At 36.9% G+C, this 72,089-nt stretch overlaps 4 protein-coding genes across 7 annotated transcripts; 1 reads left to right on the top strand and 3 right to left on the bottom strand.

Annotated features, from left to right (window-relative positions):
* Nucleotides 1-9,781: 9,781 nt before the first annotated feature.
* LOC142607721 (uncharacterized) lies at nucleotides 9,782-18,420 on the bottom strand. 2 transcript variants are annotated; one of them, XM_075779317.1, is made up of 3 exons: nucleotides 17,038-18,390; nucleotides 12,160-12,197; nucleotides 9,782-10,053 (listed from the first exon to the last, which is right to left on the bottom strand). In XM_075779317.1, exon 1 carries the CDS (start codon nucleotides 18,046-18,048, stop codon nucleotides 17,041-17,043), a length of 1,008 nt encoding a protein of 335 aa, XP_075635432.1. In that variant the 5' UTR covers nucleotides 18,049-18,390; the 3' UTR covers nucleotides 9,782-10,053; nucleotides 12,160-12,197; nucleotides 17,038-17,040. The 2 variants fall into 2 exon arrangements, with proteins under 2 accessions (XP_075635432.1, XP_075635433.1); XM_075779318.1 differs by lacking the exons at nucleotides 9,782-10,053; nucleotides 12,160-12,197 and adding an exon at nucleotides 16,512-16,803 and having other exon boundaries at nucleotides 17,038-18,420.
* Nucleotides 18,421-29,648: 11,228 nt separating this feature from the next.
* Nucleotides 29,649-30,635, top strand: LOC142605494 (uncharacterized). 2 transcript variants are annotated; one of them, XM_075776891.1, is made up of 2 exons: nucleotides 29,649-30,161; nucleotides 30,243-30,635. In XM_075776891.1, the coding sequence occupies exons 1-2, from the start codon at nucleotides 29,819-29,821 to the stop codon at nucleotides 30,302-30,304; spliced, it is 405 nt and encodes a 134-aa protein (XP_075633006.1). In that variant the 5' UTR covers nucleotides 29,649-29,818; the 3' UTR covers nucleotides 30,305-30,635. The 2 variants fall into 2 exon arrangements, with proteins under 2 accessions (XP_075633006.1, XP_075633007.1); XM_075776892.1 differs by having other exon boundaries at nucleotides 30,246-30,635.
* A 321-nt stretch (nucleotides 30,636-30,956) lies between these two features.
* On the bottom strand, nucleotides 30,957-35,177 carry LOC142606954 (transcription factor TGA2.2). Of its 2 annotated transcripts, XM_075778332.1 has the most exons (12): nucleotides 34,959-35,177; nucleotides 34,701-34,804; nucleotides 34,519-34,592; nucleotides 34,223-34,378; nucleotides 33,624-33,701; nucleotides 33,464-33,523; nucleotides 32,672-32,749; nucleotides 32,479-32,536; nucleotides 31,983-32,254; nucleotides 31,621-31,866; nucleotides 31,345-31,469; nucleotides 30,957-31,242 (listed from the first exon to the last, which is right to left on the bottom strand). In XM_075778332.1, the coding sequence occupies exons 1-12, from the start codon at nucleotides 35,021-35,023 to the stop codon at nucleotides 31,215-31,217; spliced, it is 1,344 nt and encodes a 447-aa protein (XP_075634447.1). In that variant the 5' UTR covers nucleotides 35,024-35,177; the 3' UTR covers nucleotides 30,957-31,214. The 2 variants fall into 2 exon arrangements, with proteins under 2 accessions (XP_075634447.1, XP_075634448.1); XM_075778333.1 differs by having other exon boundaries at nucleotides 30,957-31,469; nucleotides 34,959-35,176.
* Nucleotides 35,178-62,729: 27,552 nt separating this feature from the next.
* Nucleotides 62,730-63,179, bottom strand: LOC142605851 (uncharacterized). Its single transcript, XM_075777279.1, has one exon. The coding sequence runs from the start codon at nucleotides 63,177-63,179 to the stop codon at nucleotides 62,730-62,732; it is 450 nt and encodes a 149-aa protein (XP_075633394.1).
* Between the last annotated feature and the right edge of the window lie 8,910 nt (nucleotides 63,180-72,089).

Below are 72,089 nucleotides of genomic sequence, written 5' to 3' on the forward strand. Positions count from 1 at the left end.
TGAATCTATGATCCGTCTAGGAATTCCTGCTACGAATAATGAAGCGGAGTATGAGGCCCTGGTAGCGGGATTGGAGCTTGCAATAGCGGCTCGGCCAGGGAAGGCAATGGTCTACTCCGATTCCCAAATCGTAGCTAGCCAAGTTGATGGGAGTTATGATTGTAGGAATGAACGAATGAGAAGGTATCTCGAAGAAGTGAAGGGTCGGACGAGTGCCCTCCAATTCACGATAACTCGGATACGAGAGAAGAGAATCAAGAAGCGGATCGACTCGCAAAGCTGCTTCGGCCGAACCTATGGTCGTCCCAGAGCAGGTATTGTCCTTCGTCCAATATTCATCGTTACTAGATAATGTTCGGTGCAGGGAATTAACCATCGGAGAGGGTTGGACGGTTCCAATCGTGGCGTACCTCAAGGACGGCAAGCTTCCGACGGGGAAGGAAGAAGCTAGGAAATTGAAGGTTAGGGCTGCCCGATTCATGCGATCGAAGGCATCCTCTACAAAGAGGATTCTCCCGACCTTATCTAAGATGCACAGGGCCATGACGAAGCGGAGCTACGTAATGAGGGAAGTTCATGAAGGGATTCTGTGGAAACCACTCGGGATCAAGATCTCTCGGTACACAGCTACTCGGGCAGGTATTCCTGGCCGACAATGCGAAGGATGCCCGCGTACGTAAGAGCCTGCGATAAGTGTCAACGATTCGGCAACCTTATCGGGCGGCCAACGGAGGAACTCACACCCATGACGGCCCCGCTGGCCATTCGCACGATGGGGGTTAGACATGATGGGTCCATTTCCAATAGCGGCAGAGACAATGAAGTTCTTGGTGGTTGGTATCGACTACTTCACCAGTGGGTGGAAGCAGAAGCTCTTGCTACTATCACGGAGAAAAATATTCGCAGCTTTGTATGGAGAAATATTGTTTGCCGATATGGGATCCCGAGAGTGCTCGTGTCAACAACGGGGAAGCAATTCGACAACGATGCGTTCCGAGATTTTGTTCTCGGTGGGAATCAAGAATCACTACTCGTCGCCCCGCTCATCCACAGGCCAACGGACAAGTTGAAGTCACGAACCGGTCCTTGTTAAAAATCATCAAGACCTGGCTCGAGGGGCAAAGGGCATATGGCCGGACGAACTACCAAGTGTCCTATGGGCGTCAGAACAACGGCAAGGACGCCAACGGGAGAGACACCGTTTCGATTGGCGTTTGGTGCGGAAGCCCTCATACCATAGAAGTGGGATTGACGAGTTACCGCGTGGAAAGTTATGACGAGAGTAAGAATTCTGAAGCATTACGTCTAGAGCTTGACCTTGTTGATGAAATTAGGGCAAGGCGGCCGAAAGAGGGCGCGGTACCAGGACATGATGGCAAAACATTACAACTCTAAGGTTCGGCACCGGGACTTCAAAGTTGGAGATCTAGTGTTGCGTAAAGTGCTTGGCGCTACGAAAGATGCATCCCTGGGAAAGCTGGGTCCCAACTGGGAAGGTCCGTACCGAATCATCTCATGGCGCAGGAAAGGAACGTACTACTTGGAGACATTAGACGGAAAGAAGTTAGGCCGCCCCTGGAACACGGAGCACCTGAAGAAGTACTACCAATAGTGCAGCAGTCACAATACCTACTGCCTTACTTTTCAGTTTAATTTTAGAATGTTATGGCTTTTTACTTCTTAGAGCTGAGTTTTTCTTTTTCATGAACAATTTGGTTTATTGAAACTTATGAGAGGAATTTTTTATACATGCTGATGAAAGTCTACAATAAAATCTACAAGTCCACAAAGTGGACGGATCACCCAAAGGGTGAAAAATCTACAAGTCCACAAAGTGGACGGATCACCCAAAGGGTGAGAAATCTACAAGTCCATAAAGTGGACGGATCACCCAAAGGGTGAAAAACCTACGAATCCACAAAGTGGACGGATCACCCAAAGGGTGAGAAACTTACGAGTCCACAAAGTGGACGGATCACCCAAAGGGTGAAAAACCTACAAGTCCACAAAGTGGACGGATCACCCAAAGGGTGAAAAACCTAAAGTCCACAAAGTGGACGGATCACCCACAGGGTGAGAAACCTACAAGTCCACAAAGTGGACGGATCACCCAAAGGGTGAAAAATCTACGAGTCCACAAAGTGGACGGATCACCCAAAGGGTGAAAAACCTAAAGTCCACAAAGTGGACGGATCACCCACAGGGTGAGAAACCTACAAGTCCACAAAGTGGACGGATCACCCACAGGGTGAGAAACCTACAAGTCCACAAAGTGGACGGATCACCCAAAGGGTGAGAAACTTACGAGTCCACAAAGTGGACGGATCACCCAAAGGGTGAAAAACCTAAAGTCCACAAAGAGGACGGATCACCCACAGGGTGAGAAACCTACACGTCCATAAACTGGACGGATCACCCAAAGGGTAAAAGAAACCTAGTTCACAAAATGGACGGTTAGCAAAAATACATTTTAAAGGCCATTCACAAAGTGGACGGGTTAACTGAAAGTACGACGGATAATGAGCAAGCAACATGCAATAAAAGATTTGATAAATCAAAGTTTAAATTACAAATGACGGATTAAATAAAGTTCTCTTACAACGGTAAAAACTTTTACAAAAAAGCAAGTGTCCTATTCATCCTTAGGAGGAGAGTTCTCGACCATTGGACCGTCATTTGGCTGGCTAGGAGGTGGAACTTCGCCTTCGTCGGCTGGAGCAGTGACGGCAAACACTTCTTCTGTACTTTCTGAACGGACGGATTGTGCAAGCGTTTGCCCTTGAGCGTCAATAGATATATGGGATACGTCCAGGTCAGGGTACGATGACTTCACCGACGGATGGCGTCATCGAACCCGTCGGCAAAGGAGCTCCCTAGCTCGGGTCGGAAGGAGATTTCGAATCCCGATATTCTAGAACGGCTATCTCCTTTGCGTTGTGAAGCTTGGATGTTGTCTCTGAGTAAGACCTTCTCCTTGTCCTTCAATATCTCACGAAGATGCCCGTTCTCTTTTTCCACCTCCTCTCTCGACCTTCTCAGAATATTTGAGCTTTACGTCCATGTTGATCTTGTAGGTCTTCAACTCGTGCAGCTCATCCTCCATCGTCTGGGTTTTCTTTCTCAGACGGTCCATGGATGTCTCATGATTGAGACAACGACCATGGAGCCCTTTCATCATCACCATGGCCTGGAAGCAAAATACAACGTTATGACGGATGTGAAGGAACTTAGCAACAATATTAGACGGATTCAAAATTACCTGTGCAAGGGTGAAAAGACCCGTCTCACCCATAGCTTCCGTTGAATGGTTGCCGAGGTCTGCATAGTCGTCAGCTGTCAGCATAGACGACATCTTCTCAAGGGCATAGCTTGAATCCTCCCGGAAGAGAACGGGTGGTTTCTCCTCGGAGGTTGCTGGGCCTTTCATCAAGCCTTTGCCTTTTCCATGCTTGACGCCCGTCTTCTCTGCCTTTAAGGCCACGACGGGCTCGGTGGAGGTCTTTTGCTTCTTGGGAGGACGGTCCGTTTTTTCAACTTGAATCCGTTTTGACGGTACAGGTGGGACCGTCCCCTTTGTTTGACCTCCCTCTTGTTTTTTCTTCGCCGCCTGTTGTTTAATGAATGCTTTCCTCCTGGCGGCGTCCATCTCTGTAAATCAAAGACGGATGAGAGAGAAAAGATAAAAAAGTAAAACAAGAGAAAAATTATAGACGGGTATAATTTTGATGAACTTACGTTTTCGAATTCTGTTATCGTATTGACGGGCAGCGGATGAAGGTTCTGGTCCGTCACAATACCAGTGAAGCGTATCGAGTGTGACGAGTTGAGCCCAAGTCCTCTCTTGCAGTTTTGTTTTGTTGAAGATTTTCTCCAGAAAACTCCACTGCTCCAAATCAACCTATGGACGGTCCCGCGCTGCAATAAAGGACGGTTAGGCCTAAAAGAAAAAAATGAAAATAAACTTCAAAGATTGGACGGAAGCAAAAGGGATACACATACCCGACGGAGGCATTATGCCCCATGTTGTGTCGACGGGCATATTAGTTACATCTCCTGGATGACACATCCATTCGTCCCCTTCTAAAAAGAATTAACGGCTCTTCCGGTCTCTCCTTCGAGTACGGAGTGTCATGCGACGAGCCTCGATAAAGGACTTCTAGGCCGGAAGCTATACATCCCCTTGGACTTAACAATCTCTGTCGGACGGTAACAATGGAAAAATTCTTCCACCGTCAACCTTCTGGAACCGTCAAACATTGCCCAGTGTAAAACCTCAACCCCGATGAACACTCTCCGGGCATTGGGGAGATTTGGGTGATGGACAGACCAAGGTATTGAAGAAGTCGACGGTGAAGAGAACTTAATGGAAATCTGAGCCCCGCCTTTAAAGCTTGCTCGTAGATCCCAACACCGTCTACTCCCTTGTAGTAGCATTTCTCTGATTTTTTGGGAAGACGCGGACGATGTTATCCGTGTTGATACTTGGTCCTAAGTAAGTTGAGTTGGGATTCGGTCATGGATGACCTAAAATCATTTACCGTCCGGAGAGGCGGCATGACGAATTCCCTAAGGCCATCTGGGCCGAATTATTGGCCGACGGGGGATCAACGCCGTCCAAACTCCTGGACGACTCTCGAACTCTCTCTCTATACCACCGTAAAGGGAAGAAGAGGTACTTGACGAATTCCTCTCTTCACTTGAAGTGTCAGGATCTCTTGGACATGACGGAAAATTTACATCGTCGCCCGCCCCCTCGGTGCAACACGACTGGTTACTTGACGCACTAGACATTACCTACATTTATGACGGTATAACCTAAGATACCGACGGTTCTAAAGAAAGTGCATATACTTAAAACAATGAAATTCAAAGAAAGACGGAGAAAGGTTTGTAATACATACCGGATTGAGACGGTTTCGACGAAGAACGACGGACGGATGCTGTTGAAATGACGGAAGGCACGATAGTTGTGACGGTTGTGCTGCTCGCAGTTTTTGATATGAAGATAAAATGAGGATAGAAAAATCTGGCTTTTTATAGAACGGGCACAGACGGAATACGAAGCGACGCCTCGTTTTGGGGAAATATCCAATCCACGAGGGCCACGTGCTCTTCGTTAGAAATACGGGCCACGTGTCATCCGTCATGGTATGCCAAGGCCGTCCCCATTTAATACATTGCTTTTAGTCATTCCATGGATCCGTCAGATTATAAGGACGGATCCAAGGAGGATCGAAGGCGTAAAGGGGATAAAAATAGTAAATGGATGGAGACAGTGAGGACGGATCGACACCATGAGTGACCCAGCTATGACGGTTGGGTGTTGCTGAATGTCCGTCCTGTATAAATTAATTATGGATGCCACGTGGCACGTCGTTTGATATATTTCAGATAAGCTTTTGCTTTATCCCCACGCAAACGTGTATATTTGGACTTCTTGCGACGCACGTTTGGGAAGACTCCTATATGGAAAGGAACTTGAGAAGGAAGTTGTATCCTTAAAGAAAGGTAATTCTACTCAATATAAATACCCCAGAAACCCTAGGTATGAAGGTACGCATAATATTCTTAACTCTGGCACTCTAGGGTTAAAGGAACGAGATTCTAACTTGACCTTCGAAGGGTATTTGGCCGACACCACACCGGTGCTCTCTTCTGGGTCCTTTGCTTTCTTTTTGCAGGTATTGCTTTCGTTCGAGGAGCGCTTGCAACTCACTGGTGATATTTTCGGCATCATCAATAGCAAAAATAAGCTAAATAATAAGATAAGGTAGTTTTTTAAGCTGGAGTCAAACGGACACTAATAACCTCTATAGGCATAATATGTAAATTATTGGCACATTTGCGCATTTGGATTTTTATTCAAGCTTTAATAATCGTATGCATCTAGCCTTCAAGCATCGCCACCATTACTGTCTTTAGCTTTTGATTTTGACTATTGCCTATTGGACGAAAATGACTTTTCAATAGGGTATGACACTAATTTTCACGTAGATTTTGATTTTTGAGGTTCGTTTACCCATGTGAGGCACCCAAATCACATTAATGGACCATTCTTTCTTTGGGTTCAACATCTATAATGTCATCAACTCATTCAAATGCACAATGCCTTGTTTGCCAAATGTCCTCGAGCCTTCAGTGCAGTAGTCCTCAAGCCATAACAGCCCCTCTTTAGTCACTACTGTAGCCTTCTTAGGGACTTTTTATCTTCTGGAAGTCTTTTATAGTTGTCAACATTAGCATTTCACATGTTCATTATCTGGTTTATTTATAGTCATCTTCAAAGCATTTTCAAGACTTCTTCATTTTCACTAGTTACATTCCAACCTTAAGGTCATCAAGCCTCTACATTGAGTTTGAAAGGATGTTAGAGATATTAGGTTCATATGTAGGCCCAAGAAGCCCAATTATATTGTAAGCCCATGTATGACTAACTCTTTCTCTCTCTCTCTCTCTCTCCCTGTATAAACCTTAGGGTTAATTGTAACATTGTGAATTGAAATTTTAGTAAAAATGTAGTCGTCAAGGCTTTCTCTTTGTGGACGTAGGCCATTAGGCTAAAATGTGTAAACCTTATATTCTCTCTCTCTCTCTCTCTCTCTCTCCCTGTATAAACCTTAGGGTTAATTGTAACATTGTGAATTGAAATTTTAGTAAAAATGTAGTCGTCAAGGCTTTCTCTCTGTGGACGTAGGCCATTAGGCTAAAATGCGTAAACCTTATATTCTCTCTCTTCTCTCTATACTCTCTTTCTCTACTTTGTGAAAATATTACACTATATATTATGAATTTGCTTATTTCCAAATCTAGGAAGGTAAGCATGGCCTCCTGATCCTATGATTTTTCTAATAATAATAATATAGGGTCAGTTAATGGGTGTTTTTAGGGTTTTTACTAACTTTTCCCAATCTTATATAGGATATCCTATTTGGTTAGGAATTTGAGTTGTGCAAACACACATTTTAAGACCAAAATGCAGAATACACACACACACACACGCACATTTTAAGACCAAAATGCAGAATACACACACACACACACGATTGGCCATTTTTTTATATAAAGAAGTTGCATTTTTAAAAATGCCCTAAACTCGTGTTTTAAGAATGAACAAAGCAATTAATTTTCTTCAAATGCCATTTTTAAACATAACTCATGTTTTCACAACAGACTTTATCGGAAACACATGTTTTCGCAAAAGCCTATATAAATAGACTCATACTAAATATGAAATTTAACTTTCAAAAATTATATTTAATTCCCTTTCAAAAAGTAAATTGGTCCAAACTTCAAATACATCCAAAAATCAAAAATAAAAGCTGGCTTACATATATAGTCCCTTCCTATAACCAATATATACATAGAGATAAGGTAATTCTAGGGTACCCTCATTTTTTTATTTTTTAGGTATAGTACTCACAAGTAGTCAATTTGTTATTTCTGGTTATCAAAACATCACATTTGACGGTTCAATCGTCTCATTGAATAGCGCCAAAATCACATAGACGATACTTTTGTCATATTCAGTGGTTTTCTTCATTTTCACATTTGACAATTTCATCATCACATTAGGCAGTACCAACATCACATTTGATAGTACTTTTATCACATTCGGTAGTTCACTCATTTTTTTTCTATCACATTTGATAATTCTATTGACACATTAAGCAGTACCAACATCACATATAATCTTATTTTTGTTATATTTGGTGGTTCTTTTATTTTTTACTAATATTTGACGGTTAAATCGTCACTGGGCAATACCAATATCATATGTAATGGTACTTTTGTCATATTAAGTGATTCTCTTTTTTCTTTTTCTTTTTCTCTCTCTCACATTTGACGATTCTATCATCACATTGGCTAGTACTAACATCACATGTAATGAAACTTTTGTCATATTCTGTAATTCCTTTTTTTTTTCTCATATTTGACAATTTTATCATCACATTAAGGGGTACCAATATCACATATGACCGTATTTTTATTACATTTGGTAGTTCTCCTTTTTTACTCATATTTGACGGTTTTATCATCATATTTGACGGTTTTATCATCATATTTGACAGTACCAACATTACATATAACTATACTATTATTGCATTTGGTGGTTTCCTTTTTTTTCCCTCACGTTTGACAGTTTCATCGACATATTACATGGTACCAACATTACATATGCCCATACTTTGTTAGATTTGGTAGTTCCCTTTTTTTTACTAATATTTGATGGTTTTATAGTCACATTTAATATTACTATTACATATAATCTTATTGTTGTCATATTTGATAATTCTCTTATTTTTTTTACTCTCATTTTACGACTTCATTATCGCATTAAGCAATACCAATATCACAAATAACCATATTTTTGTTATATTCAATTGTTTCCTTATTTTTTTACTTACATCGGATGATTCCATTATTACGTTGAGCAATACCATAATTGCACATGGTCACACTTTTGATACATTCGGTGATTTTTTTTTTTTTTTTAGTCATAGTGGATGGTATCAATGTCACATTAAGTAGTACAAACATCACAAATGACCATATTATTGTCATATTCAATGATTCCTTTTTTTTTTTAGTCACATTAAATGGTTATTTTATTTAGTCACATTAAATGGTTTCATCGTCACAATGGTTCACTTCTTTTTCTTTCTTTTATTTTTGGGTCTTTGTGGGTGGCCAATATTGGTGTTTGCTAGTCGATTATTTTAACAGTGGTTGCTGGGTCAATTATTTTTTATTTAACATTTTGGGGTAAAGCAAGGTTTTTGTGGTGGTGCCAATGGTGTTTTTGTGATGGTGCTAGTGGTGACATTGGGTTTTCATGGTGGTGTTTGATTTTGGGTTTTTCATTAACTGATATTTTTTAGAAGGTTGATTAATTGGTTTGATGGGTTTTAACAGGGTGATGGGTTCAATTTTCACATGGAATGCTCTTATAACATTGGTAAAGGGAATGGAAATTGTTGAACAAGTTGGCCATATAATATTCAGAATTAAACTTTGACCATACCACTCAAAACTATCATTCAACTTGAATATGCTCTTACAACATTGGTAAAAGGTAAGAGTGGCAATTCGAGTTCGCGTGTCGGGTTCATGTCGTGTTAAGTCATGAGTATTCAACTACATAGGTCAACACTAACCCGACATATTTATTAAACGGGTCAAGATTCCTCAACTCTAACACGACCCATTTATTAAACGAGTTAGTCGTGTTGACCTGTTTATCAGCTTTTATCAAAATGAAAAATAATAATTAATGAAAAAACAAACAAATAAATATTTTTAATATAAAATTCAAAACTAACAAGTAACTGCATCACAAATAATCATTCAAAATTAAAACATATCACAATATCACAAATAATTAATCACAATATGTCAAAAAAAATAAATCACAACAACTACTAAGTTTATATACTAAGAGTTTGAAGGGTATATTAGTAAAATATCATTTAATTAAACGGGTCAGACGAGTCCAACGAGTTCTATGTGTTCAACACTAACCCAACCCATTTATTAAACGAGTTAGCCGTGTCAACCCAAATATGACACGAACCCGTTAAGCATAACCTGCTAATTTCGTGTCGTGTCGTGTCGTGTCGGGTTCACAAGTCGTGTCAAATTTTGACACCCCTAGTAAAAGGGAATGGAAATTTCTGAACAAGTTGGCCACATAACTATTCATAATTAAACTTGACCATACCATTCAAAACTATTATTCAGCTTGAATAACCATTCCATGCACATATAAAAACTAATACATAAGAATAAAATATACCATTGCATTAAAAATATTCATCATTTGCATATATGCTTAGTGTTTAAATAGAGGTATTATAAACATACACTGAGAATTTATCATGCTTGAGTAACTTCATTAGTTACAAAAGATTTCCAAAAGAGCTCCTACAAAGTTGGGCAATAGTCTAAATTGTTAACTACGAAAATTGTCCAAGTCATCTATGCTGTCCAAAAATACTAGTCCAAAATTCTATCCAAAATACTGTCCAAAATGTTGCCCAATAGCCTTGCAATATGCTGTCCAAAAAAGTAAAACACAATCTTAGTGGAGGAAAAATAATAAACAAAAGTACAAGTTCTTTTTTGTTCTTCTCTGACATAAAAGTTTAATTTCATTATATTCACCTAAAGTTACATGATTTCCCTTTTGTTATTGTCCCAATCACATTAAAAACAGTTTTTGAAGAACACATGACTAGTCTAGCCTAATCAAGAAAAACAAATGAACAAGCTGAAAAAACGACTCGATGTAGATATAAAAGCATAACACAAACCATCGCCAAGTCATTAAAAAGAAAAAAAAAATTTGCCAACAGCCACCCGTCAATCCTTGGCCATGAACACACGCACACTCAACCCATAGTCAAAAAAATAAAAATTTTCCATAATAACTTTTTCTCAATAAATTTAAAAAATTAAAATTAAAAAGAAAACTCAAGTAGTGACTTTTTTTTAAAGGTAATATCTCAATTAGAGACTTAAACTAGTTGTTGTTACTCCTACTTGATAACCACTTAAACTAGCTGTTATTACTCCTGTTTAGTGTGTTTGGCTCCAAATTAAAAAGCCAGCTTATTTTACTATTCAGCTTATTTTTTTCTTCTATTCATGAGCCCCTATTGCACTTTTTGATATTATTCATAAGTCTCACTATACTATTTCAACTAACTTTTACTTTTTTTTTTTTTTTTTGAACTCTAACTTTTACTTTTATCTACAATACTTTCAACAAAAAGTTTTCAGTTTCAGCAAAATAAGCAGATCCCAAACAAATCCTTAATATCCAATTGCTATTAGTCTAATATTTAAAGAAAAATTTTATGTTCACAAAACTTTCACAACAAATTCTAAGTGGTAGGTTTTTATTAATTGTTATGGATTGACAAAAAATAAACTTAAGTTATGATAAATTACTAATTACTTTAATATGCATCTTATAAGAAGGTTGACATGCACAAACAAAATCAATTATCAATTAATAGGAAGATTGATATAATACCTTATTTGACGTATTTCCTCATAAATTCTTAAGTAAATTTTGTGAGAAAATTACTTTAACCTATGTTGTGGAAAGTTATTATCCTAGTGGTGTCAATACATTTCATATAAGTGAAAGTCAAAATCAAGATATAAAATATTTGACTTTACAAAAAATGTATAAAGATTATAGACTATGGAATCCTATTTAAAAGTCATGTTCAATGAGATTAAATATTAGAAATAACTTCCATCTCTTTGCTGCTTTGACAATGTGCTTTCCAAAAAAAAAAAATCTAATCAATGGGAAACATTTACTTAGACTTGTTAATCTTTTTTTGTTTTTAGAAGGTTAGATTTGTCAATCTTGGTAATACATTATCAGTGTAAATAATAAAAGAACTGCTATATCCACAATATTTTCACAACAAATTCTAAGTGGTAGGCTGATATTGGTTGTTATGAGAGAACAAAAAAGTAAGTTAAGTTATGAATTCAAATTAGAACCATTAACAACTTACCACCTATGATTTGTTGTGAAAATGTTGTAAACGTAACACTTCTCAAATAACGATTTCCAAATATAAAGATTAAAATGAGTTTGAAACCAAAATATTTAATAAGGAAATATATATATTATAATAAAACTAGTAAGGCATGCAATTTATATATAACTAGTATTATGCATGTGCAATACATGGCTTAATCAAGAATTAATCAAGAAATAATATATGAAAAAAATGACATAATATATGAAAAAAATAGACTTGTTTTTTAATTAAACGCAATGCATACTAATATACCCCCAAAAAAATGACCTAATCGGTAATCACTTGATGCATACTAAAAATTCAAAGAAGTAAAATTTTCTCATATAATAAAAGTAGAAGCATAGAACATATAATTTTTAATTAAACATGAGATGTACAGATATATTGGCAATAAATATGTAAACCATGAAGAGTTTAATCCAAATAATTCTTTAGATAATTCTTTAGTTATTCATGTGAGGTCAACTGCAGAATCATTTAACAAAGTATCAAAATAATCATGTGATGTTGCAACAATCATTTAACAGGAATAATCAAGAAATTCATTGTTAGGAATACTCTAAGAAATTAATCTATTTCTATTGATAAAACATACCTTTAGCATTAATAGGTATAGACAATGGTTTATCCAACCTGCATACTTAGCACAAAATTAGATCAGAATACAATATAAGCAACAAAATGCTTTTAAACAGACCACAATGATAAGATGTAATTGTGGAAAACGTCCAAATCAAAACATAATGGTAAGCCAAAACAAATTAAACTTCAATCAACTAAGTTTTCAAACAGTTTGAATTATATTTTTAAAAAACGCAAGAAGCTTGAGAAACAGAAGAAAATAAGTAAAACCTGTAAAAAAAGTTTAGAGAGAGAGAGAAATGCAAACCGGCTATGTGTTGGGGATTCAGGGATTTATATATTGGCGTGAGTTTCTCTTCTCCAAAAAAATAGATGATATATCAAGTTATCAACTGGGGGATTTGTATATTGGCATGAGTTTCTCTTCTCCAAAAAATAGACGATATATCAAGTTATCAACTTGAAAGAGGACTAACAAATTTTGAATTTTAAATTATGATAAGATTAATATTTTTAATTAATTTAAAAATTATAAGATACAGAGAAGGTATGGAAATAGAGAACTTGGAAGTGCAGAGAAACCTAAGGCTAGTAAAATTTTAATAGTATAAAAACATAGTTCTGTACTTATTAGTTATTAGAAAACAAAATAAAAAATTATTGACGATAAATAAATGTAAAAAAAAAAAAATCAAAAAAAAAGAAGCTACTTCTATCTTTTTACGTGAAGTAATAAAAAAATAAGAATTAGATGGACCTAAACATTACTTTAAGTGTGTGTTTGGCATTGGCTTAAAAAGCAAGGTTTTTTAACTATTTAACTTATTTTTACTACTATTCATGGGTCCATTGCACTTTTTAGTACTATTCATGGATCATTTTGTACTATTTCAACTACCTTTTAACTTTATCTACACTATTTTCAGCAAAAACTTTTCAGTTTCAACTAAATAAGCACCGACTCTAAGAGAAGGATTAAATGTCACTAGGACTGTATTCAAATTAAAAATTTTATCAACTTAGAAATTATAGGAAAAGATAAGAAAAAAATTATATCTATTTTTTTATAAATCTAAAAAAAAAATCTACAATTTTTACGTGTTGTATTATAATTTTTTTTTTAAATATATGGATTAGATGGACCTTTTTAATATGTACTATGTGTCTTTTTTTTAATTAATATTTCTTTTATCAACTTATATATTAAGAAAATGATTAGATAAAGAATTTGGATTGTAATCAAATTAAGATTTTTATCAACTTAAAAATATATAGGAGAAGAAAAATTATATATATTTTTAAAAATATAAAACAACACAATACGAAAGAACATAGAAAAAAATAAATTAATACATGTCACTACAAAGCCAAAACATTCAACATCTATACACAAAACATAGAAAAGAAATGAAAAGCCTAACTATTAGCTCTACTTGCCAAGAAGAAAAGAAAACCCTAGAATAGAAAAAAAGAAAATATTGACTATATATTTTGTTGATTTATTGTGTTTGGACTCAAAAATTAATTTCTTAGTTAATTAGACATGAAAGTTCAATTTCTTATATATTTTGTCAACAATCTAACTAACATTTTAATAAAAAAAATATATATACAAATACAAACAAAAAATTATACAAACAAAAATAAAAGTATGCAATCCGTAATAATTCTCTAAATTGGATTAAACTTAAGGAAATTAGCTTAAACAATTGACAAAAAATATACAATCTATTCAATTTCATGGGGAAAAAAAAGTAGCGTATACAAATACATACTTGCAAGATTGTAGATAGAAGAAGAGAAGAATAGAGCAAAAGAACCATATGGTTGGTAGTAATTATGAATTATTTGATACATACATACATACATACATACATACACACATACACACAACATTGAAGAAGAAGAAATCCAAAAAAAAAAAAAAAAGTCTAATGTTAATCTACTACTAGTCTATAACCCCGTGCATATGCACGAGTACAATTAAAAACATTTACAATTATACACACATCTTAGTTTAGTTTGTGAGGCTAAATCAAATCTCACACCTAACTATTTTGGTGATTGGCAAATATGTGAACTCATTAAACTAATGCACAAAAAAAATAAAAATAAAAACTTTGAACTACACGTGTTGAATGAGGCTGGTGTTAATATATCCGTATAACATTACGAATTATATCATGAATGTGTTAACCAAAAACATTAACATGGTGTTTGACCGGTTAAAAATCCAACGTTCAAGGATTAATTGTTTAAATAAAAAAAAAAAGTTCAAGGACTATATTTGAAATGTGAAGCTACCAAAAGGGTATATTAATAATTCAAACAATAGTAATTTTAAACCATGAAGATTAAAAAATAAAAAAATTTAATGAAGTATTTTTTTTTTTTTAAAAAAAATTGCACTTTCAAATTTGAGGATATCTAAAGGTCCACTTATTGCAACATGTGTTTACATCTCTCAACATATTTACCATCATTCCTATCTAGCTTTTAGATATTTAACCTGAATATGGGATTCCAAAAGTATATTTTCAAAGTTTCCTAAATCAATTTGGAGAAGTGCAAATATTAGATATTTGTAATTCTTGCCTCACCTATCTAGCTTGGCCTTCAGTTTAGTTGGGATGAACCCAAAAAGAAAAGAAATGCATTTGTTAAAAAATTCATCAAATTAGTTGAGTTGCCTAATTTTGAAAGCTAAGTTCCCTACACGGTAGAAACTTAAACCATGTCCTTAAAAATGCGCCTACTTTAAAGATATTTGATTAACATATAAAATACAAATCTGATAAATTTTTCACATTTGAAAGTATGGTTATTTGATTATTAACCATTATAATCATATAACAGAGAAAGAACAAAAGCATTGTTCTTTGAATCCATATGAAATAAAAAGAAAAATATTAAAGCAGAAGAGAGATTTAAGAAAATACCAAGAAGGAGACGAATGGTAAAGCTAATCGTGGTTACAAAAGACGAGAAAAGTATTAGTGAGCCACTTTGAATAAGAAGTCCCCAAAGCCTTATTAATAAGATCTTATTGGGTTCAATGACTTGACACAATATAGATTAGATCATTTCAAAGTTCATTAACCTTAATCTTCTTGATTTTTGTACTCAATCACTCACTTAGATGGATGTTTATGATGTGGTCCTACATTTGGCACAAAAATTAAGAAATAATTTAAAACACATTGCACAAATTGGACTTCAATTGGAGAATCTAATTGAATTCCAATTTGAAATCTGGAGAGAGAGATTAGTTGTATAGAATTTTATAACAGACTTTTTTTATAATACACTACGCTGCTAAAAGATGCATTAGACTTTTTTTTATATAAATGTTTTCTTAAATCCACTAAATACTATACTAAAAAAAAGTCACTAATTTAAGAATTATATTACACTATGTCTACATTGCTGCATTTTAAGATGCATTAGACCTCTTTTTTTGTGTAGTAATTAAAAAATAAGATGAATTAGATTACACAGTGTCTACATTGCTGAAATTTAAGATGCATTAGACTTTTTTTTTATTTAAATTTTCTTTTTAAAATTTAAAACTCTAAAAATAAATTATGCAATATGGTGAAGCCACTTGGTGCAACTACAACGTCTAGAACCAAATTTTATTATATTGTATGATTTAGAAGTAGGTCTCATGCATTGGATCATGTGGAACAATGCTAATCTGTTATAGTGCAATTACTACTTTCTTTCTAATTATTAGTGTTGATTCCACATCACTACTCTTTCTCTATTTATATGGTCTAATATTTAGTAATTGGGGGAATTCATATCTCTATGGTGCTTGTTGATTCTAGCTTTAGGGGTTAGGGTCTAGGGATGGCCAATCCCATTAGGTAGTGGATATCCTACCCTACCCTATCCTACCCGACCCAAAGTTTTTGGGTTTACCCTACCTAATAGGAAATTCAAGTATTGGGAATGGGCATTTCTTGCATCTAATTTTGACCCGTTGGGTACAGGTAATACCCTACCCAATAGTTTTTTTTTTTTTTAATTTATTAATTTTTTAAAATTTTTTATTTTTATAATAATAATAATAAACATTTTTACGTATAATGAGTTGACAAAGTCAACATTAGTTTGGCAAAAGTCAATATTAGTTGATTATGATACTTTTTCAAAAGTTAGTAGGACTTTAAAACAATAAATTGCATGCCTTCCTAGTTCTATTATAATATATATTTCTTTATTAAATATTTCGGTTTCAAACTCATTTTAATCTTTATATTTGGGAATTGTTAGTTGAGAACATTTCTACGGTGGTAAATTGGTTCTAATTTTAATTCACAACTTAAATTATTTTTTTATCCTCTCATAACAACCTTCCAGTTAGCATAAACAAAGCAAAAGAGCATAAACATTACAAACAAAGCAAAAGCTCACAGCCAGCAGAGTTCAGCCACTTTGAATAATACTATCGACAATAACTCCAAAATATTAAAGCCAAACTACAAACAAGGATGATAGCATAGTTGCTAGGAGCTACTTCTAGTTCTAATATTCCAAATTTTAATACTCTTTAATCCCAGCATCTTTTCCTATCTACCTCGTGAAGCTTGCCGTATCTAAAGCAAACCAACATTTGGGGTACATCTTTCAAAATCTCCATATAGCCGCATTACTGTAATCCACCAAAATCAAGGAATAAGGCTAAGATTACTCTGTAGAATAAGCTAAATTGAAGGGATATTGATGACAAGGAGAAAATCACAGAGGCTGATATAATATCCACAATAGATAATAAGTCTTCAACTAACTAGAGAGAGACTGACAGGGCAACATCAGAAGTGCAGTAAAGAAAATAGCATAATCCGAAAAACTAACAAACAATTTGAGGTAACAAAACAAACTTTACCTGTCAATGGCCCTTGTATGCCTCAAGTATCAAGCTGGCCTGGTACCTAATCAACTCGGCGCGAGTGACATACATTTGCAACTCAGCCAACTCCACCCTCTTCCACCTCTCCTCCAATTCCAGCCTCTTCTGTTCGCCAATTAATTCAAGTCCTCTCTTTATCAAAGTCTCGTCCAACACCATCACATCCTTATTAAAGCTCAACATCCCATTGAGGCATCTCCCCGAAACCGAAACCGAAACCGAAACCCCATCAGCGCAGCCCCAAATTTTGTTGGACAATTCGTATGCCTTTCGATCGTGGGGTTTCGAAAAGGTTGGTTCTTTACCTTTCTTTGCTCGCCCAGCATTATTGCGGTACTTCTTCCTTAACCTTCTCATCTTATCCACCAGTTGGGCCTTCGTAACTTCCACGTGGAGACTCTCCTTAACGAACCCGTAAAACGCGGCGGCATCTGTGGCGGGATCCGAGTCGTGTATAGCTCTGTAGTCCAACATCCCTTTCAGTAATTCGATTTCATTGTCGTCGCTCCACAGCCTCTGGAAAAGCTTCTTCTCTTCCCCACCACCGCCTTGGGATTTGGGTTCAGGGTCCGGGTCTTTCTTCTTGACCCGCTTCGACTTCGACTTCGACTTCGACAGCGTCGTTTCCGTTTCACTGTTTGGACGCTTCTTGTTCTTGATGGTGGAGGATCTCGTGGATCTGGCTTGTGTGGCTTTTACCGGAGTAGATTCGGGTTCCATGGGTCCGGATGATGAAGGATGATGGGGTTTCACTGGTGGAGTGGATGGTAAAGATTCAATTTTAGCTGCTTCAGCTTCTTCTTCTTCTTCAGATGAACTTTGTTCTCCTTCTTCTTCTTCAACTTCTTCTTGTTCTCCTCCTCCTTCTTCTTCTTGTTCGTCTTCATCTTCATCATCGGAGAAAGTTTCTACTTCTTCTTCTTCTTCAGTAGAAGATGAAACAGCTGGTGGATCATCCAGATGAGATGGGCGTTGTTTCCGAGCCATTAGAGAAAGAGAGAAATTTCAAATTTGTTAGGGTTTTGGAAGCTAGAGGGTTTTGTGAATTCGTGGTGTATTTGTATTTGACGATGCGAAGGAGAAAAAGAGGAAGGGTTCTGGGTTCTGGGTTCTGGCCATTCGATTTTTGTTATATTTGGTTCTAAGATTTATTCTTGACCCTTGGATTTGTGGAAGCTGAAAAGCCTGAAATTTTCGAAATTGGGCTTCGTGCCAACTGCCAAGAGGCGTGGGGTGTAAATTATTGTGATTGGAGTCGTAGAGTTTCGAGGCCTGCACCGGCAGGCCGGCATGCAGGCGCCTGATGAATGCAACTAAATTTGCCATGATTTTTAGATTATCAAAAAAACTTTTTGACACGATTTAAAATGATTTTTTTTTTTTTTTTTTTTAACCTTCAACTTCTATATTCTGTATATCTATCTATCTATAACGTTTCTCCAAAATAAAAAATAAAAAATCTATCTATCTATAGTTTATAATTTATAATCTACAATATATTTTATAAAAGTGGCTAAACTGGGATATATAACAAGACACATTTCATATCCCATCAAAAAAAGAAAAAAGAAAAAAAAAGACACATTTCATATTTTATAGAGACATGTAAACTTACAACGTCATACGGCAAAAATTGATTTGCACGTCATAGATATTTGATATGTCATAATAAGTCTAATTAAATTCATCTAAATAAATTACTTTCTGTTATACATATTGGAAATTTGTAAAGGCTATCACTTAAATATTTGCATTTAATTCTATAGTAAATTTTTCAAAAAAAAAAAGAATTTTATAATAAATGTGTCTCCTTAAATTCTTTAGAAAATTTTTAATTGTCACTTAATGTTATATATATATATATATATATATATATATATATATATATATATGTGTGTGTGTGTGTGTGTGTGTATGTGTGTGTGCACGCGCGCGTGTGTGTTATATACCTAATGGCATTTAAGTCATTTTATTTCAAATGTATTGATTTTTCATCTCCCCAAATTAAAGAAGATAATTAATCTCTTCCTATTAATTTCTAAGCTCTTCGTCTTAAACTTTACACCCCCATTTTCTCCTTCCTCATCCAACCCATAATAAGTTTATTATTAGCATTAATTAATGGATAAATTTTAATTACAAAATTAGTTGTAACATAATGTTATAACTTATAACATTACTTAATAAAATAAATATCACTCCCCCATCTCAATTTTGTCTTATTTCAAAAGCTCAACTTTTTAAAAGAATATCATTTATTGTCTTGTCTATTGAATTATTAAGGGAGTACTATATAATTTCATAATTTAATCGTTGAATTGCATGTTTAATACGCTCTTAATACACATGTCAAATTTTGTATCAATCGGGTATTATTTATCATATGATTTATAAGCTTATATTTTATAAATAATTTTAAACTACAAAATTTGCAATTTAAACAATTTATTAATGACACAGTTTTTTATCTTTAATTTTCTAAAAATTTTGTAAGCATAATGGATATAAGAAAAAAAATAAAATTTAATGGTGAATTTATCAAAATTCACATATAATCTATATATATAATAATAGGTGAAGTTGAGAGAAACTCAAATTAGAATTTCAAATTAGAATTCCAATTTTACGCTATGTATCCTAAATTATTTATTCTTAAAGAGTTTTATTTCTTAATTTGAGAATCAAATGTGAAACCACAATATAAATATTCATCCAAGTGAATTATTAAGTACAAAAACCAAAAAATCTAGAATAAATGAATCGTAAAAAAAAAGTGCTTCACAATAATTTTAAAAAAATATATGGATAATTTACATTTTATACCTAATAATATCTTACAAAATTTTTTAAAGAGTTAAAAAAATATATAAAATACTATCAATAGTATTTAAATTATATATATAGGAATTATATTACACATCTTATTGTATACAAGCTAGTAAAAGATAATGAGTAAGGTTATAACCTAAGACTATAATTAATTTTGTAACTAAATTTTATCCTTAATTAATTATAGACTCTTTCTTATAAGCAAATATCTTTCATCTGTTTCTATTCCTTAAAAGTTAAAACATTTTCTCTTGACTCAAATTAGGCAAAGCATGACCCCATAGGGTTAATAGTAACTAGCCTCTGAGCATGCGCTCATGCGCATACTCAGAGGCTCTTCTATTTTTTATGTAAAGGTTAATAATTTGAATAAATTATAATTTAGGATTACTACATTTTTCAATCACAAAAATACGTAAGGGTGTGATAAGTGTTATGACTTATGCTTTTGTGGATGAAATAATTTTTTCATCACAACCCTATATATTTTTGTGATTGGAAAATGTAGTAATCTCAAATTATAATGAATTCAAATTATTAACTTTTACATAAAAAAAAAATAGAAGAGCCTTTGAGTACGCTTTTTGGGGAGATTTATATTTGTTAGGTAGAAGTTTGAAGTTGTTTGTGTGACTAAAATGTGGGTGTACGGCTTGTTTTTTTTTTTTCAATAACGGTAAATGTGTTTTTTTTTTTAATTATCAATACGACAAAGGTGTTTTTATAAAGAGAAGTGTTTTGTTTTAATTTTTTTTTTTTTTTATAAATGGATAAAGAAATTTGAAAATCATTTGGAGAGTAGTCCTGTTTTGTACGTAACTTTTTAGTGGTGGTTAAAGATGTATCTACTTATCAAAAAAAAAAATATATTTCTATTTAGTTTAGTTTTATTTTTAATTACTATTTAGGTTTTTTTATATAATTAGATTTATTTTTGGATAAACGTAGGGTATTTAACTTATCTTCTATTAAAAAAAAAACAATAAACGTATAGTTACTTTGAAGTGCGTTAGTGGAGAAGTGTTCCTGATGAAGTGCGAAAATCAGTAGGCTGAAACACTTCGGACTACGGTATTGGCTGTGAATCCTGAAAAGAAAGAAAGTATTGTTAAAGGCGACCAATGTGACCCGGCCAAGGACCCTCCGACGGTTAAGTTAGTTTTCTCTCTAGAACACAAGGAAAGAAAATAGTGAATGGTCTGGACTTACCTTAGGTGAACAGGATTTACCCCTTTTATAGAGAGTTAGACGTGGGTCTACTTATTTGGATCCATTACCATCATGGGTAATGTTGGTGGTTGATAAAGAAAATGGGTTATATGGAGCGTTGTGTGTGGAATTCTTTCCACGTATCATGCAACATGTCGCATTCTCTATTATGTGGACATAATGAAGAATCATCCGCAAAACTCACTAAGTATAATTTGGTCGTCCATTTACTAGTCATCCGTAGGTCATCTCGTCCATAAAAGACTACGTTATATAATCCAGTAATTAATGGATGAATACTACTGGACGAGTTGATGTAATTTTCTGTGTTTTGGACGACGACATAAGGACATGTAACACTTAGCATTTATCCCCATTAGTTGCCCCCTTGTTCTTGTGTCGTTTGTCAATCAATCAAAAAAAAAAAATTTTTTGAATTTTCAAAATTTTGAATTATTTTAATTTTATACTTGATTGTTGATACTTGGCATGATCCTAAAGTTTATCAATCATGTCGTTTCATCCTTCGAGAAAAGGACCACGTGTTTCCTTTCGGTTGGTTACGTCGTTTCCTATGACTAGCTTTGTTGCCTATAAATAGTAGATTTTCTCTCCTACCCTTTCACATTTTCAATATTTTCTTCTTTGACATTTGTCGTCCAGCACCTTGTCTAGAAGTCTTCCTGCGTCCTTAGGCCTTCTTCGTTTAGAGCCAAGTATCTTCTCCATCTCGGCTTTAGGTTTTCCTTCAGTTTTTCAAGATGTCTGAAGTTATAGTATCTTCTTCTAGCAATAGCGATAATAGGGAGATAGATGAGTATCACGATAGTACTAGTGATAGTGGCTCTAGTAGTAGTAATAGTAGCAGAAGTAGTGGTAGTGGTAGTGGTAGTAGTGGAGGAAATACTAGGGACGAGAAATATACGTCTGGAGTTCTTGGGGTCCCTTTAGAAGTCCTTCAGGAGGAGCTAAGGACGAGGGCTGCTTCGAGGTCGCATGCTAGTACCTCGACTAGTACTCCTTCGTCCATCACCCCAGACAAGGTAAAAACCGTCTATAGTTATGTTGTAGGTGTCCCTTCTAAGACGGATGAAAGAAGACTTACCTCCCTTGGAAGTTGGTACTAGATTCTAGTAAAGCTTAACCCTAGATTAGCAGTTCGTAGTGAATGGTGTTGTGAGCGTCGTTTTGGAGTGGGTATTTATGAGGCTTACCTCTTGGGGGGACTTAAGTTGCCTCTCAATGCCTTTGCTAGAGAGTTACTCACTAGGTTAGGTTTAGGAATTTGTCAACTTAGCCCTAATGGATGGAGACTTGTTGTCTTTATGCAAATTTTGTGGAGGGAAGTGTTTGAGGGGGATCGTCCTCTTACTATGGACAAGTTCCTCCATTGCTACAAAACCTCAGATTTTAGTCAATCCCTGGATTTTTATTAGTTCTCAGCCAGGGGTACAGAATTATAGATTGACAAAGTCCCTCCTTACGTCTGATAGGAACTGGAAGACGGAGTTTTCTTCATCTCTGGTTTTTGGGCTGGGAACCCTGTTGAGGTAGGTAGAGATCCATTTCCCCTTAATACTAGAGAAATAAGGAACCTTCGTCCAAAAGGTATGCTTCTTTTTTACTCAATATTTTCTATCTTTTTTGTATTCGTCTAACCCCTTTTTTTCTTTTTTCTTTTTTAGCTGTTAGACGACCTTCTTTAAGCAAATTTTATCTTGAGCGTGTCCAGCAGGATTGTCTATTCGCTGATAAAAGCTTTCATTCTTTTGTTACTCTTCAGCATCTTGCCACTTGAGGACTTAAGCCTAAACCATTTGTTGAGGCTTTGGCTCACGAACTCACTACATGTAGATGTAAGCTTTTTACTTGGAATTTTTTTACTTGTTTTAACTAAGCTCTAACATTCCTTTTCTTTTCAGGGATAGCAACCATGAAAGAAAACAAAGGAAAAGGCTTGGCGGACGAGGAGACCATGCTAGAGACATAGTCTCAGCCTCGTCCAATGGCTAGTGACAAAAGAAGATCTTGTCCAAGACGATTGATTTGGGAAACCTTCCAAGTCGTCGAGGTCAATAGAAGGCAAAGCATGGGTCGTCCAAGACTGGGTTCGTCAAGCCAAGTTCTGATGTCCCTTCTGTTTCTCAACAGTCGTCCATCCAAATACTTGATTTGGATTCGTCCATCCCTCCTGGAGCCACCCCGTCCAACCTTGTCGTAATAACCTCGCCCCAACCTTCTAGAAGAGCTCCTATGAACCTTCTTGAGAATGAGGATCTTGCTTGGAAAAGGTTTCAACAAGTTGTGACTGACGAGGACATTGCTGTGTGTTATAACATGTCCTTGAAAGAATTTGAACACTCTGTTGTTCATCATCTCTTTGAGGTATGTTTTTATCATTTTGTTTTTTCCTCTTGTCATATTTCACATTTCTCGTCTAATCATCTTTTGCAATCAATTGCATATATAAGTCATGTCAAAGTTCATGGCAACGTCCAGGTAGGCTATTGAGATGGACCGGGAGAGAATTAGGTTGGAAGCAAGGGTTCATGAAATGCAAGTTGACTGTAGGGGTAGAGCTAAGGCAGTGGCTAAGGCCATGGACGAGGTTAAGGAGCTGAAGAACCTCGTCAAAGAGCTTAAGGCGGATGCTGTCGAGAAAGACACTCGTCTTGATCATCTTCAAAAGAGGAATGACGAGCTTCGCATCCTTCTTAAGAAGGCCTAGGGAGATGCTAGCAAGGATTTTAGAGCGTCCAGCGAGTTCACTAACCTTTTGGATAAGAACTATGTTGCTAATTTTGAGGACTTTCGCATGGACAGTGTGGAACGCTTCCTTGAAGTTGACTTCAGCTCTATTAAGCTCAACTTTGGTGCTGCAAGCTCTCTCGTCTAGACAAGTTTTAAGGATGACAACATTGAAGACAATGCCACCACCCAGCCTACCCATGATGACCCTAATTTCAGAGAAAATCCCCCAGTAAAGGATTTTGAAGTTTTTACTTTGTTGTAATTGTGTGTGTGTGTGTGTGTGTTTTTTTTATGAGATCCACTGTTTTGGATTATTAAAATTTGTTTAAGTACATTAACTCATCCTTACTTTTGGAGAAGTCTTGATACAATTGCCTTTTTAGGCTTAACTTAAGGGTTTTTGAACGATAGTTGTCTACCATTTTATTTATGAATGTTTTTATCTATGTTGTTTTTTCCACGTATTTTCTGTCTATATTTCTCATCTTTAGACTTATCTTTGGAAATTAACTTGGTTATTTATCCATGATTTGGACTGGTTGGACGTGTCGTCCATGAGAAATGTCGTATGCATACTTTTCTTTCGTCTTTGATCCTTTTTGGACGAGTTTCATTGGGAAATTTGTTCTTTCCCTTGGTCATTGTCTTTTAGGAAACTTTGATTACTTTTTATCAAGGATAGCTTATGACAAGACATTCTCTACGTCCAGAGATTTTAAACATCTGTCATTTCATTTGGATGTTGATTTTATAAAATCATAAACACTTAAATTAGGAAATTCAAGCTACTTTATATACAACATTTGTACGCAACATTGTCTGTGGATGTACAACATCTGCACATAGCATCGACCATGAATATTAAGGACATAGTATATAGAATCGTCCAAATAGCTCGTCCATACTAATACTTAGTCCTTTTTTAGGGAATTTAAATTACTTTATGTACAAGGGACTTAGTTCATGACACCATCCATAGCACATGCTAGTAGCTAGTGCTTTTTAAGGAATTCAAATATTTAAAAACATAACAGACTGTTCTAAAACATAAATATTGAAACATAATATAAACAAACTTCTTAATCTCGTCCATGTTGACCTTCCTGACGAGTTGCTTTCACTGGTAGTACTTCCTCAAATGCTCCACATTCCATGGGTGTTCTAGCTTTCGTCCATCTAGGGCCTCCAAGTAGTATGATCTTCGCCTTTTGGAATTGATAATTTTGTACGGTCCTTTCTAGTTAGGTCCCAGCTTTCCATAGGCAGGATCCTTAGTGGCTAAGGATACCCTTTTTAGGATGAGGTCTCCAATATTGAAATGTCTTGGCTTTACCAATGCATCATGATACTTTGTCATCCAATTTTTGTAATGCGTCACCCTTTGCTTTGCGTCCATCCTTACCTTGTCAATAAGATCAAGGTTTAGACGGAGTTGTTTTTCATTTTCCTTCTCCTTATAATGGGCTACCCTGTGGCTAGTTAATCTAACCTCTATTGGTATCACCGCATCGCTTCCATACGCTAGCTTAAAGGGAGTCTCTCTAGTAGGGGTCCTTACTGTCATCCTATATGCCCAAAGGACACTGGGTCATTCATCTGGCCATATACCTTTGGCCCTCTCAAGCCGAGTTTTGATGATCTTTAGTAATGATCGGTTTGCAACTTCAGCTTGTCCGTTAGCCTGTGGGTGGGCGGGCAAGGAGTAATGATTTTTGAATCCTAACTACTCACAAAATTCCTTGAAAGGTGTGTTGTCAAATTGTCATCCATTGTCTGAGACAAGTACCCTAGGGATCCCAAAACAACAAATGATATTCTTCCAGACGTCTTTTGCGTTCATGTACTTCTGAGCCTTTATGAGTAAATCTATCATTGATGCTGGAGGACTCTTGGCGAGTACCACAATAAACTCTTTGGATCTTAACCCTTCTTTGAACGTTGTTAATTGTACCTGATCTTCGGCTTCGTCCACTTCTAGTACTTCCTTGTTAAACTGCTTCACGTATGATCTCAAGGACTTTCCTTCTTCCTATCTGATCATCAATAAATGATCTGGTGGTCTTTTTTGATGCTGCCCTCCTACGAAATGACGTACAAACAGGCTCTAAGCTAATCAAAATTGTGAATGGAAGATTGTGCCAACTTACTAAACCACACACGGGCTGCTCCCTTGAGGGTGGTCGGGATGGACCGGCACACTATTTTAGCCAGGGTTTTTTGCAGGCTCAAGGTCATCTTAAAGGTGGTGATGTGATCTAGTGGGTCCTTCAACCCGTCATATGATTCCAGCTGCGGAAGCCAGAATTTCAGCAGGAGGGGGTACTCGAGGACTTTCTGTGTGAATGGGGAATCCGTCCTTCTTACCATCCCATCCAAGTTCTTTGTCGTTTTTCCTTTCATTGCATTCTTGAGCTTGTCCATCTCTTTCCTCATGCTCCTTAGGAGGTCGTTGCTTGCCTCATTGTACCGCTCCTTCCTCCTCGAGCCGTCTCTCCCTTGGCTTCCTTTTGGGTCTTGCACTTCATCTTCATTCCTGTTGCAACCATTGCCTCATCTCCTGGTTTTGTTTTGTTAATTCTTCTACACTGGCCATGAGAACTTGGACTTGCAACGTTAGGGCAGCTGACTCTAGTAGTGCACTAGATTTCGTCTGGATGACAACAAGGGTAAGGAAACATTTCTATCCTTAGGATTAGGAAAAAGAAAGTTGTCCCCACAGACAATGTGAAATTGATGATGCCAAAATCGTCAGTAGTTGAGATCATCCAGATGGCTCCGGTGTAACCTGCAAGATCACAAAAGGATGTAACAAATAGGTCGTCAGTTGTTGAGATCATCCAGATGGCTCCGGTGTAACCTACAAGATCACAAAAGGATGTAACAAATAGGTCACCAGTATGGTGCCTGCCAGCGAACCTTCGATGACTAAGTTAGAATGAGAGAGAGATAATTGGGGATTTTTAGCTGTTGAGAATATATTTTTTATCATAGTTTTTACCTTTGGTGGAGTGTGCTATATATAGGCCTTTATTCTCCTAGCCGTTGGAACTGCCATTAATGGTGCTTTAATTTCTTTTGTCTAGTAACGCCTCTCATGATACTTAATGCAGGGATATGGAGGCCTTCGACACTTAATGCATAGATATGGAGACCTCTGAGCTGTTACCCTTTTCACTTCGTTTAATCGTAACGGCTCAGTCAATAAAGGCTTCATTTATGGTTTGCTCCTCGTCCATTGTTATGTCTGGATGAACAATATCTTCGAGCTCATCAAATCCTATTTATTCTCTTTTAATATACAAAATTAAAGTTTGTTAGGATATGATCTCCTTTTTTTTTTTAATTGCAAAACCTACTAAGTAGGGCCCCAGACTCCCTGCGAATCCGTGAATCTGAGCAACATGACTCAAGTAATAATATTCCTATTTGAAAATACTCATCATAATTATAGTAGAAAGTGGAAGAGTAATTACAAGTGCAACTACCCTATAGCAAATTAATAGGCTATTTATTTATTTTATCTTTTGGGTTATATTAACGAGTGCTCTTAAGGAAATGGTTAACAATCCATTTTAAGAAGGTTTGACATTACTTTTATAGAAAATAGAAAAAGTTATCAAAACATTAAAACTTTACTTTTTCTTCTTTTTACATAAAAACTTTCTTTAAATTGATTGTTAATCATTGACCTAAGGGCATCCATTAGCATTTCCCTTATCTTATTAGCTATTCGCACAATTTTTATATATTTACCTTTTTTTTTTAATCCAAATGTCAAACTACAATATGCTCATAATGGCAAAGTTCCATTTTCAACAGTAGTTTTTTTTTTGGGTGAAATTTTGAAGATAAAACTTCTATCAACAAACAATATCATCAATTTTGAAAAGATTCATGTGCCTCACAAGGATCCAAATCTGAGCTAAGAATAAGCAACTACACTACATACTCACTACAATATGGTCAAGAAGTTCCATTTTCAACAAGTGAAATAACATGTCTAGCATGCAAACCATTGGGCCACGCACATTTTGTTGGTCAGGAATATAAAATTAATAAATATAAACCAGTTTAAGTATCAAATATATTAAAAAATTAAATGACACATTACGGTTTGACCTCGGTTGAACCTCGATCCTACTTCAAAAATCTTAAACCTCTCCCTTTCCCAGTTCATTAAATGGTCCGGGTTACAAAACAATGTTGAGAATTCAAATCTAAGCCAAGAAAGTTTATTGCAGTCTAGAAAATATCTTATCCATAATCTGAATTGTAAAGTCATCTTGATGATGACAAAAAAAGATCCCTTAAGTAGAGTTGGATAAACTGAAGTTTCAAGTTCACAAAATTTTACTTTAATCCCAAAAATTAAAACAGCTGAATTGTCATAACACGTAAGTCATTTTGCAATTTTTAGAAGTAAAGATTTTTTTTTTCCTTTTTGTTAAGATATTTGTCTTTGTTTTGATAGGAATAAAGCGGTTTTTTTATTTTTATTTTTTTATAAGGGGGTTAGTTGATTACCAACCACACGTGGGCTAATTGACAACATAATTTTGGATTTTTTTGAGCCAATTTTCAATTTGGGGGAGGGGGTGTGATTTTCAATTTTAGGGTCAGATATGATATGAAGAGTATATATATATATATATTAATTTGATTTCAAGGGAGCTAGTACCCTGAGTTTCTTATTAGTTTTCATCTCTAATAATAGGAATATTCTACTATCCTAGATTGAGGATTAGAGTCCAAAACTAACATCTATCTCTTGCTTTCTCTCTCTTATGCAAGAGATTTGATGGTTCCACATCTCACAGTATCCATGTATATTTATATCATGTGTAAAATATGAACACTTGGTGTGGTTGATAACGTGTGAAACATTTTGCATTTAAGGGTGCGAAACAATAGTTAGCCCTCACACAGCATTTCGTTATTAGTAGTTAAAAAAGTATGTCAATATCAAGACTCAAGAACCTTATCACTCAATAATATTGAGTTCGGTTCAAACCTAAGTTCTAATTTTCTCCTTAAAGGGTGAAAAAAAAAGGTCTAACGATAGAAATATGGTCTTGACAATTTTAGCAACAGAAACATCCTGGAGATGGTCCAAAACTAACAACAATGTGGGTTTTCAAATCTTAAACGGTCCTTCAATAACAATACAGGAAACCAAAGGGAAAGGACATTTCACAATTCAAAATCTATATCCAATAGTCAATTTATGGTGTACTTGTGTTTTATTTGTTTGCTAATTATTTTGGCAGCTTCGTTGGTAATTTTGAGGACCCAAATCTTGGCCCCTTTTCATTTTATTAAGCTTTCTGATGATGCTCTTAATTTTAATTGTTTTTCAGCAATAATCGCACAAAAAATAAGAATATTAATCATCAGAATTCGTAAGGTAGTTGCCAATTGGTGGCCCATAAATTCTTTTTTGGTTTAGCATGATCCAGAATTTGGAAAAACAATAATATCGGCAGAGATCTTACCTGTCAAGTTTCAACTCATAAGTTATCTACTCTTGTGGACTATTAGCAAATTGATACTCTAAACTGATGTTTTGCCTAATACACGAATTAAAGTCTACTAATTGTGATTACTCAAGCCGGTATGACCACGTCCATTGGATAGGTTGACAATGATGTTAAGTAATTTTTAATCTCTTGCTTAATCCAGTTGGATTGGTTAGAATTAGGCTTGACGTATATACTAATGACCTATTTAAGAAATGTACATGAACTAACATACAAAAATTAACATATTCTTTGGACTTGGATCCATTTGGGAACATTTAACCAAATCCAGCTTCCCTGAACCTATAACTTTGACCTCAAACAAAGTACCTTTTTTCCCGTTTCATCCCTCTATATAATATAAAACCAAACCATTTCCTACCTCATTCAACAAATTCATCTGAAACCCCCCAAGTTTCCAGTACACAAGTTAGATTGGTGTCCAACCCGACATGGAGATGAACATAGATTCCAGTCTTGAATACAAAGGTGTCAAGGATGTTCATGAAGATGATATATATGCTGAAATTAGGAGGCAGATTTTGCTTTTGACAGCAGACGATGATGAAGATCTTCCCAAAGATAATCCCAAGTCTTTTGGTGCTGCCAAGCGAAGCTCAAACAGCTTTAAGGCTCGCTGTATCACTGGTTTACAAAGTGGTAGCTATTTTTATTGGTGGGAGGATAAGAATACTAATTCAGTACCGGCGTGGCTTGCAAGCTTGTGGAGGACTGGAAATGGAACAGGAGTTTTCATCCCTCAGGCAGTCAAATCCCGAAGATATTATAATCTAGGTATGTGCTTTCCTTTGTTCAATAACTAGAAAAGCAAGTTTGATTCCTCATCTTAGTGACTAATGTATTTATCATGGTCAGCAGGAAGAATGAATAATGAGAGAAGAATAAAATACAAGCGGGTGGAGAACCAGTTCTCATGAATATACAAATGCATCTTCAGAAGTCGAAGGACCCAGAAATCTTCCTCTGTATTGAAGTGATATACAGGCCATAATGATAGGATGGATTGCAAAAAGCTACATAGCCACATAGGATCTGAAAATACAGTTCAGTAATGATTGTATATATACAGTATACTGAGATGTCAACTGCTGTAACAGTCAATGATCAAGATGCATGTCCTTAAGACAGCATATAATATAGCAAATGAAAGAAATGTTTATTAGCAATTAGATGAACTAAAAATTTGGCCGCCTATAGTGGCAGTGCCTCTATATATACTAGTCAAAAAGACAAAATTTTACCTTATTACTCTAGACTCTTGCAACATGCAAATAAAATGGAATGTAAAGCAAACTCCCACTGATATTAGCATGACAACTTTATCACGCTGCAAAGGTCTAATACATACTTTCGGTGGTGATATATGAATTGCTGCGCAGTATCTAACGCAAATTCTCGCTAACTTAGCCCGATAAAGTTGCATTGGGTCTGAAACATACTTTCAATGGTGGCAATATATTTAGGTCTTTTAATTGCATAAAATAATCTAACAGTCAATTACGAAGAGATGCTATTGTTCACTTTATAAAATTACCCCAGAACTGGGAAACAACCAAAAAGACTGAAAAAGGTCTGTAATTAACTACGGTTAAATGCTTTCAACTTTCAAGCATCAGCTTATATTAGAAGAATATTATCACATTGTACCGTGGTCATCACTATCCATCCATGCCTAGGAAGACATTCCTGAATTACAAATTTAAGGGAACCACCGCTCAGGCACTATTTTACAAGCCAAGAGCAGAACCTTATCTATGATTGGCATAACAGAACAGCAGCAACAAAAATAGACACTCTAGGACCATTCCGCATAATTGTTCTCCATCTTCATGATCCCATAGCTTCTATAGAGTTCCTAATAGAGGGTAGATAGCCAATCAATTATGTAAAAAGCATTACTGTAGTCCTAAGCCAGGAATTTGTTTAAGTAAAATATCAGTCCCTAGGGCGTGCTAACCATAATGAACTCAGAGCCCGAAGACGTGAGATGTAATCGCTGATAACCAGAAGAGCACGAGCAGCTTGACGAGTGGTCAAAATTCGATGCATTTGTTGCAGTGTTTGCTGCCTCAAAAGGTCAGCCTAGCAAGAAAGAAAAAGCAGTGGTTATAGTTACAACTTCCAATTGTCCTAGCATGGATGAACCTCCCTTTAAACACACTCACATGCATACAGAGCAACCAGAATAAGTTCATATAATTTGATGCACAATGTGTGAGGTTAAGGTTGTTACTTGGTGAAGGAAATTTTCTAGCGTCGCAAGCTTGCCCATTGCAATTGCCATTTGTCCCATGTAGTCAGCAACATTGCCAGAACCATTAGGGCCCAAAGAGGTTGAAGAAAGTGTCTCCACAAGGGATTGTTGCAAAGCCTCCATCCCTTGTGATAAGGCATCTTCAGCCTGCTGGGAAGATTGCTGCAAATTACATATGCCCATCAGCTGTTGATCTGTCAAAGGTTCGAGATGGTTCCCCAGTATCTGAATTTCCAAAAACAAAAATGAAATTTAATATAAATCAGTGTGAATGACAGTTTCTATCCAGACAATGTAGGAAAAATAATATATGTAACTGAAATTATCGTATAATAAATCACCTTGAGAAGTTCAGATGAACGGAATCCTCCCAACCACATGAAACACCTCTCGGCAGGGGTCTTCCACATGCCAGAAAGCATGTGAAATACATCAGACCTTGCACCAATGCTTTTCAGCCTGAAAATTTCATCATAATGTGCCATTACGCCATCAACAAGAAGGCGCAAGTCATTATCACCCATATGAGAATTCACAGCTGATCTTAGATCATTGATCAGCTTTTGATGTTCATCAAGCCAGCGTGCATAGTCCATATCAAATACTAGGGCAGCTGGAAGGACAATTAACAGGAAAAAACCATGCAATCAGAATCATCCATCTACAACTTTTACCATCCAAGGATCTGTAATGTCAAGGTGCAAAGCCTTTCTTACCCTTTCTATCTTAAATTCAATGATAAAAAATCATAATGAATTGCTACCAGGTGCAGAATGATCTAGAAAAGGTGTTAAATGGCATACAGAAAATGAATTTGCATGTATCAAAATTCCTTACCATTTCCAGCCATTGGATGACTATGATCCCCAGAAATACCAGGTGCAATAAAGAAACCCTGCATTATGGTATTAAACCCAGGAAGGAAAGAGTTTAGATATCAATGATAAAGAAAAATAAAGAACCACCCTCCCCCCTCCCTCCACCCAAGAAAAAACAAAAAAATCTATTGAAAACAATAATTAACTTGCACCTGCTGGCGTGCTCGTTGGAGCTCTTGCTCTAGTTGTGTTAGCCTTTGTCGACTATTCTCCAGCTGCTGGACATATGCCTATCCAAAACCAAAACCTATAAATGACCCAAATATGTTTCATTCATTAAATTAAGATATTACTCTACAGCAGATTGGTACATAATTTAATTTAGGAGCTAACTAGCATCATGTCAAATTAAACTTTCCGAAAGGTAACCTAATAAAAAGGGAGAACACTAAAAGGAGCTAAATGCCAATTGCTGAAACAACCTCCAAAAAGTATACTGAAAACATTATCAAAAACAGTGTTTAGTTCAAACCCAACCTGCAGATATATACTGCAACAATCTCCAGGGCATTTATGGAATACCCAACATAAATGACCACTGTGCTTCTACAATTTCACTAAGATTGATATAGTTGAAACACCTAATAGCTGTTGATCAATTACAAAAATAAATTGAAAAATTTTCCCAACTGATATTGAATACTAGCATAGCTACCTATATATGAATTTTACCATTGATATTAACACCATGGAGAATAAAATTGAAGCACCAACCAAAAGCAATGCACAAGCCTCCAAAATCTCAAACAAAGGTTGAGACTTCAAAGATCATCTAGGCCTTGTAGATAAGATTAATTGATAAACAATGGAGCTAAATATATTGAGAACGATAAAATGGAATATATATGACTTGAAAAATGATAACATATGAAGAGTCAAAACAACCCCCCATAAACCAATGAAATAGAAGAATTATAAAAGAAATAATAGCATAGGAGTATTACTTTCTTCCTCAAACGGCTCTTCCTTGCAGCTTCCCTATTCTGAGCCAGCCTTCTGAGTACCTGCAAGATAATGAGACCACGAAAAAAAAAAATTATGAACATTCAAACACAAAACTGCATTAGGTAACCACAAGCTATGAAGAAACTTCGTGTTAATAACCTTTTGGTCACCAGATTTTCCCTTAGATTGTTCCATGGAATCTACAGCCACAAGTGCTCCATTCTGAACTCCATGAAACTACAACATAATCGAGATCCACTGTCAGAGAAATACACCCAACAAACTATGCAAGCTAAAGTAATTAGCTAAACTGCAATTCATCAAATGGCATCCTAGCCACATTAAAGTTCAAAATCTTACATCAAGGTAGCAATCTATATTTCACAATGCCAAGAGCCTTGCAGCTCACAGCCATTGTCAACTCTCCCAATGAAGAGAACCTGGGTTCAAATCCCGCCCCCCCCTCCCCACACTTATTGTAAGCAAAAAATCTTGATTTTGCAATAGAGTCATGCATTCCAATCTCAGAATCAACATCAGACTATGATTGTTAGTTAATTTAGTTTTTGATAGTATGAGTATCATAGATTCATAGTGTAAGTTAAGCCAACAGTAAAGTTCTACAATATAAAGTGAAGTATGATTCTAATGCAATGCAAACTAAACAGAAGCAATCAACAATGCTCATTCCTAAGTTGATCCACCAATAAGCTAAAAATTACCCATTCCACAAGAGACAAGGTAAAACCAGAGCATACTTGGTTTTTATCATCGGTGTCAACATCTGTGGAAGTTTCAGTTTGTTGGCTGGTGTCTGCAGCCATGGCAGAGTCACCCCAGTTCTCAATATGCTGTCCGTTTCCCAAAGCAGCACCAATACCGAATTGCTGCCCAGTGTCCACACACCCAATGCTCTACACAACCATACATAGCAATTCAACAAAAACCCAAAAGCCACCCATCAAAATAGGCATTGAAACTTAACAATTATATTTCATTGAACATTCAAATTTATGTAATGTAAGCCTCGAGAGAGGTGGGTGGGAATAAATACCGTGTTCAAGGTCCCATAGTGTAGGCTATTAGGAACAACAGCAACGCTAACCGGTTTTATATTGAAGATTGAGTCTAAAAGACAATGAATTTTTAAGCAGCTAAAGATTATTAACATAGAAAGAGAAAAAAAAAAATGATATATAGTATTATATTATATAATAAAATATAAAAAGAGAATACTTGGGCTTAAATCAACAGCATCATCGTGATGAAAAGCAGCAGCGGATTGTTCAAGCTCTCCAAGATCCGAAAAACGTGTCTGGTCTCTCCCACTTCCATCTCCTCTGTTTCACACAAAGAAACAGAGATACCTTGTTTTACAAAACAACTTTGCACCACCAAAAAATAATATTTTTCTAAAACAAAACCATTCACCAGCTCATAACACAAACACAGAAGACAAAAAGATAGAGAGAAGAGAAAACGAAAGAGAAGTACCGAAGAAAGAAGTTGGAGTGGCAGTACAATTGTGGGTTAGCTTGAACTGCCTTGAAACTCTGCATTTCTTTTTTGTTGTTCTGTTTTGTGTTACTATACACTCTCACTGTCTTTTTATATGTCTTACTTAAAGATTCTCTCTTCAAAGAAAGTAGGGAGTTAAGAAAGAATTTTTGGTTCGAGAAGAAGAAGAAGAAGTAGAGAGCGGCAGGGTGTGTATTGAAGAAAATCTTTTGATGTATCTTTAAGAACAGAAAAGGATAGCGTATCAGTACGGCTCCTTTATTGATTTTTACTACTATAATTTTAGATATCAGGCTTTTATTATTGCTTTCTGACTTGGGATTTTAGTTTCCCAACACACATCTCTATTGCCCATCTCAATCTCCTGCTAAAGTGCGTCCACTACACTCTCCAATTTAGTTTAAACAAATCCTAGTTAATTTTTGTTTTGTTTAATATTCTCTCAACTTTATGTAAAAGTGAATTGTTCATTTGTTCTCTATGCACCAAGCAATTCCAAACATTCTAGACAACTTTGTCTTTCAATCCATGGATGCCATGCATTCATGAGGTTATATATTTCCGATTTTAATATATATATATATATATATAATGTTTATTGGACGACATGACAACTCACTAAGGTTTTAATAAAATATAATAAAAAAAGTAGAGTAAAACTATTATGAGAACTTTATTTTTATCAAAATTTTCAATAAGGTTTTGATGCGCCATATACATACCAAGAAAATTAGTATTAAATATTGAGAAGTGGACTTTATTTCGTTAATGGTTACCACTTGGGGGACCTTATTAGAAATAACCAATTAAATGAAAAGAATCTATTTTTTGACAATCAAATTAACCATTAAGAAGAAGAATAATAATATAGTAAAATATAAATTTTTCTAGATGATAAGGTAAGATGTAATACAATAAGTTTAGTCTTTAGAGATATAATAATTTTTACAATATTTAAAATTATTTATTTTAATTCGTACCTAATAAAAATAATGTTAATAATAAACTTATACAAAAATAACATTTTAATCCTAATAAATCATATTAAAATTTATAAAAAATATATATAATATTATGTCCCTAAATACAAAATTTTTACAATCTTTAAGAATATAATAAGTGAATTTGAAAAAAAATATCTAAAAGAGGGTAAGCTTTTAAAAAGTTACTCAAAAGAATATTTATAATGACATTTTGGAGTTTCTTTTATCTATCGTATTAGGAGATGAAGAGTTAGAAAAAAAAAAAAAAAAAAAAAGGTTTTGACACGCGCGTAGGACAATTAGTCCACACCCCAAGACATAGAGAGAATCCCTACTCGTTGATTCTTTGTTTGTTTCTCTCACAAGGGTCTCTCCTACTGAGACTCATTGGACTGGAGTAGTGTTTTTTTTTTTAAATTTAAACTAAAAATTCCGACAGAGACAGAGACTAGAGTGTTTGTGTGGTGTATTGGCTTGCTTTGCTTGTTGCTAGCTACCTAGCTCTTTCCCTCTCCAGAATTGTGTCCTGTATCTTACTTAGACTAGAGTCCTCATAGGAAGGTGTGTCTGCGGGCTAAAGATGATGGGATAGTGAGGAGATATGATCCACCAATAAGGCCAAATTTAAGATATTTTTGAATACCCTTATGACTAAAAATTATAAAATAATTTATAAATATATAAATAATGTCGTAGAGCTTAATTTTTTAAGTTATTTTTTTTAAAAAAAATATTTATAGATCTTGTAAATAGTGCATAAAATTCATTGAAAAATGTAAAATGCAGCTTAAAAGTGTTTTTCAGCCTTATTTAAACATACACTTATTATACAAGCTTTTTTTATTTTATTTTTAATGATAAAAATAGTGTATTTTATTAAGAAACAAGAAATAGAATTTTTGTATTCTGACATTAGGACCATAATTAATCTATTTAAGGAGTAGTGAGTGGTGAATCTATATAAGCCTATTATTTTTATTCTATTATTCATAACTTGTAATAAAAGTATTGTCTTTAAATTTCATCTTAGCATTTCTATTATTTTATTTTATTTTATTTTATATATTTTTTTGAGATTGTTAGAGGGTGTTTGATAAAGTAGTCTGAAAAATGTTGTTTGTAATTTTTTAAAATACGTGTGAGTGAAAAAGTATGTGAAAAAGTATATAATGTCATTTAAAATATAAAAATATGAGTTTGAGACCAAGTCGGTATAATTAGCCTTGCTTTTGTTAATTTATTTATTTTTACCTCTGGGCTCTGCCATATTTATAGAAAACAAGAGCCTTTGGCTTTACTTGAAAGTAGTGGTAGTACTATAAATATCAGTCTGGGCTCTGGCATCTTTAAGCGTGAGCCTTAAAAACAAAGGCTTTGCTTGAAGGAACCTCTTTGTTAATGGAAGGAGTTAGGCACTTAGAGCGGCGTGTGGCAGAGGCAGACTTCTATGTATTTATATAAATGGGGTTTGTGACATTGTGAATGTACACGGCCAAAGAATATGACGCATCTGATAAAAATAAATAAATAAATAAAAAATGACGCATCTTATACAGAAATCGTACACTTTGTGACGTGTCACTTTCACTCGGGTCTTTTTGTGTTCTGGTGGTGTACTTTGTCTGTTTTTACATTTGATGCCACTGCTTGCCTTCGATGATGTACAAACTCATACTCTTCTCTACTCACGTGACCTTCTGGATTTGCGAAAATTATATCTTGCACCCGGCATATATGCCGGGTGTGAGACACAGGGGCGGGCCCCACACCCTGGATTTGGATTATGGAGCTTTTTTATTTTATTTATTTTATTTTTTTTACCTATATGTAGTTTAGACAAACACCCCACTAGATGTATTCCTCAGGAGATTTCAATAGCGTATTGGTATACCAAAGGGATAAAGCTAAGATATATAAATATATGATATCCATAACATTTTGAACCGTAGAAGATTTGAGGATCGTGTCTGTAAGTCTTCATTTACTTATCAAATCTTCAATAACTCAACCAATTAAAAAAAAAAAAAAGATTTCATTTCTTTATCATGTCTCAAGCGAAAGGTTTAATCAAGGCTCAAGACTTTCTTCCCCCTTCCCACGGTTTTTTTTTTGAAAACTGAATGTATTCAACTTAAACTGAAAATTGAGGTACAATAGAGAGAATTACAAGTCAAGGAAAGGAAAAATTATAAGCGGTCCTGCAGAGGGAGGTGTTGGAGCATTTTAATATTAAATAATTAAAATGAATAAATGTTATAACATAAATGTAAAGACGTGGGAGCGAATGTGAAAAATGAGGAGTTAGTGAAAATATTTAATCCCACATTGAAAAGAAGAGAGACTATTTTGTTCTTTTTAATTGTGGTGATTAATGGGCTAACATGAATTATCTCAAATATTGTGTCAGATACGTGCGCAAGGGGGACTTGAGCTTCCTCAAAGTTGCCTACATCCTCACTGAGAATGATCCGTCAAAGGTTCCTACCTATGAGATGAGTGACAAAGAATATATTCTCCATCAAGAAAAAATAGATAAGTATACAAAAGATGAATATAATTGTCGCTTTTATCTATTGAATTGTCTTGCCGATCATTTTTATGATTATTATGATACAACTTACAAGTTTGCTAAAAAAATTTGGAAAGCTTTACAAAGCAAGTATGATACGAGGAGGCAGGTGCAAAGAAGTATGCTGCTAGTAGATTTTTCCGTTACCAAATGGTGGATGGAAAATCGGTGGTGGATCAAGCACAAGACTTCCAAATGATTGTAGCAGAATTGAGATCCGAAGGCATAAAGATCGGAGACAATTTGGTGATAGCCGACATAATTGACAAACTACCACAATCTCGGAGGGAGTTCCAAAAGACTTTGCGGCACAAACAAAAGGAGACATCCTTGGAGATTTTGATCACACGCATCCGTGTGGAGGAGGAGGCTAGAGGATAAGATGCACTCATGACACAAGAGAGCAATGGTAATTCCACCACAAAGGTAAACCTTATTTCATCTAATAATAATATGTCCAAAAATCATTTTCCTAGAAATGGTCAATTGAAGCCAAAAAGAAAGCCTTTAAAAACAATAATAGATCACCTCAAGGAAGGGGAAACCCGAATAAAAATTACAATAAGAACCAAGGACCCCTTCACAAGATCAATTTAATAGATCTTGTTTTGTCTATGGCAAGAGTGGGCACATTACTCGATTTTGCAAATTTCGGAAACGTGAATCTGTCTCGCAGGCTAACTAACTGAAGAGCCTTTAGTGGCTATGATTACAGACATCAATATGGTGCAATATGTTGAAGGGTGGTGGGCAGATTCTGGTGCTAATAGGCACGTCTGCTATGACAAAAATTGGTTCAAATTGTACACTCCTTTTGAAGAAGAAAAAACTGTTATGATTGATGACTCTAGCAAAACCAAGGTTCTTGGGAGTGGTGAGGTTGAATTGAAATTCACTTCTGGACGTGTGCTAACATTGAAAGATGTACTTTACACTCCGTCCATGAGGAAGAATTTGATGTCAAGTTTTTTGCTTAACAAGGCTGGCTTCAAGCAAATTATGGAATCTGATAATTATGTAATCACTAAAAATGGATTATTTGTGGGCAAGGGTTATGCTTGTGATGGAATGTTTAAATTGAATGTTGAGAATAATAAAGCATTTACCAGTTTAGTTTATATGCTTTCTTCTATTAATTTTTGGCATTCTCGTTTGTGTCATATAAATAGTAGATATGTGGGAATCATGAGTAGTTTAGGATTAATTCCAAGACTGTCAAAAGATTTTAAAAAATGTGAAACTTGTAGTTAAGTTAAGATTACAAAAAGGCCTCATAAAAGTGTTGCAAGAAATACCGAATTGCTTGAGTTAATTCACTCCGATTTATGTGAATTTGAGGAAATTTTAACTTGTGGAGGAAATAGATATATTATCACTTTTATTGATGATTTCTCAAAATATACAACTATTTATTTGTTGAAAAATAAAAGTGATGCTTTTGAAAAATTTCAAGATTTTTTAAAAGAAGTTGAAAATTAATTCGGTAGAAAAATAAAAAGAATAAGAAGTGATAGAGGCCGTGAGTATGAATCAAGTGCATTCAACTCATTTGTTCAGTCTTTGGGAATTATCCATGAAACTACTGCACCATATTCACCTGCTTCTAGTGGTGTGGTTGAAAGAAAAAATAGAACTTTAATTGAGTTAACAAATGCCATGTTAATTGAATCTGGTGCACCTTTACATTTTTGGGGTAAAGTTATTTTTACTGCATGTTATGTTTTAAATAGGGTGCCACATAAAAAGTCACACACCACACCTTTTGAGATGTGGAAAGGACATAAGCCAAATTTGGGATATTTGAGAGTATGAGGTTGTCTTGCTTATGTAAGGCTTACTGACCCTAAAATGCCTAAATTAGGTATAAGAGCTACTACCTGTGCTTTTCTTGGGTATGCATTTAATAGTACAGCCTATAGATTTTTTGATCTTGAAAACAAAATAATTTTTGAATCTGGTGATGCAATTTTTCATAAAGAAAAATTTCCTTTTTAAATTGAAAAATAGTGGGGGTGAAGAAAATATTTTGTCACAACCTAGTTCTTCTACTTCACATTTACAAAATCAAGAAAATCTTGAAATGGAACCTAGAAGAAGTAAAAGAGTTAGAGTTGAAAAGGATTTTGGTCCTGATTATTATGTTTTTAACATTGAGGAAAATCCCCAAAATTTAAAAGAGGCTTTAACATCACCTGATGCTATTTTTTTGGAAAGAGGCCGTAAATGATGAGATGGAATCTCTAATTTCTAATAAAACTTGGAAATTAGTAGATCTTCCACCGGGTTGTAAGATCATAGGTTGTAAATGGGTCCTTAGAAAAAAGTTGAAACCAGATGGATCAATAGATAAGTTTAAAGCTAGACTTGTTGCAAAAGACTTTAAACAAAAAGCTGATCTTGATTTCTTTGATACATTTTCTTCGGTAACAAGAATTACATCTATTAGACTGTTAATTGCTATTGCTGCAATTTTTGATTTGAAAATTCATCAAATGGATGTAAAAACTGCTTTTCAAAATGGGAACTTAGAGGAAGAGATTTATATGGATCAACCCGAAGGCTTTGTAGAGCTTGGACAAGAAAGCAAGGTATGTAAGCTAACTAAATTCCTATATGGCTTAAAACAAGCACCTAAGCAGTGGAATGAAAAGTTTGGTTCTTGCATGATTGAGAATGGTTATAAATCAAATGAATGTGATAAATGTATTTATTCTAAATCATGGAATAATTTACATGTTATTATTAGCCTCTATGTGGATGATATGTTGATTTTTGGCTCAAATATGCGTGTTATAAATGAGACAAAAAATATGCTTAAAAGCCATTTTGATATGAAAGATCTTGGTGATGCTAATTTTATTTTGGGCATGAAAATTACAAAAAGATGTGATGGAATATATCTTGATCAATCACATTATGTTGATAAAATATTGAGAAAATATAATTTTCATGATCACAAAAGTGTAGCTACTCCTTTTGATTCTAGTGTTCATTTATTTCCTGTGAATAATGATGATGAGATTTTTAATCAAAAGAATTATGCTAGCATCATTGGTAGTTTGCGTTATGCTACTGATTGTACTAGACTTGGCATTGCATATGCAGTAGGAGTGCTAAGTAAATTTACTAGCAAGCCTAGTAAAGATCATTGGCTAGCTATTGAGCGAGTCATGAGATATTTAATTAGTACCAAAAGTTATGGCTTATTTTATAAAAATTACCCTGCTGTGATTGAAGGTTTTAGTGATGCCGATTGGAATACTTTGTCAGGTGATTCTCTCTCTACCACTGGTTATATTTTTACCTTAGGTAGTGGTGCCATTTTTTGGAAATCTAAAAAGCAAACAATAATTGCTAATTCAACAATGGAAGCTGAATTAATAGCATTAGCTTCAGCTAGTGAAGAGGCAAATTGGCTTAGAGATTTGTTATATGAAATTCCATTTTGGGAAAAGCCATTTCCACCTATATTAATTCATTGTGATAGCACTGCTACAATTGGTAGAGTTAAAAACCGTTATTACAATGGTAAATCCAGACCTATAAGAAGAAAGCACAGTACTGTGTGATCTTATTTGAGTAGTGGCATCATAACTGTGGATTATATTAAATCTAATGATAATCTTGCAGATCCATTTACCAAGGCCTTGGCAAAAGATAGAGTCTGGAATACATCGAGGGGGATGGGACTAAAGTCCATAGAATCATGAGCCATGTATGAGGATACCCAACCCAAAGACCAGAGATCCTGAGAATTAGGTTCAATGGGAAAAACGAATTATACAATGGTCGTAAGAAATGCACAATTTATTTTTTTTTAATTATTTATTTTGTAAATAATTTTTTAATTGTTCATCCCTATGATGTAAGTGCATTTATCCTGTAATGTGGAGAGGTTGAGTAAAAAACTCTTAATGAAATTTGTAGCTTGTATGAGTGGGGTGTCAAAATTACAGGAGAACCCTTGACAAAATTTCACCTATGTGAGTGTGAGGGTGGGGCCGCTCCCTATGAGATTTGGACTTAATCTCAAATACACTCATGAAACCGGGATCAGCACATAGTCATAAAGTGCTAGCTATAAAAGCTCATGTCAACACCTAGGTTGTTATGTGTAAGCAGTGACACTTAATTTCCCTAAAGCAGTCCTAGTTCAAGTTGGAGACCACTACGACTCTAGAGTTGAGATCACTGTTTTACTAAGTGAAGGTTCAATGAAGAGCACACCTTCATGATGCATAGTGACCCATCTTTGCCTGGTAATCTCTTTTTAACTAAAAATTTAATATTAAAATGAGTGGGGGATTGTTGGAGCATTTTAATATTAAATAATTAAAATAAATAAATGTTATAACATAAATGTAAAGATGTGGGAGTGAATGTGGAAGATGAGGAGTTAGTGAAAATGTTTAATCCCACATTAAAAAGGAGAGAGACTATTTTGTTCTTTTTAATTGTGGTGATTAATGGGCTAACATGAATTGTCTCAAATATTGGGTCAGATACGTGCGCAAGGGGGAGGTGAAGGGTGGAGGTGTCAAATTTGGAAATGAATCAACACCTTGGATCCTCCTACTTGACAGCCCATTCAGAGTAATTATCATATCCGTTGGTGAGTAAATGACCCGAATTAATATTCCATTTTTATTATGGAAAATAATGAGCCATTAACCCACTTAATGGACTATCCGTTTGGGCATTTTCATTATTCAGAAAACTCCTTATCTCACCATTAATTGTGTAACTCCAGCCCATCAGAATAATATCCAACAATTAATCTAGTAACACCCACTATATCAGAATAATGGACCTAATTAATCATATTAATTTGGGTAGTAATTTCGTGAGGCCATTGAGCTTATAAATAGACCCATTCAGACATAATCCAAGTTATAGCAATATACACTAAAAAAAAAAATAGAGAGATTCTTGGCAAGGAAGGGTGTTCTTTCTGGTGAAGCTTTGGGCTTGAACACTTTGTGCTGAGGTTGTTCTAGCCATATGACACTTGTTGGGCTGTTGTATCCTGGGGGAGACAAATTAGAGACAGTCTGCACCGGTTACAAAGTATAGCCAACCAAGGGCTTGAATCTCCTTAAAGAGAGTGAGTTCCGCGCCTCCGTCCAAATAGTGTTGTGTAATCTCTTTCTTTAAATTAATAAAAATTCAGAAGTATTATTCAGTTTCTCTTCGTGTTATTTCCATTATCATTGTGCTTTGCACCACAGGAGGATCTATCCTTTCCAACATTGAGTCACCCCACTATATCTAGCTTGCTGAGCAAGCTCATGAGCAGCTCTGTTGAACTCCCTTTCCAAGTGCTGAATCTTCCAACTGTGAAAAAGGGCAAGAGCGGAGAGAATCCCTTGAATCAAGTGACCAATGACTCCATTAGTTTGCTTTGATAAGAGGGTTTGGACGATGGAAAGTGCATCTGATTCAATGATGATGTGTGAGATGTTCAAATCTTGGGCAAGCAGCACTCTATAGTCCAGAGCTTTGGCTTCAGCTTCTTCAACTAAGTATTGGGCTAAAAGTATCCTGCTAAGTGCAGCTGAGACCAGACCATTGGAGTCCTTTATGATTGCACCTATGCTAGATGCTTTGTTATCCTTTGAGGTTGCTCCATCCACATTAATTTTGAAGAAACCAATTGGTGGAGTAAACCATTTTGACTGATTAAAGGGCATCTGTTGGGGGCTGGTTGAAATGGCACCTTTGTAGTTAAGGGCCAGTCTTTGAGCAGATTCCCAAGTTTGGATGGGAGAGTGAAATGATGACTCATAAATAATTTGGTTCCTATTAAACCAAATCATCCAAGCAGTAGAGAAGAAGGTTTCCAGGTTTAGGGAAGAACCTTTATCCATGAGGTTGAGAGTAAGGTCTAAGATGCCATAGGGAGCTTCCAGCAGCTTTATAGGATAATTAGGCTAATTAGTCCAAACATTCATTGCAAAATTACAATTGACCAAAGCATCTTTCAGCTTCCAAGCTACATATAGGGCAAATTGCATCAAAGTTGATACCTTTAGATTGAAGATTTAGCATGGATGGGAGGGCATTCATGGAAGCTCTCCATGCAAAAATTCTTATCTTTGCAGGGAGGTTTAGGTGCCAGATTGTTTTCCAGAGTGGGGCTCTTTTATCTCCCATGGAGCTTTCACCAGTACCATTAGTATCAACAATGATGATAGCAATGTAGTAGGCACTTTTGATAGAGAATTCACCTCTTTTGTTGCCTATCCAAGAAATTTTATCATCAGGAAGATTATAACTCAGGGGTATGCTCAGAATTGTCTCTACTTCAAAAGGAAGAAAAGTGTCTCTAACTTTATTTACTTTCCAACATTTTGTATCCTCATTAATGAGAGATGAGACCATGGGAAAGTCATCAATATCATTTGGGGGGAGATTACCTTAAAGGTAGTTGGTGTTGGGAGCCACTTGTTATCCCAGATGTGAACCATTTTGACATTCCCAATTCTCCATCTTGTGCCTTTACGAATGACATCTAGGCTATTATAAATGCTCCTCTAGGCATACAAAGGATTGCTACCCAATTTGTCACCAAGGACATCACCATTAGGATAGTATTTTGCCTTGAAGATCTTTGCTACTAAGGAGTTACGGTTGGTGAGGAGTCTCCATCCTTGCTTGGCCAACATGGCTAAGTTGAAAGCTTGGAGGTTTCTAAAGTCCATGCCTCCTTTAAGCTTTGATTGACAAAGCTTTTTCCAGCTAACCCATGCAATTTTTTATTCTTGCTGCTTTTTTTATTCTCGTCATCCCTTCTAGCTCTTCACAAAGGCCTTTGGGTAGTTGGAAACAACTCATGGTGTAAATGGTTATTGCTTGGGCAACGACTTTAATGAGGATTTCTTCGCCTCCCATGGATAAAATTTTTCCTTTCCACTCAGAAAGTTTCTTCCCAACCCTTTCCTTGATCTCTGCAAATACCTGGTTTTTGGACTTTCCAATCAGAGAGGGAATGCTAAGGTACTTGGAATGGCGGGTGTCTTGCATAGGGCCTAGAATGGTTAACACTTCATCCTTGATTGCTTGAGGGGTATTCTGGCTGAAAAATACAGTAGATTTATCTATGTTAATTTTTTGTCTTGAAGTCGCTTCATATAATTCTAGGATTTCAACAAGTTTCCTTAATTCTTGAATGTTGGCTTGGTAGAAGAGGAGGTTGTCATTAGCAAACAATAGGTGGGTCACTCTAGGACATCCTCTACAAATTGAGATACCATGAAGGGCTTGATTTTTGGCTACCTCATTAATTAAGGCTGAGAGGCCCTTTGCGCACAAAAGGAAAAGGTAGGAAGACAATGGGTCATCTTGACGAAGCCCTGTAGTGGGAATAATAAAGCCATGAGCCACACCATTAATAAGAATAGAGTATGAGACAGTAGTTATGCAATGCATGACAATATTGATCAATTTTTCATGAAAGCCAAGTTTCTCCATGACGGCTTTAATGAATCCCCATTCAACTCTGTCAAAGGCCTTACCCATGTCAAGCTTTATAGATATGAAACCTTCCTTTCCTTCTTTTTTATTGTTTAAGTAATGCATAAGTTCAAAGGCAACTAATACACTGTCTGTTATCAGTCGCTCAAAGAGAAAGGCGCTTAATTATGATTTGGGGTAGGATGACTTTAGGGCGGTTTGCTAGCACTTTTGCAATAAGCTTGTAAGCAACATTGCTAAGACTAATCGGTCTGAACTTAGTCATTTTGGTGGGTTGTTTTTCTTTTGGCCCTAGTGTAATATTAGTTTTATTTATTTCAGCCGTTGACATATTGAAGTTGAGAACATTAAGGAACATGTTAGTAACATGATTGCCTATTATGTTCCAATATTTTTGGTAAAAGATGGTTGACAAACCGTCTGGCCTGGGGGCTTCAGTGGAGTGCATTTGTTGTAAAGCAGCAGTGACTTCCTCCCTTGTAAATTCCTTGATCAGCTCTTCATTCATCTATTTGGTTACTCGTGTGAGGATGGTGCTTGTCACTTCATGAGTTCTATTTGGTTAAGAGGTGGTGTATAGATATTTAAAATATGATAGAGCAACAACTATTATTCTCTCATTTGTCTCACCCTAGTTTCCAATTGCATCCCAGATTCCATTGATAGTATTTTTCCTTTGCAGTTGAGAGTCATAGGTGTGGAAAAATTTTGTGTTTCAGTCCCCTTCCTTTAACCAATGCACCTTTGAGCACTAACTCCACATAATCTCCTTGTTGTCCAGGAGATAATTGATTTCCTTTCTCAACTTGTTAATTTCTACCTTCCCAAGGTTGGGTCAAGATAAATTTGATGTTACAAACAAACCCAATCTCTCAATGGTGGCTGTTGTTTGTAGGAATGATAGTGCTGAGGTCCATTCCTCTATATTTCCACCCTTGGAGTCTCTTCTCGGTAGAGTTAATGCGGCCCTCCTTGATCTGAAGCTTTTAGCACACCATAGCCTTTCTTATGTTTAATTTTATGGTGATTCCTTGCTAGGAATTCTGTTTTGTGCTTAGGAATTTACATTTTTTGGCCATAATTTTGCTTCTTGGTAGCATTTTGTAATTGGGATGGGTCCATAATCATCTCCAATTCACCTGATTGGGTTTCTTCCCATAAGGTAGAGATGAAACTGGTCCTAATTATAAAAAAAAATCAAGGCCAAAGGTTAATTTCATGTTACCTTCTTTATAAAATGCAACTCTCACTCATATTAGGGTGAGATATCATTCAGTAAACCATAGAAATCAAGTCAACAATGTCTAGTGGCCCTCTCACATTAATAATATAGTGCCATGTGCCCAAAACTAATTGAATCAAATCTCAATCATTGTCCTAGTCACACCACCCAAAAATAAAAATAAAATTAATTTTCAATACTAAGAGTCTTAGCTACACCGAGACATTGTTTGCCCAAAAACCCCAACCACCAACAGTTGCATGGAGGAACATCCCTTTCTCTTTTGCTTGTCAATATCCTTCCATTGCTATCGAATCCTCATTGATGGGTGTTATTGTAAATTTGATTAGAACTAATTAATTAAGATTAGTCTGCAAAACAAATTATAATTGATAATGTGGCATAATTTAATTGGGTTGTCATGAAAATTGCAAAAATGAGTATATCCAATATATATCTATAGTTTTCTTATCAATATATATATATATATATATATATATTTTTTTTTTTTGGGGGTAGAAACGGAGATTTTATTTACTTAATAAACATTATTCATACAACAACAGCTAAAGTTGGCTGTCGGGTACACCGTCTATTAGTCCCTAGGCCAAGCATGTCCCTTATATAACATGGATACACAAAAGTAGGGCAGGTGTCATATATAATCAAAACTTGCTGTTGGTGGTTTCCCTGTTTTGCGAGTCCATCGGCGCACTCATTTGCTTCACGGTATACATGGTGCACCTGAACCTCCCAAGCCTGCGCCATAAGGCTTATGCAATCACATATTAAAGGAAACATTAGGAGGGAAAATAGAATTCTCATTAGTTAACCATCCTAAGACTATCATAGAATTGACTTCAAGGTGGATAGATTTAAAAATCAAGTCCCTAGCCAACTGAAGTCCCTATCGAATTGTGCCCAGTTCTATGGCATTGTTTGACATAATGCCTAGGTTCAAAGAAAAACCCGATATCCATTTCCCTGTACTGTCTCATAATAGGCCTCCAGCCCCTGCCCTTCCTGGATTTCCTAAAGAGTTTCCATCCGTATTAAGCTTAACAAATGGAACAGCCAAAACAGTCCATATAACAGCTTGATATACTTTACCTAGGACAGGTTTCTCTGGGCCAACCAAATAACAAAATTCAATAGTTGCCCGGTTTGTTTTATAAATAAGTCTATTTTGGGAACTCGATTGATTGCAGAATATACGCTCATTACATGCTAGCCATAGATGCCAACATAAAAAAGGAAAATATATCTTCTAGGGAAGGTTCAAGGTCAGAATAACAGCATTCCCCGTTGCATTGGTCTTTAACCATGTTTGTAATGGTAATTGGAAAAAAGTAAGGGACAGGATACTCGGTGAATGACACCAGACTCTCAAGATGTGGAGCGTTGTTTCAGGATAGTTACATCGAGGACACCGGTCACTTATATGTGGTAGAGAGAAAGCAAGATACTATCTAGTAGGAAGCCTATTCCGCATGGCTTTCTAGATGAAGAATTGAATCTTTTTTGGGCATAAAAGCTTCCAAATTCAATTCCACAGAGGCTTATCATTGGACACTCTCTTTGTTTGGAAAAGATATTACAAGGCTGACTTGACCATACAAATGCCATTATTGTGGGGCCACACCAAAGCATTAGGAATGCTAGAGACCTAGGGCACAGGTATGCCTTGGATGAGTTGCTTTAAATTTTTTGGGAGAGGTACTTGTAGATGGGACTCTACCTCCCATTTAAAATGTTAAATTCCCATTTGTTGGGCCCCCACTTACTAAGGGGAAGTTTAGGCCCACAAGTGAGGGGGAGTGTTAGAATTATGGTTAAGTGATTAAATTCACCATTTCCTAACAGCTTAACCTTTTGGTACAACCGGTAATTTAACATGCTGAATGCCTCACCCTGATGTTGATGGAACATATATTCTCAAGATAGAATTCATAATCTCTTAATGAAGATATAAAATATTCTCTTGAGATAAGTTTAATGGGTTTGGTTATTCAGAGTGTTAGGCCCAACCACTTTAGTAAGGAGATACTAAAGTATATATTTATGAAATTGAATTTTATAAATATATGATGAACAATTTAAAGGATTAAACCGGGTATTCAAGGATTAAGATGTAGTAATCTTCAAAGTGGTAGTCTACATTCATGACTTTGAATTATGAAGGGGTTGCATGTATAAAATTTTTTGGGATATAATTTATTAATAAGGCCTAGAGTGCAATTATATTTATATAGTGGTATTAAAATATAATTAATGGTAATTTTGGACTTGTCAAGAGTTGACAGAAAAGCCCTGCCCATTGGAGCTAGTGTCTTATTGGTCCCTTTTGGTCCTACTCCAAGCCACACACTAAAGTCCAATTGGAAAGGCACAATAGCCCAACCCAATTAGATAATCAGTTAGATATAAAGGGAGAAACATACATAATTTTTTTTTTAAAAAGAGAGACATCATTGTGAAATGGTGTGTATGTGTGAGTGAAGCCACTCAATTATTCTCCCTTGGAAACTGATTGAGAGACCATGCTTCTTGGGCATAAAGTGGAATTGGAGTGAAGATTAAAAGTGTTTCTAAGTACTTTTAATCTTTGTTTTGGATTTCACCACACTAAGGTATGCTATCTTGTTCTTAAATTCTGAAATTTACATAGTGCATGTTATCAATCATGAATGAAATAGATCCATGTTTGTTACTTCCACTGTGTGTGTTGTATAAGATACAAAACCAGATTTTCCAACAGTTAGAACTTGCATTTCATTTATTGCATCCTTCTTTCATTTGCTGATGAGTAATTCTAGTATCACAAACTATTTCACAACTTTTACCACAACTATCTTAGCTACGTGACAGAATGTGATTGGCTATTTATACCTTCACATGAACTCACTAGTTTGCTATATGAATAGTTGTGACAAAAATTATGACTTAGTTTGTAGTACTAAAATTGCTAATCAGCATATGGAAGAAGGATGCAATACATAAAATGCAAGTTCTAATATCAACGAAAAAAAACAATGTTTCATTAATTGATATAATAAGTGATGATACTAATTTTAGGAGCAAGTCTCCATGATACTTGATGATGCCTAAATCATCAGTCAAGTGGGTTCGTTCAGATGATGCCGGGCTCTTGTCACTTCTCCTGCAAAATGAGACTAAGGCTTTCCTAAGATGGACACCGGTGTAGCATTTGCCACAACGTCTCCAATGTCAAAGTTAGTACATAGAAATCTTTTGAGAGAAAATGATAAGCATAAAAGTATTTCTTTGGGTAAGGATTATGTACCTTATATGTTCCTAATGAGTGTGTATATATAGCTTTGTGGTTTCTAGCTATTGGGACCTTTGATTGTAGTTTCTAGCCGTTGGGGCCTTTGATTGTGGTTTTAATGCTCTTCTTGTAATGCCTTAGGGCTTATTACTGCAGGTCTTGATGGGGCTCCAACGGTCTGACAGCTGGTTAGTAACTGTCTATGGCATTGAATCCTCTTATTAATGACTTGCCTGTCCTCGTCCATGCCGTTTTGTGGGTGGATGAAGGTGTTTCATGGGCTCGTCCAAGGGAAGCTATCTCGTCAGTCCCATCAACTGCCCCCCCAGGTTCCATGGTCATTGTGGTGTGTCAGGATGACCATTGGAACATGAAAGGTTTTCTGACTAGACGTGGCTCTTGGGATTTTGCTCCACATTTAATGCGTAGTGGCGGCGCCACACACATCGTGGCCACGTGGCGCGTTCTGGTCAGTGCAGTTAATGTGCCAATTAGGTGACTCTTGGTTTTCCTGCTGAATTTTAGTTTTTTGTGCCTAGTTTTTAAACTTCTCTTCTTTTCACTTTCCCTTTCACTTTCTCTAACTCCCAATCATTGCTCTGAGCTTCTTCCTCTCCAACTTTTCTCTGCGATTTTCTCCGAGCCGATGCGTTCTTTGGCTGCATTTTCCTTTGGAGGTATGTTTTTCTTCTCTTCCCTCTTTTATAGCACGGACATAGATTATGACGAATTTTTTATTTTCCTTTTTCTCTCTTTTTCGTGTGTTTGTTTTTGGTTCTCTAAGGTTTGTAGGATTCATCTTTTTCCTTCCATTTTCTGGTTTTCATGGTCAATAGTGCTAAGGATAGGGTGGCTTGCCCCTTGGTTTCCTTCTTTTTTACATGCTTGGGGGCTTCTTCAGGTACTTCTCGTGCTTTTCTCCCTTTAGTTGGGAATTCTGTTTTTGAGGGTAGTGGTTTAGGTGTTGTATTGGGTGAGTTATCCCCTGTGCTTTGTCAATCAATCAATTGGTTTAAAAATTTGGTGAGTGAGAGAGGGGCAATGTTTGAGGTGAGATCGAGTGAACTTGAGACCGGACTGTCATCTAGTGCGACCTCGTGGAGGGGAATACCGCCGTCTCCATCCCTCAAGTAATTAGGGCTTTTCATGCCCTTGAGGAGGTGTGTGGTTTGGACAGGGAGACACTCTCCAGATTTAAGGATAGATTCCAATTCCCAAATAGGGTTAGGGTTCGTCTACTTCATGAGGAGGAACAAGCTTGCCACTTTTCGCCTGGGGAGGTGTGCTTCTATGAAGTCGCCTTCCAGAGTGGACTTAGATTACCTGTCCAACCCTTTATTATGGAGCTTCTAGGACATTTTAGTATTGCTCCTAGGCAACTTATGCCCAATTCGTGGAGGATAATGGTCAGCTGTATGGAGATATGGCTGGCTTCTACGAATGGGGACATTATTAGGGTGGACGAGCTTGTTTACCTGTACAGTCTAAAGCCGTCTAAAGAGCATAGATACTACGAACTGGTGCCTTGGGAGAGGAGGACTAGGATCATCCAGGACCTGCCTTTGTCATTCAGATACTGGAAGTTCCAGTTCTTTTTTGTGTCCAGGAATGACTGGGAAACTCCCTCTGACGAAGTTTAGGGTGATCTCCCTAGGTTGCTCTGTCGATGGAGAACCCCGATTTTAGGTGTGTCGTTATTCTTTCTAATTCCTTAAGCTTTAATCTTTTTGTGTTCATTTCATTGTCACTAACTCTTCTGTTCCTTGTCTCGTGCAGTTAAGAGACGACCTAAGCTTAAGAGCAGGTATAAGGAGTGGGTTGAGAAGGCCATCGAGTACGCAAGGAAGATCGAGGATTTTGACGATTTGGTTGATCCACAGACCTTAGCTTTTTACTACCTCTGTCCAGAGCCATCTGCCTTTGTCCTGCGAAATATAGACATCGGGCAAAAAAAGAGTAAGTGTTTGTTGAGTTTGTCCGCGCAACTCCTTTCTTCTTCCCTTAAAAAAAAAAAAATTTATAAGTTTTTTCCTTTTACAGAGATGATGACGAAGTTTAATCAAGGGATGTATGCATGAATGAGGGCCAAGAAGAACGAGCCCTTTTCCAACATCGGGACTAGGGCTGTGCGTGTGACAGATAAGGGGTCTTTGTCACTCTAGGTACCCTAGCCACTCCCGGGACTGAGATGATGAGGACAGCCTCCCCAGCTACCTCAGTCGAGGAGATCATTCCCCAATGAAAAAGGCCGCAAACTGGCGACAAGGGGAAGGAAAAAGCAGACTCTCGTTCGTCCAGTGTCTGGGATGATGCTAGGGTGGCGTTGGTGAGGGCGCACGAGACCTTTATTACCGAGGATATGAAAGTGTTCTCGAGCTCATCTCCCAACAAGGTCGTGAGCCGTCATCTTCACAAGCTCGTCTAAGTAGTGCACTTGTGCAAATTCATCCTCTTTTATTTTTATTTTTATTTTTTACATTGTTTTGAGATCTGGCTCCTCTTTTGTAGGTGTTGGGGGAGAGCCTTCACATTACCTCGGAGTTTCTTACTCAAGAGGCGAAGGTGTCATCAGTGGCTTCACGGGTGGAGGCTTTGGAGGCAGAAAATTCCAAATTAAAGAAGGATCTGATCACTGCTATGGGAGAGGCTAACACCGTCAAGGAGCAGGTTAAGGGTGTTTCCGAAGAGTTGAGGGTGGAAAAGCAGCTAGTCTCAGAGAAGGACGAGCAGCTCTTGGTAGCGAAGGAGAAACTCAAGACAATTGCTGCGAAGTCCGTGGAAGCCTTCCAGACGACGGAGGAGTACAACACTATCCTCTTCAGCTGGTACTTCAAAGGCTTCTAGCTCCTGAGGTGGTATCTCGTCAAGCATCCAACTGGAGTGGACTTAGAGAACCTTGATCTCAAAGAGGTGGACAAAGAGATGGCAGCTGACGAAGCTTCTCAGTCCACTGCTCCTGAGGGTGATGCTCCTGGGGACGCTCCTCTGCCTCCTCCAAACGCCTGAATCTGCTTTTTCTCTATGGTTTCTTTCATATATATTTTTTATTGTTTTTTTTGGGTGCCTAGTGTGTTTTGGGCTTTTTGATTCTATTTTCAGAACAATAACCCAAATTAAGAACAATGTTTTTAGCCTAGTGTTTATGGGTTTTTAATTTTAGTATGAAAACAATGGTGGTTGCCCGTTCTTTTTGGGCCTTTAATTACATATGTGATTGTATACTGACTTGTTCGTACTCTCGTTTTTGCGTGATCTCTGTTTACCTCATTCCTTTAGTTACTCTTTCTGCGTTAGTACCTTGTGACTTGCACTCTTATTGAAGGGGGCTTTGATCCGTTAGTAGCTTATCTCTGTCTAGGCAGAATGAGGTCCCCTATGTCAAGTTGTCTGAGTTTCACCCTTTTGTTATAGTACTTGGCCATCATCTGTTGATACGTCATCAATCTGTCAGAGGCTTCATCTCTGGTCTCGTCCAAGCAGTCCAGGTTGAGTTTTAATCGATCGTCGTTGCTTTCTTCATGGAATATCTCTCGTCTAATGCTGGTTATTCCAACCTCGACTGGGATCACCGCCTCAGTGTCGTAAGTGAGTCTGAACAGGGTCTTTCCTATTGAGGTTCTTGCTGCAGTCCTGTAAGCCCACAAGGCATTGGGCAATTCCTCTGGCCAGGCCCCCTTGGTGTCGTCCAATCTAGCTTTGATGATCTTAAGTAATGTTTGGTTGGTCGCCTTCGCCTGTTTGTTCGCCTGTGGGTGTCCTGGGGATGAGTACTGGTTCTTGATCCCTAGGCCTGAGCAAAAATCCCTGAAGCCTTGACTATCGAACTACCACCCATTGTCTGATACAATCGTCTGTGAAATCTCAAATCTGCAGATTATGTTCTTCCATACGAAGCTTTGGATTTTGGCTTCAGTGATGATTGATAATGCCTCTGCTTCAACCTATTTTGTGAAATAGTTAATAACGACTAGTAGAAACTTTACCTGTCTCTTACCTCATGGCAGTGGATTGACCATGTCAATTCCTCATTGTGCAAATGGCCACAGGGAGGTTATCATCATCAGTCTCTTGGTTAGAAGGCGTTGAATGTTCCCAAATCTTTGGCACTTGTCGCACTTCTTGACGAGCTTCCTTGCGTCTACCTGCATAGTAGGCCAAAAATAACTTGTTCGGATAACTTTGCTTACCAAGGATTTGGGACCTGTATAATCTCCGCAAACCCCTTCATGGATCTCTTCCAGAGTATACTTGGCTTTCCCTTCATCAACTCACTTCAAGTAGGGCATGGAAAAACCTCTTTTGATTAGGGTATCATTCAGGATTGTGAATCTGGCTGTTCTCTTTCTAACCTTTCTGGCTTCCTCAGCGTCTTGGGGGAGATGTTCATCTTGGAGAAAGAATATGATCGGGGTCATCTAGTTATTTGTACTCTGGATTGCAAATGTAAAGGCTTCTTTAATACTGGGGTGTTTCTAGACTCCATCTCAAAGTCCATGCTCGTTGATCCTTCTTTCGACAATGCTAGCTTCGCAATCTCATCAGCTATCATGTTCTGGCTTCTTGGGATCTGCGCGAATTCCACCCTCTCAAACTCCTGTGTTAAGTGCTTCGTCAGCTTGAGGTATTTTCGCATTCTCTCCTCCTTTGCTTCATATTCATCCCTTATTTGCCCTATCACCAGCTTAGAATCACTCTAGAGGAGCACATTTTTTGCTCCTAGTGCTTTCCCGATCCTTAGCCCCGTCAATATTCCTTCGTACTCAGCTTCATTATTGGTGGTTGGGAATTTTAGCTGGACCCCATATTTAAGCATTTCTCCGCCTGGGGTGATGATGAGACCCCTGCTCCTCCCCTCTTTTGGGCTGACGAACCATCGGTCTGTATCGTCCAATGTTCTACCTCATCAGGGTGGTTGTCCTCGTCTAGGAGGGTGAACTCGGCAATGAAGTCTGCCAAAGCCTATGCTTTAATTGCTATCCTAGGGTGGTATTCAATGTCGAACTGGCTGAGCTCAATCGCCCACTGGACCATTCTCCCAGCCGCCTCAGGCATGTTCATGGAATTTTTAATGGGTTGGTCTATCATTACCAAAATGGGGTTCGCCTGAAAGTACGATCACGGCTTGCACGAAGCTACTATCAATGCGAATGCAATCTTCTCAATTCTTGGGTACTTGGCTTCTGCCCCTGGAAAGCTTGGCTGACGTAGTAAACTGGGAGTTGTTTCTTGTCCTCTTCTTGAATCAAGGCTGCGCTTTTGGCTGTAGCTGATATTGCCAGATACAAATACAAGTTTTCCCCCTCCTTGGACGGACTTAGGAAGGGTGGATTGCTTAGGTAATTCTTGAGTTCTTGAAATGCTACCTCACATTGGTCAGTCTAGGGATAGGCTTGCTTCAAGGTCTTGAAGAAAGGTAGGCATATGTCTGTCGCTTAAGAGACAAACCTATTGAGTGCCGCTATCCTTCTTGTGAGCTTCTAGACTTCTTTGACGGTCTTTGGCGATGTCATGTTGAGTATAGTTCACACCCTATCTGGGTTTGCTTCTATCCCCCTTTGGGACACCATGAAACCCAAGAGCTTCCCCGAGGCTACTCCAAAAGCACACTTACTGGAGTTCAACTTCATCTGGTATTGCCTGAGTGTGGCAAATGTTTCACTGAGGTCATCTAGGTGAGCAAGCTCTTCTTTGCTCTTAACAAGCATATCATCTACATATACTTCCATATTTCTCCCGATCTATTTGCTGAACATTTTATTTACTAACCCCTGGTAGGTTGCGCATGCATTTTTTAGACCGAAGGGCATTACCTTATAGCAATAGAGCCCTTGACTCATATGAAAGCAGCTTTCTCATGGTCTTCTTCAACCATCTTTACTTGATTGTATCCCGAGAATGCATCCATGAACGTTAGTAGTTTATGCCCTGTTATAGAATCCACAAGCTAGTTTATCTTGGGTAGAGGAAAACTGTCTTTTGGGAAAGCTTTGTTCAGGTCCGTGAAGTCCACGCATATTCTCCATTTCCCATTTGCTTTCTTCACTAGGATGACATTGGCAAGCCAATCTGGGTAGTAAATTTCTTGAATAAAGCTTGCTGAAAACAGCTTGTTAACCTCGTCCATAATTGCTTGATTCCATTCTGGAGTGAAGACCCGGTGTCTTTGTTGGACGGGCCTCTTCTCAGGGTCCATATTTAGTCCGTGTTGGATGACTTTTGTGGATATACCTATTATGTCTTCGAGACTCAAAGCAAAGATATCCAAGTTCTCTTTAAGGAGCTGGAGGAGCCTCGTCCTTATCTCAGGACTCAAAGTCGTCCCTATTCTGGTCGTCTTTCCTGCATCTCCTTCGACCAGCTCCACTGTCTCTAAGGCTTCCACTTTATCTTCTTCCTTCTCCTCAATCATCCATGTATGGTTCTCTTTTATAGCTAGCACAGCCTGGTAGCATTCCCTGACTAGTACTTGATCTCCTTTTACTTCACTGACACCGTTTTCTATTGGGAACTTTACCTTCAAGCAATAGGTGGACGTGGCCATTTTCCAACGGTTGAGAGTGGGTCTTCTGATGATCACATTGTAAGATGAAGGGCAGTCCACCACCAGGAAGTCCAATTGATGAGTCAGCTGCCTTGGGTGAGTCCCCACTGTGACTGTCAATGTCACCATGCCTTTGGGATACACCCTATCTCCACTAAAGCTGACAAGGGGGAAGTTAAATGGGCGTAGCCTTCCTGGATTTAGCTTTAGCTGCTGAAAAACGGAGAGGTAGATGATATCTACAGAGTTGCCGTTGTCCACGAGGATTCTCCTGGTATTGAATCCTTCTATCGTGAGCATTATGACCAGGGGGTCGTCATGAGGCTGTTTCATTACCCTAGCATCCTCTTCCGAGAAAAACATGTTCCGGTTTGTCTGTCTCTGCTTAAACGGGGGTATTCTATGGACGTTATTCACCTACCTCTGACATGCTTTCTTGAGAAATCGGAACGACCCGCCTGTGGACGGCCCACCTGTGATCTTCTTTATCTCCCCTATCACACTTGGCGGACGTTGGGACGTGTGATCCTCGTCCCTGGGCGTGGATTTGCGCTGGTTTTTATTATCGTTCCTGAACCTACTAGATTCCCCATTTTTTCACAAACTTCTCCAGTTTCACTTTTCGTATAAGTTCCTCTATCTGCTCCTTTAGGTCTCTGCAATCCTCAGTGTAGTGGCCGTGATCCTTGTGGAACCGACAGTACTTCTTTTTGTCGCGCACGTGGGGCAACGAATGTAGTGGCCTTGGGCATTTGAGGTAGTGCTCATCCTTAATCTACACCAAAATTTTGTCAACAGACATAACTAAAGGAGTGAATTTTATTGTTCGAGGAATTTTTCGTCCTTTCTATTACTCCAGTCTCTGGTCTGACGATCTAGGTGCTCCCTTTTTCTTCCTCTGCGATCGTCTTCCTTCATTCCCTTGGCATCTGTTTTTTCCACATCCTTTATCGCATCTAAAGCATTTTCAACGTTCATGTACTTCTATGCTTTCAGGAGCATCTTTGCCATAGTCTTAGGGGGATTCTTCGCGAGTGATACCATGAACTCTCTGGACTTCAATCCAGCTTTAAAGGTTGTTAATTGCACCTTGTCGTCGGTTTTGTCTACCTCTAGAGTCTCCCGAGTAAAGTGTTTCACATACGACCTCAGGGTCTCTTTCTCCCCTTGTGTAATGGTGAGTAAATGGTTTGCTAGCCTCTTTGGGCATTGTCCCCCAATGAAGTGGCGCAAAAAGGTGCTGCTTAACTGTTCAAAGCTGTTGATGGACGACATTGGTAATTTCATGAACTACTCCCTTATAGCTCATTTGAGAGTGGTTGGGAAAGAACGACACAGTATTTCATCAAGGGGCTGTTGAAGGCCTAGTGTCATCTTAAATGTGTTGAGGTGGTCCAAGGGATCCTTGAGTCCATCGAACGGTTCAAGCTGAGGCAGGCGAAACTTTAACGGCACCGGGCATTCCAGAACTGCTACCGTGAAGGGGGAATTTGTCGTCCTGAACATTCTGTCCAAGCTTCGATTCGTTTTCTCTTTAATAGCATTCCTCAACTCGTCCATCTCCCTTCTCATTTCCTAGAGAAGCTTTTAGCTTGGCCCCTCTAGGGTAGTTGGTCTTCTGCGATCGCTCTGCCTTTGGCTATCCCCCTCGTCTTCCTGATTGACCCTGGAGCAGTTGTCTTCCTGTTGGAGCCGCTGCCTAATCTCATGAATTTGTCTGGTGAGCTCTTCCATGCTAGCTATGAGTGCTTGGATTTGTAAAGCCAATGTTGCAAGATCTTGATTGGACTCCATCTGGACTTTAGAAAATGGCTGGAACTATATTCTCGAACCTTAGTGCGAAAATGTCGTTTCCCATAGACGGCGCCAAACTAATGATGCCTAAATCGTCAGTCAAGTGGGTTCGTCCAGATGATGCTGGGCCCTCGTCACTTCTCCTACAGAATGAGACTAAGGCTTTCTTGAGATGGACACTAGTGTGGCGCTTGCCACAACGTCTCTAATGCCAAAGTTAGTACGTAGAAATATTTTGAGAGAAAATGAGAAGCATAAAAGTATTTCTTTGGGTAAGGACTATGTACCTTCTATGTTCCTAATGAGTGTGTATATATAGCTTGTGGTTTCTAGCCATTGGGGCCTTTGATTGTGGTTTTAAAGCTCTTCTTGTAACGACTCAAGGCTTATTACTGCAGGTCTTGATGGGGCTCCAATGGACTGACAGCTGGTTAGTAACTGTCCGTGGCATTGAATCCTCTTATTAATGACTTGGCTGTCCTCGTCCATGCCGTTTTGTGGGTGGACGAAGGTGTTTCATGGGCTCGTCCAAGGGAAGGTATCTCGTCAGTCTCATCAATACTAATTTTGTTACAAAAACATAAAACGAAGAAATTCTAGCAATAAACTAATAAAAATTATTTTAGCAATCTATTACTATGAAAATCCTGAAGTAATAGCATATTGAAACCAATTTTTTTTTTAGAGAGATATTGCAAGGAAAATATTATTGCAATAACTTGATAACAATTATTTTGCAATTTATTAATATGACAAACATGAAGTAATAAACAATTACAACAAGTATATCACTGTAATAACTTGACCTAAATTACTTTTGACAATTATTTGCAATCTATTGCAATGAGAATCATGAAGTAATAAGCTATTGCCATGAAATTGTAATAGATTGCAAAATAATTAAAAATAATTATTGTAGAATATGGCTTAATTTCAATCTATTGCAATTTCATGACAATGAGTTATTGCTTCACTACTATTATTGCAATAGATTGCAAATAATTGACAAAAATCATTTGTGTTAGGTTATCACAATGATATCTTAGTTGTAATTTTTTTATTTCTTCATTTTTGTCATTATAATAGATTAAAAAATAATTTCTATATCAAGATTTTGCAATGATATCTTTTTGCAACAGGCATTCATTTCAATAATTTCGTTGTAATAAATTGCAAAAGGAATTGGTATCATTTATTGCTAAGATGTAGTAAGGTACTAAAATATTTATTGCAATTGAAAATTAAAAGTTATTGCAACTAATTATGTTGATACAATAACTTACTAATCGTAAGTTAACTTTGCAAATATATTATTTTTTCAGCATTAACGATGTAATAGAGTTATTTTGGTGAAATGTATCAAGAATGACTATCAAGGAAACACTATATAGTGTGCATAGTTTGAGTGTTGTTCATTAATTTCCTGAGTTTTTTTTTAGTAGATTATTAAGAAATTCAAGTCTCTAGAACAAGGTGATACTATTACTAAGAGTATTTTCTAATATAATATGTAATGACTAATGGCATTAGAGCACTAGCATTAGGTGTGTCAAATGCCAAATGGCACACCAAAAAATCTCTCACATTAGATATTTTAAATATTAAAACATTTAGCATTGATGAATAGTACCATTCCAAATTTGGAACGGTATGGACACAAATGCCATAAATTTTTTATTACTTTTTTCTCTTTCCTTGTCTCTCTTCTCCTCTCCTCCAAATCAATTTTCTCTCTTCTCTCTCCTCTCTCCTTGTCTTTCTTCTCCAGATCAGATTTCTGTCTCTTCTCTCTCTCTTCTCTCCTTGTCTCTTTTCTCCCAAGGCTACTCTCACTTCTCTCTCCCATGCTAGTCTCTCCTCTCTCCTCTCTCCCATGGTCACTTCTCTAGCAAAATGCCGCCGCTCACACAACTCCAAAAGCCCATGGCCAGCTCTCTAGCGAAACGCCACTCACCACCACTGCTTACCATCGCCACTTACGGTGGTGGTTTCTTTCTCTCACTTTCTCACTATGGTTGTTTTAGCCATGGGTCTAGGGGTGATTTTTCAAATTGGGTTTATGGGTTTCGGGTTTTGATTGTTGTTGTATGGTGGTGGTTTATGGTATTTCACGGTGGTTGTTGGTGTTTTTGTACAGTGGTGGTTGTTGGTGTTTTTTCTGTTAGTGGTTGTGGGTTTGGTAATCGGTTTTTTTTGGGTATTTAGATGGATTTGATTGGGTTTGTTTTGAGTTGAGTTTTGGGTTGTGGAAGATGCAGTGGTTTTGTGATGACAGTGGTTGTGTGGTGGTGGCTGTTGGTTGGTGCCACTGGTTCAACTTTCCAGATGTATTTTGTATTGGATTGAGTTTTGAGTTAATATTATTTTAATGTGTTTTATATATATATATATATATAATTTTAATTTATTGATTTGAAAAATGGAAAATCTGATGTGTAGAGTGTATCGTAAAATAGTGTGCTAAAATAATAAAGTAGCTTTTTGATGTGTTAAAATGCCTTTATTTATTTATTTATTTATTTATTTTTATAATGCCTAATGCTAATGCTCTTAGGCTTACCTAGGAAGAAAAAAAAAATTATGATATTAATCTTTATTCGCTTTTACTATCATTTTTTTAGATTTTTTTTTGCATCTCTTTTAGATTTTTTTTGGATGTTCACAGTTTAGAAAAACACTCAAATCATTTTAGATCTTCTAGTACATTGTTCCTATTGAAATTTTTTATTTATATATTTATTTTTAATGAAAACAACAGAAAAATTTTGTATAGTTTAGCTCTTTTTTTTTTTTTTTTTTTGAGAATCTAAGAGCATCCACATCATTATGTGCAAAAAAATTTTCATTTTGCACATCTAAAACCTACTTTTTCTATTTTACATACCTATTTTTATAAAACACTCATGTCAGTTTATCTATTATACACATTTATTCAAATAAAATATTCATTTCTTTAATATTGTGAATAGTAACCGTGAGAGTGAGGTGAGAAAGGAAATGAGAAAACGAGAGTGAGGTGAGTCAGAGGTAAAGAGAGGAGAGAGAAAAAAAAAGAATAAAAAAATCATTTACATGGTGAACAATAACCGTGTATATATGCATGGTTATTGTTCATATGCAAGATCATTGTTCATATGCAAGATCATTGTGTATATTTAAACATTTTTACAAAGACTAATGTGGGGGTTTTTTGGTTAAAATGTGTAAAATTGAGCACTTTTTTGTATTTTAGAAGACTATCTATGAGTTAGTGTGGTTACTCTAATAAATACAGATACCAACAATATCCACGATAAGTACCTAGAATGTGGTTGTTTTTTGTTGTAATATAGTCGGGTGTGAAACTACTTGTTTTAATTCTTGAAGAGTTGAAAAAAAATAATAAATAAAGGAAGGTATAATTGTTAAGTTTGAGAAAATATCTTTTTAAGTTTTGTTCTTTAAAAATTATGTCTTGTTTATAAATCGAGGTTGAAGCCTTGAAGTTTAGTACTGGGTGCATTTCATCTAGCTAGGAAATTTTAGGTAGTTTATTAATATATTTGTATGCATACAATTTTTTTAAGTCTTACATTTTTTTGTTCAAGTAAAACGTTTTTACTGCCTTTTTTAAGAGAGAGTTTCAATTTATACCGTCCATTCCTAATGATAACTCTTTATCATCAATTTTAAATTTTCACCAAATATGCTGATTTATTTTTTTATTTTATTATACAGAAATGATAGAAGTATATTAAAAAGAAGAAGAAAATTACACGTCTCATTACCTGGAGGTTGTAACATAAAGCCAGCACAGTGGCATGCAATCCCAGGAAACAAAACTAAAAGAAAGAAAAGAAAAGAAAAAAACATATAACAAAGATCCCAGGCAAGTTATCAGTGGGCTATGTGGGCTATGGCTAGCCTCTGGTACTCTTCAAGCAGCGACGTTGCAGCTCTAAGGATGGCATCGGGTATGGTTTGAAAGTGCTCAAAGTGAAAGCGGTTACTTGGATTCCATAGGGACCATGGAGTTATTTCCCACCTCTCCAAAACTCCTTCAGATAGTCTCTCCAACAGGGTTTGTGTGAGGGAATAAAAGCTAGGAGCCGCCGAACTACTTTTCTGCAATTTTCCCCAAGCCAGTGCCCAAACATTACAAGCGAACGGGCACTCCCAAGGAATATGGCTTGTTGTCTTATCACACTGTCCACTGAGAGTGCACTTCGAGTCAATCTGAACCTTGCGACTGAGGAGGTTTGCTCGAGTAGGAAGGATATCAGAACAGGCCCTCCATATGAAATTCTGAACTTTGGGAGGGGTGTTTGAGGTCCACAGGTTCCACATACGTTAGTCATGGCAAGCTAAAGAGTGTTCCCCCATAAAAGGTTTAGCCGGTCTAAGAGCCACCTGATATGCCATTTTCAGAGAGAATTTCCTCTGCTTAGTCTCATTCCAACAAAGTTTGTCCCTTGTCAGTGGCGGCTCCATGAATTTTTCCCAAGGTGTTCTTCAATAAGTATAAATTACATGATCTAATAAAAAGAAAATTTTATATATTGACAATAACAACAACAATTATATAATTGTTGTTTAGCCTAACATAATTTAATTTTTTTTGTCTTTTATAATGTATTGATTAATTAAATTATTAACGCTAAAAGACAATCAGAAAATTTCACAAGAACTAACTACCAATCAGAAAATTTCACAATCACAATTTTACAAATCACAATAACGCTAAAAGACAATTAATGTCTTTGAGTTGAGTCCAATACCAATACACACCAACAGTCCAACACGGCAACACCAACACCAACACATTACAATTTACACACCAACCAACGGATAAGATTCAATCATGAGATAAAGCCAAAAGCAAAATGCCAAATTCAAAAAGTAAAAAAAAAAAAAAGTTAAAGTGATAAACTGAGTGCTTGTCTCTTTAAAAAAAAAAAAAAAAAAAAAAAAAAAAAAAAGCTGAGTGTTTCAGCCAGCCAATCACGGATCACTGCTTGTTTCTTAAAAAAAAAAAAAAAAAACAAAGCTGAGTACTTCAGCCAGCCAATCATGAATCACCAGTTCAACAATGAGACAAACAATGAGACAAAGTCATATATTTAATAATGACTAAAGAGAGAGAGAGAGTCATAAATAAAGGCACACACCACACAGTTATTTTCATTATTTCATCTTCATTCATTCCTAAGTTCATTTTAGATTTGAGAGAGTATAGAGAGAGTGAGAGACCGAGAGAGAGTCAAAGAGAAAAAGAGAGAGAAATACCTGGGCGATGGCGACGTGCGACGGCGATGGCGACGATGAGCGCTGCGACTGGGACGATGCGGAGTTGCGGACCGATCTCCGTCTCCGATGCGAGTGCGACGAGGGCGACGAGTCCGATCTCCGATAAGCGACTGGAGCTGGACCGATCTGGCGATCTCCGATCTGGCGATCTCCGATGTCCGATGAGCGACTGGAACCGTGGATCGATCTAACTTCGAAGGGGAGCGCCGTTGCTCTGTTTTTCCTTTTTAGGTTTGCTTAGCTTTACTGATTTTTTTAATTTTTTTGAGAAGTTTTAGTGATGATGTACTGAACTCTGATAACTGATTTGAGGTTTTTGATGGGTTTGTATTTTTTTTTTTTTGGTTGAGAAACCGTGGGTTTGCCTTTGTCATCTGTTGGGCTTGCCGTGGGCAGTGGGCTTGATGTTGGGCTTGCTGTGATCCCGTCCGATGTTTTGCTTTTACAATTTTTTTTTTCTCTGTTACAATTTTTTTTTTTTTCAGATTTTAGTTGAAATTTTTTTTGGGGGTTTTTTTTTTTTTTTTTGGCCTGAAAGTAGAACAAATATATATATATTTTTTAATGTGAGGGTGTTCCTATTTTATATTTCAAGGGTAAAAAAAAAAAAAAAAATTTGTATGTATAAATTTCAAGTCAGGGTGTTCCTGGGAACACCCTGACCATAACGTGGCGCCGCCACTGTCCCTTGTGCCATTGTTGCCCAGTTTGATCTTTAGGATATCGTCCCTGGTGGAATTGTAGAGCATGGCTTATATCTTAGCTCTATCCCACTGCCGAGAAGCCGCATCAAACAAACCACTCACTTTCATGTTCCAATCTACCCCAGGCCAAAAGCTTGGGGTTAAGGTAGCCATTTATGGCTTTCAACCCCAACAGTGTTACCATCCCCAATTTGCCATACAAAGCCTTCCCGAATAAGGTCCCTTGCTTGGAGTATACTCCACCATACACATGATCGATTGTTTCCCAACTCCGCATCCAAGAAAGAGCAAGTAGGGAAGTATTGAGCCTTATACACACGGTAAAACAATGAGTGTGGTCCATGGATAAGATGCCAAGCGTGCTTTGCTAGCATGACAAGGTTGAAATCGTTGATGTCTAGGAAACCCATCCCCCTTCTATTCTTACGAGTGTATAGCTTACCCTAATTAATCCAATGAATTTTCTTCTCATTCTTTGTTCTTTCCCACGAATACTTAGCCAACACTGAGTTAATCCCTTCAAAGATGGCCTTTGGGATCTTAAAGATACTCATGAAATACGTGAGAATAGCTTGGGTAACAGTTTTTATAAGGATTTTTCTTCCTGCCTTTGAGATAAACTTTTCCTTCCAACCTATAACTCAATTAGATATCCTCTTGTGAACCTCTTTGAAAGTACTAACTCTAGACTTTCCTCCAACCATTGGCAAACCCAAGTATTTTTCATAGTCCATCAAAATCTGTGCCCCCAACATACCTTGAATTGCCTTCCTATCCTTTGGTCGTGTATTACAGCTAAAAAACAAGGATGTCTTCTGCCAGTTCATAGCTTGACTGAAGGCTTCTTCATATTGTGCTAAAATATTTAGCAAGATTTGGTATTCAGTGGTTTTAGCTTCATTAAAAATGAGGCTATCATCAACAAAGAGTAAGTGGGATATTTGAACTCCTCCCTCACAAGAGGTGATCCCATTAATCTGGTGTGACTTAGTAGCCTTTCGTAACAGAGACAGTAGACCCTCAACACACAGTAAAAATAGATACGAGGAGAGAGAGTCACCTTATCTAATGCCACGAGATGGGGATATAAGACATTTGGGTTTGCCATTAAGAAACATTAAGTAGGTTGGCATAGAAACTGACTCCATTTCCAAATTGACCCATTGGTTTGCCAACCTAATCTTCAACGTTATGTTCCAAAGAAAATCTCATTCCACATGGTCATATGCTTTGCTAATGTCCAATTTCACATCCATATGCTCCACTTTCCCACTACATCTTTTCCACATTTGGTGTAACATCTCATAGGCTATAGTTGTGTTAGTAATAAATCCATCCAACATGAAAGCACTTTGAGAATCTGAGATGACCAGTGAGAGTATAGATTTAAATCAATTTGCCAAGACCTTTGAGAATATCTTGGAAACCATGTTACCCAAACTAATAGGCCTATATTCTGAGATGAGCTACGGGTTCTTCTTCGTGGGGATCAAAACAGTGTGTGTTTAGTTCATCTTTTTTAGGCACTTGCCCGAATGTAGAATAGAGAGCACATCAAAGGTAACATCAAGGCCCACAATGTGCTAGATTTTTTGAAAGAAAAATGGGGACATACCATCCGGACTCGGGGCCTTGGATAGGTGCATTTGGAAGAGAGCCACTTGAACCTCCTCAGCTGTGTAAGGCATGGTCAAGGCTTGATTCATCCCATCATTGATAATTCGATCAACAAACCCAAGAACTTCCTCTATGTGCAAAGGGTGTGAGGTTGTGAACAAACCCTTATAGTAGTCTTCAGCTATGTTGGCCCTCAATTTGATTACTTTGTCGCCTCTGGCTTACTTGTTAGTGGAAGAACTTAGAGTTTTTGTCTCCTGTTGAGAGCCATATAGAGCAAGAGCATTGCCTTCAAAAGACCTTCTCATGACGGAGGAGTTCATTAATCTCTTTTTTGACCTCAACAATTCGGTTCAAATTTCCTCCAAAGTTCGACCTAGTAAGCTCTTTAAGCTCCTGCCACTTTAAGTCTAAATGGGTTTAGGAATTTCCAAAGGTGGCTTTGCTCCAGTTTACAAGGTTGAAACGACATTTTTTTTTCTTCTTAAAAAGACAGTACTTGGGACTACCAATGAAAATGCCAAGCTCCCAAGAAGTACGAATCAGGTTCTTATAGTCAGCATATGCCACCCATTTTTCCTCAAATCTTTGTATCTTCTTCCTTCAGACTTGCAATGGGGTAGTGATCTCAATTTCTAGGGCTATGGAGTCATGGTCAGAGTATGTAACATTCAAAAGCCTAACCTTTGCTCTTGGAAAAAGGTCACTCCACTCCAAGGTAGGACATGCGCGATCTAGCGTTTCCTTAACAAAATCATTAGCAAACCACCCATTTCTCCATGTGAAAATATTGCCTAGGTGTTCCAAATCCACAAGGCCACAGTGTAGGAGAGTGCTTTGGAAGGCTTGCATCATGCCTAAAGGCTTCGATTGTCGACCATTTTTCTCATCAAATGTCAAGATCTCATTAAAATCTCCAATGCAAACCCAAGGAAAAGAGGCTCAGCTGTGCAAGTGGCATAGCATAGTCCATGTCTCACATTTACATTGGTCCTCAGGGTAGCCATAGAAACTAGCCAACCTCCATGTTCCTTGTACAAGATTAGAAACAAAAGAATCAATGTGGTTAGATGAGAAAATTTAGGTATTTAAAACAATATCATCTTTCTAGAGAAGAGCAAGTCTGCCACTCCTCCTTAAACTTGAAACAACTTTCATGGAGGGAAACTCCAGGGCAGTTTGAATAGGTTTCATTTCCTGTATAGAAAATTTTGTCTCCATAAGAAACAAAACTTGGGATTCTTTTTTTCTCACTAGCTTAATGAGTAGTTGAACTGCACGATGGTTCCCAAGCTCTCGGCAGTTCCAACTAAAGATGATCATTGTGCTTGGTGGGGCTGGATTGCAGCCGCTGCCGTTGTTGCGAAGGTAGAAGTGAGGTCCTCCAAACTCTTAATTTTTTTTAGCTGACTCCCTACCTTGAGCCACACCATCCATGATATAATGTCATTATTGTTTTTGTCCCACCTTGTTGATATTAGTTTCCTCCTCCATTAGAATAAGGCTCTGGGGTCCGGGCCACTTAGTTTGTTTTGTTGGAAGTAGTGGATCATCAAGGTGGTAAGTGGTAGTTCATGTTCATGTATAGTATGGCGTGGGACTACTTCATACTCTCCAATTGTATTAGCATATTTATTGTTGCCACTTACGTGCATGCGAGGGTGTGTATCCCTGCTAGGAATGTTTTCTAATTCATGGGGTGAAACTCGTAAACTCATAGATGTTGAGGGTTGTGCTCTAAAATCCAATTTATTGGCATGTCATAAATAATTAAATTGTTTAATTATATGAGAATATTTGTAAGTTACTAATGAGACATTATTATAGTCCATAAGATGCATAGTGTGTGATTTATGTGATTTAGTCACAGAAGATATAAATCACAAGTTCTTTGTAAAATCAGAATTTTAGTTCGTAGTCGGTGATGAAATTGGGCATTTCATCTGCGAAGACTATAACATATCAACTAAGATGATTTGTCTTGATCATGGAAGTGGAGACTTCTAGTAATATGATTTAAGTGATAAGACATATTGAACTGGACCGCTGTGAGATTCAATATTCTACCAATAACTGTCAATTGAATAATAAGTTTCACAACTTCTATTTACATAAACTCTTAATCCTGAGAGAATAATGAAAACTGATCATGAAGTATAGATTGCTTCGATATATCAGGAGTGAGATCTAAAGTCATGATCAAAACCTCAGTATGTTGGGTAACCGCATTTAGTGTTGATGGAATATATATTCTCAAAAAGAATTCATAATCTCTACGGAAATATAAAATATTCTTTTGAGATAAGTTTAATGGGTTTGGTTATTCAGAGTATTAGGCCTAACCACTTTAGTAAGAAGTTACTAAAATATATATTTATGAAATTGGATTTCATAAATATATGATGAATAATTTAAAGGATTAAACTGGGTACTCAAGGATTAAGATGTAGTAATCTTCAAAGTGGCAGCCAACATTCATGACTTTGTATTACTACGAATATTTTAATGACGGAGTTGCATGTATAATGAAGTCTTGGGATATAATTTATTAATAAGGCCTAGAATGCAACATCCATAAAAATGATCCTTATCAATTAATTGAACCTATTGAACCTGTGCAAGTACCCCAAGGGTTTAGACCTAGGAGGGAATTTCATGAGTTGTATTTGTCATGAAATTCAAGACCTAATAGACAACAAAGTGATTGCGCCACCTACAAGGCCTAGTATCACTAATAATCTCTTGCCCAATCACAATTTTGGAAAAGGACCAAAGATTAATTGCTTGATGATTGAAGATGAGAATAAAGAAGATCCATCCGACCTGATCTATGACCCATTTGAATGCTTCATGATGACATGGGAAGAATTAATGGGTAGGACATCTACCACCACCGCAGGATATGATATATGGAATGAAGAATTAGAACCTGATGATTACCAAACACCCACAAATGAGGGGAGACACTTCAAACCCCAAATGAATCACCAAACACCCATAAATAGGGGGAGACACTTCAAACCCCAAATGAACAACCAAACATCCACAAACAGGGAAAGACACTTCAAACCCCAAATGAACAATCAAACATCCACAAACGGGGGGAGACACTTCAAACCTCAAATAAACAACCAAACACCCACAAATGGGGGGAGACACTTTAAACCCCAAGACACCGATCTCAATGACCCAACAAAAATTGCCCACATCACAAGGGGGGAGACATTTCAAACCCCCACATTTAGAGACCGACAACCCAGTGGAGGCCTTGAATAGATCTACCCAACAAACACCTGCCGAGGAAGATGAAGTCCTCAAGCAACTACAAAAGACACAAGCCAACATTGTCCTATGGGGTTTACTCATGGCCTCATACAAACACCATCAAAACCTAGTAGACTTGTTCAACCAAATCCAAGTCCCTACAACCACAACCTTACATGATTTGAACACTATGATTGGGTCCATAAATAGGGAACTCACCATCTCCTATTCTGACAAGGATCTGACCAAGAAGGGGAAGCACCACAATGACCATTTGCACTATAGATTCCATGGGGAAGAGAATACCGATGGTTTTGATAGATGATGGAAGCGCTTTGTATGTGTGTCCTTTGAAGACTGCAAGCTGTTTGGGCCTCAGTATTGAAGACTTTATGCCTACTGATCAACATGTGAAAGCATATGACAACAGTAGAAAAGAGGTCTTCGGGACCATAAAATTGGAGCTTACCATAGGGCCAATGGTCAAGAAGGTGGATTTTCAAGTCCTTAACATAGCCTTATGCTTCAACATGCTCCTTGGGTGACCCTGGATTTATGACACAGAGGCTGTACCTTCTTCCCTATATCAAAAGTTCAGTTTCTACATGAAGGAGCTATTATGATCATCTATGGGAATACTTTGACTGTGCCTAAGCTTGTTTATGGTATTGATTCCGAGAAAGAGCCATTGACCTTGGATGGCTTCGTGATTGAAATGACTATTTCTGAAAAGAGAGAATGAGAAGTTGAGATGACCCCAATGGACTTTGCTCTTTATGGTAACAATAATGTGGTAGCAATGATGAGGAGAATGAACTACTTTCTAAGAATGAATTTGGGGAGGACTATAAAGAAGCCAATTGTTCAAGACTCGACAATTCCTACTGCCACACCACGTTTTAGGCTAAGCTACAAGCCCACTACTGATGATTTGCTAGAAATAGAAGTAAGGAAGATGGCCCAAGCCAAAGCCAAAGCAAAATGAGTCCCTTGTCCTCTAGAACCTCTAAAGCCCTACACTCTTACGTTGAATGTAAAGTTTGTAAAAGCTAGAGAGAGTCAACGTTATTGGGGATTCCCTAAACTGAGATTTGATCCTATGACAAGAACAATGGTACCCGTATTCGATATATGACTTGATTGCCACAACAAGGCTCCAGAGTTGAAAAAAGAAGACATAACGTGGGTTCCTAATGATTGGGCTGATCACATGGATCTTGATGCCATGACTATGCTTCTTGAAGATCATATATGCAACATCAAAGAAGAAGAATATTGGGAGGCTAGTCAGCATGCATTGAAGAGCCCATATGAACTAAGAGCCCATAACGAAGATAAGGAAGGGGGAGCAGCCCCTAGTGATGATGAGGATAAAAGCGATGACAAGAGTGATAGTAATAGTGACAACAGCAGCAATGATAGTGGACATGATGATGATGATGATGATAGCAGCACCAATAATGAGGACAACATCAACAAAAGTTATGATAGCCCGTACAGTGGTGATGATTAGGGTGAACCCCTTAGTGATAGAGAAGATGAAGATGCAGATCTATTCTATGAGGAATATGATAGTGGTGTGCACTATTATGATCAAGACATTGAAGATGACCCCGAGGCTAACAAGTAGAGCGATATTGATAGTGATCAATATAGACTAGTGAATGTGTTAGAGAATGCACAAGCCAACCAAATGTACCACGAAGAATATCCCTATGGGCACCTTTCAAATTGGAGTGACATCACTAATGTTACCTCAAGGTATGGCCCAAGATATGACAAGCATGGAAGAGAAGTTCTAGAATTAGGGTTGTATTATGATTCAAAACCAAGTTCACCAACCCCACATACTGAAAAGGAAGATGACATAGATGATAGATTGGCCGCACTAGACCATAAGCTAATGGTCCACAGTCTCAGAATCATGACACTTAAGAGTGCTAAACATAATGATGAGAGGAAAGAAGGAGGCGAGCCAGAACATCTCCCTCAATCCACTGACTTGGGCAACAGAGACTAGCACGACCTGTTTGATGAATGGATGGATAGCATAGAGTGCCTGGATGCTTTGGTGACTGACAAGCCTATAAACATGGAGATTGAAGAAGAAGCTACAAATTATATGGATATAGATCCCGCAGTACTAATGCTGAGGGAAGAACGAGCTTACTGGGAGCCACTTGCCATTGTGGAAGCCACGACCGAGTTGAAGAATTGGGCATGGGAGGGAGCTGCCCACCCCATGGAGGACTCTGTGAGGAAGATTAAGACCGTCAAGTCAGTCACCTTTGCCAAGAAGATCAAGACTGTAGAGCCACTCACCCCTGCTAAGAACATTATTTCTATTCCTATTGAGTCTATTTCT

The sequence above is a fragment of the Castanea sativa genome, chromosome 8 (assembly GCF_040712315.1).
Source record: "Castanea sativa cultivar Marrone di Chiusa Pesio chromosome 8, ASM4071231v1".
NCBI classification, from domain to species: domain Eukaryota; kingdom Viridiplantae; phylum Streptophyta; class Magnoliopsida; order Fagales; family Fagaceae; genus Castanea; species Castanea sativa.

Excerpts from the sequence above, each read along its gene's own strand:
- LOC142607721 (XM_075779317.1), bottom strand. The coding sequence starts at position 18,048 with ATGGCTCGGAAACAACGCCCATCTCATCTGGATGATCCACCAGCTGTT.
- LOC142605494 (XM_075776891.1), top strand. The coding sequence starts at position 29,819 with ATGGAGATGAACATAGATTCCAGTCTTGAATACAAAGGTGTCAAGGAT. Across the intron at positions 30,162-30,242 it reads CCGAAGATATTATAATCTAG|CAGGAAGAATGAATAATGAG; the intron begins GTATGTGCTTTC and ends TATCATGGTCAG.
- LOC142606954 (XM_075778332.1), bottom strand. The coding sequence starts at position 35,023 with ATGCAGAGTTTCAAGGCAGTTCAAGCTAACCCACAATTGTACTGCCAC. Across the intron at positions 34,593-34,700 it reads TGCTGTTGATTTAAGCCCAA|ACTCAATCTTCAATATAAAA; the intron begins GTATTCTCTTTT and ends ATTGTCTTTTAG. Across the intron at positions 31,867-31,982 it reads GTTCATCTGAACTTCTCAAG|ATACTGGGGAACCATCTCGA; the intron begins GTGATTTATTAT and ends TTGGAAATTCAG.
- LOC142605851 (XM_075777279.1), bottom strand. The coding sequence starts at position 63,179 with ATGTGGAACCTGTGGACCTCAAACACCCCTCCCAAAGTTCAGAATTTC.